Source organism: Triturus cristatus, chromosome 6, assembly GCF_964204655.1.
Source record: "Triturus cristatus chromosome 6, aTriCri1.1, whole genome shotgun sequence".
Classification (NCBI taxonomy): domain Eukaryota; kingdom Metazoa; phylum Chordata; class Amphibia; order Caudata; family Salamandridae; genus Triturus; species Triturus cristatus.
In genome coordinates this window covers 1,190,746,771-1,190,818,859 of record NC_140589.1, presented here as the reverse complement: position 1 = coordinate 1,190,818,859, position 72,089 = coordinate 1,190,746,771, and positions in this window count along the sequence as shown.

The following is a 72,089-nucleotide window of genomic DNA, read 5'->3' as shown; positions in this document are numbered from 1 at the left end:
ATTTTAGGAACACTTCAAGCTTGATTAACCAACAGCTAATAAATAGTATTTTCACCTACTTAGCTGTGGCTGAGTTTAGCCTACCCACTCCAGGCATCTCTGGTGTTTTGTGAATAGGGATTTCTGAGAATAGCATGGTTGAACTACTCAGATTTTACTGTTAAATAAGTACCCAACCAATTTTGGGCGCCATGTTGTAAAGTTCCTATAAAAAATATACAGGATCTGCGCATATAGACAACATACACTGTAGGATTGGTGTCAGGCGAACTCTGATCACCCCCACCCGGTATTTTGGCCTTCTTGTACCAACTAACTCACACTGCCACTAGAATCTCCTCTTCCCAAGGAGAGAATAGTTCTTTGCAACCATCGAACATGACAACCCTGATCCCTCAGGATGGTGGAAACAATATACTACCTTTTGCTCAGTCATTCGTGTTTACTTAGTCTGTTTCAGAGAAATACACAGAATAAACACGCTGGGCGTTTTCAATAAGAATTTATTGAAAAGTTGTTATTCTGGTGTAAAATAGATGAGCTACAACAGCCGCTAGGCAGTATAAGATATAAATGATCAGCAGTACTAGAAAGGTAAAAGGATGGTATAGTTCTACCATCTTACTAAAATCATGAATACATACGAATATATAAAACACATGATAAAAGATGCGTACTCCTACGATGCCTCCCTATCTAGCTGTACCCAAGTGTACCTATGGGTGTAGGTGTTAAGCCAAGAATCCCTCTAGGATTTAGTCAACCCCATTACCTGAAGTGAGAGACTATGGGACCCCGGTCCTGGTCTTGAGCTGGACACCCCACGAGGGATGTTAGACCACTGCGAGCTGGAGTAACTGCATGCAGGAACCTCAGCGTATCTGGTCAGTGTGTCGGCTGGGAAGTCTCAGTCTCCTCGGTCTTATCTTAGCAAGATGTGATGCATATATACCCATAGGTCTCCACAGGGGTCCTACCTTGCTGTATTACTGTGTCGGCCTAAGGATGACATTGGGCATGAACTTTGTACATAGATTTTATACAGGAGATGGTAGTCCTGCTGTGCTTCCAATAATCCTCATGCATAATGTATGAGATTTTGAACTAGGGGAAACCCGCATTCTGAATGCAGTGTAATATCTAGGTAAAAGATCAGTCTGTAAACCGTGACAAGTGGATGGTAGGGGGAGAATATAGGTGAAAGGTAATGAGATTACCGGGGCCGGTATTATGATACATATATGGAATGTAACAACACCAAGTGATACAGAGCCCTATAGAGCCTCCCCACACAGTTGCCAGCCTCAACGGAAATGACATCTAGCAATGCAAAGCCTTGTCAAGCCATGCTATCCAGCTGCCAGCCCATCGAAATCGAGGTGACTCTATGCGAAAGTCATGCAAAGGCTTGCCACACAGCTTAATTGGAAACGACGCAGCGCAGCATCCCCATTGCAGAACCTTGCATTGTAGACCTCCCTCACAGCTCCTCAGAACAAATGCTGTATGATGCGAAGCCTCTCAAAGTAACATCACGTAGACTGTGCATTAGGATTTATTGTACTTTGTTCAGCGGGCATAACTTAGTCCCTGTATCCGGCCTGCACTTCTTCATGGTCAACTTGCACTTGTGACTTTGTCCTAGTCTGGTGTCACAGTTGGCGCTTGGTGCTTTTATGCAAATGCATTACATTTTTCTCGATTTTTCTATGTTGGTAAGGTATTTTTCTTGCTCTGTGTTTTTACTTCATTACTGTTTGAAGTGCTGCTTGTATACTTTACATATAGTTTCTAAGTTAAGCCTTTGTGCCAAGCTTCCAGAGGGGTGAGCACAGGTTAATTTAGGGTTTGCTTCAGTTTCATCCTGACAAGAATTGTGGTTGCTGCTTGAATAGAGTTTTACCCCCCTCAACCAGTGACCCAATTTCCTACAGTGCCCTAAGTGAAACATACATTCCAGCTCAAATAGGTTGAAGTGGTGCCAGACATCAGAAAGGCACATTGCTGCTATTAAGGGTGCCATCAGGGAACGGTTACTTTCCTTTTCGCCGCCCCCTCAAAGCATGTAACAACAACTTCCTAATCCTTCCCTCCATATACTATGAGAACTGGATGCTTCTATCGCAGGAGCGACTCGAGACAGGTGAAAACAAGACTCCGGTGGGGTCATCTCTCAACTGTCATCCCAACAATGTGGTGTCAGTGTGTGTGACCAAGTGTTCAAGCTGCACCCTCAAAGGTCCACAAAGGGTCAACAAACACCAAGAAGGAAGGGCAGGACACCATCAATGCCCCCCACCGCCAAAAGCCCGCCTCAAGCTGGCAACTGAGACAATACCTCTAATGTACTAAACATGAACAATTCATGAGTATTAATCAGGATGCCAGTCCTTTAAGTAGTGTAGTGCCTAGACTTCAGGGGGCATCCGGTAGCAGCCACTGGTGACTAATGCGAGTGAATACTGACCATCTCGTCTGCCCAGCAAAACACCTCCTCCGGGGCCTGAAAGAAGATTCTGTGTTTTGCAAGTAACCTTGAGCTTGGCAGGGTATAAAAGCATGTATCGGACATTGAGGTCACATAGCTTCCTCTTGGCCTCTACAAAGGATTTCGATTGTTGCTGTCAGCAGGGGGGATGGAGCGTAGCCAAAGTTATAGAAAACATTTGGGTGAAGCTTCCTCGCATCCTTTTGGGAACCCCATGAACCAGAGGTTGTTCTGTCAGGCCTCCCCCCTCACATACACCACCCTGGCTGTTAGCTCTTTTGAGAATGTTGTTAGTCGCGGTATAATCATTTTCATCTCTGTCACAGTGTCCTCTACTCCAGATGCCTGAATTCTACTTCTGATATTTTGTCTGTGACCTGGCAAAGATCCTGACACAGCAGCAAAACTTAACGACCCCACAACCAATTTTGGTCTCCACCATATCACAATATACTGATCAAGGGCAGCTAGGATCAGGGAGGTGTTTGTTAATGCGTTGCATCTCCCATTGCCCCCCCAATATTGCAGTGGGTGGGCTCTTGGCCTCGGAGGGAGGCTGTAGCACTCCCCTGCGATGTGCAAATTTATCCAACATTCCTTTCTAGCCGTCAAGGATTTGTCTTTGGCCATAAAAACTGGTCCTGTGCTGTACTGCCAGGGGTTCAGTACTACTGGAATGAACTGACCCACCTGCCCTCAATGCGAGAAAGGGTCCCGGTGATGTGGTTTGTAAGGTAAAAGAGTGGTGTAAGGAGTATCGCCTAAGGCATCTGTGCCGCGACTGCTGGAGGTAGGCTCCAAGGAGTCCCATTGCAATCTGGGTAGGATCAAAAGGGCCATGGGGGGAGGAAAGGGAATGCAAGGAGACAACATGCTGGAGAGACCAGGAGAAACAATCAGGGTGGAGCTCCTATAATGTCACTCAGTCCCTATTGCAGAATGTGGCAGGCTTCTTCCATGCCCTGAGACTCAATTCATCTAACCCCGTCATTGGTGGCCCCATCAATAACGAAGGGGTCGGATTGACACTGTGAGATACCTCACTTACCTCACACCTCTCACTGCCAGTAGGTGTCACCTCCTCAAACCTCGCCCAAGATTGTCAGGGTCGTTCAGGGGTGGGAACAGGATCAGCTGCACCAAATAAATCTGCATGCGGCAAAGGCAGCAATGCCCCTAATACACCCCAGCAATCTCTCAGCCCCCAAGGAGGCACACACATATGCTCCAGCCCCAGCTGCCTCTGCCACAGGTCCACCCAGTCCAGCGACCACTCAGGGGCTGGCTATTGCCTGTGGGATCACCTGCCGGTCCTTTCGTCGCAATCCAGGACTAAGCAGCCGTGGAGATGTCTATGCCTTCCTCTCTCAGTCCATGAAGCCTTCATCTCTCCCATTCCCCCCTACGGATGGGGACCGACTATTCACCACAGAGAGGTAGGATGCTATGGGATCTAGAGGTGGGTGGCGTTGAACCTATTCTGTCTGTATTCACCATCTTAGGCAGTTAAGCGCGGTTCCGACAATGGCGAATCTTGAGAAACCCCACATGTGGCATATGTTGATGAAGCTACCAAGGAGGACAGTTTTACCTCAGTAAGTGAAGCATCAATTCCACAAGATGTTTAGGATCAAGGGATATGTTATGATCGACTGGATCTGTTGATGGTAAGAGTTTGAGGAAGCACAGGCCTGCCCTTGGTCTTATGTGCTGAGCAGTTCATCTCTTATTTTCATAAAAGCATTTACGCCTTTCCCTTCTTCTGAGAAGGCAGACTCTAGTCTGGAGGCTGGAGCTGGTCATTTAACTAAGACTACATTCTCACCATGTGTTGGAGCTGTAGGGGGCTCACTCTATTTTCCAGAGACCTGTTGATAAAATGTATAATAACAGGCACACAGGTGGGTTAACAAAATGTGATAAGCATTGTATTATCGTTTTCAAAGGGGGAGATTTGAGGTTTCAGCACATCAGCGATCCAAAAAAACCCTGGGCCTCTTGAGAAGTGAATAGATGGTCTGGCAGGGGACCCTTTCAGGGACAGTGAAGTCCTAGGGGATTCGTTACCGGCAATATTGGTTGGAATGGATCCGCTTTTAGATCAGAAATGCATAAAAATTTGTTGTAGAGTTGTTGATTTTATCTTACTCTTTGATCCACAGTGGCTGATAACAGTTGACATTGTCTTCTGAATCATGAGTGGCAGTCTTCTGGAAACTGACGTTCTTGATTCAGAGCATGCACTAACCTGTTCTTGTTGATCAAATTGCTAAAGGCGCCCAGGCGCACTTTCTCAGTCCAACTTCAAATTGAATGGAGCTGCATCTTGTTTCTCTTATAATGCTTATATGAAAGGGGCATTTCCTTTTATAAATACATCCTGTGGTTACAGTTTATATGTAATTTGTTCCACGTGGTTTTTGTTTGAGAAACTCTTCATAAAACCAGGTTGTTTTTGTTTAAGAGCGAAAACAAAGTGATTTCTATTTTTGCAAATCTGTGAAAGATCAATTACGATAAAAGGAAGGGTAATGCTTCAGAATTGCGGATTTAGTAAACCATGCTGGGTTATATTAAATGTAAAAATATAAATACTGTGACAAGGCATCTAATTTGGTTAGTGGCTTCCTGTCAAAATACCAAGAGAATTCAGTCCAAAACCGGGAACCATGACTCCGCTAATTTACATTTTATATAGCATGAAAAAAAACACACAGATACCATTATGAGGCCCCTTGCTCTCTGCAAAATAGAGTTTAGGGCAGCTACCCACAATACGAACATTTTAGGAATACTGCAATGCAAACATTCAGATGTGCAGAACAACACAAGCAACATATTTCAGAATTGGTCATGGTCACTGCTGTAAATGAAATTAAAATGAAAAAGGCATTGTTATTGTAGAGAGCCATCCGGGCTCTCCACTACAATGTATCTTGTGCATGCACTTCTGGGGGCGGGCTCGACCTGAGGAGATAAATAAACTGCGAGAGACCGCTCGGGGTCTTCCCGCCAGCACATTACATACTGCGTGGTGGTATCCTTGATCACACGCTGCGTAGGCCTCACCTCCCCCAGGCCCCACCGCGCTACAGTTATGTAATTCTTGAGGAGTATGTGTTGAAATACATGACCAGAAGTACCGTGAACGTTGAAGTGAATTTGTGCTATGCATTGTCATGAGCATAACTGAATCATAGTAGTATACCACAACCAGAAATCTATGGTGTACTGTGGTAGCGGCTCAGGAGCACAGCGGGCATTTCAGCTTTTTTTTTTATTTTGGTGTTAATGAAGGGGCCACGGACACTTGCTTGGCCCCTTCTGTAACAAAGATCACTTGGGAGATCATTTTGTGCCGTTCAATCTTAAGGAGAACAATACCTCACATGGATGGAGGAGCGGCCCCCGGTGAACACCTTTTCCTTTATGGCCCAAGTCGGGGGTGGACAGAGTCCCCCAACAATTTTCAGAAAGAGGACTGCATTCCCCTTACAGGAGACTGAAGAGGTGTGTTACTTTGTATCCCAGTACTACAGTTGTTGCAACTACAAACATTGTGGGAGTGATTCTTAAAGGTAAACTTATACTTTTGCATAAGTTTACTATTGTTTTGCTATTTACGAACTCCGAATTCATAGTAAGTTTATGACTGTGAAGACTCTGCAGCTGGGGAGAGCTCTGCACATAAAAAATAAGACAGGCCTATCTTTTTATGTGCGGAGTTCTTTGCCTTGACTGCGAATTCACCGCAGCCCTTAACTTACTATTAAATCCGAGCTTGTGACTACTAAAAGTGTACATTTACCTGTGTGAATCAGGCCCGAGTGTCAGTAAGCTGTTCACAGTGTATTTTAATCCCTTCTTCTCACTGGTAGCATGCCCTTTATTTGGGAAAGAGGGCCAGTAAAGGGCTTCTTTGAATGTCTTATCTTAAAAGTAACTTCACACTATAAATCCATATGTCACCTAAAGAGCTCAAAGTGTGCAGTGCTTTGTGCTTTAAAGCTGGATAAAGGAGACCATAAGAAACCAAACACGCATAAACAGCGAGCTTGACTCACACACCATGCACATTTTGTTCACTCTGTAAACGCAGAATCAAATATAATCCTGAGTTCCTCACTTTAATTTGAAAATAGTATCAATTTCAGACATTTCTAAACAGAGTTGCACACTTACATGTGGCAAACATATTTTTCATTTATAAAAAGTAAAACTAAAACATGTTCTCTCGAAATTACATAACCTTTTTCTTTTTTGTTAAACAGGCACACACGCGTTATACCCAAGTGAGGAACAGGATAAGGATATGATATTACTTATTGTGATCTCACTTCATGTGACGTCCTGTGATTTATATACGCTAATTAGTCCCCGGCTATTTTTCTTCAGGCTTGTGTCTTGCAAATTCGTGATGCCGACACAGTTGCAAGAAAACTGTTGGGAAGTGCACTACATTTGACCAGGCAAGAATTGGCACCAAGTTAGCCAATTTGTGTGGTGAGGCAAGTTTCCCAGTGATTTCCCAGGCACCATTAAAGGTTTGAGCAATCTCGCACATACAAGTCTGATATATTTTCCCTATGCCCTCCTTCACCTCAGGCCACTGCCTTTCCATTAAAAGGTAGACCGGTGTTTACATTTTTTTTCTGGTTTTAATGCTGCGCGGTTCCTAGTATATTCACGAGTCTGCACCAGCTTTAGGAAAAGTGCATTGTTTCTTATAATCGGTCTGACTGTCACAGCTACACCAGGTGCAGCCTGGCACAGTGAGCCCAATATGTAATTTGGCACGGAATGGTATTGATAAAAGTTAAATTAACATTTGTCATATTTTCTTATATCAATGGCTACAGCTTTATGATATTCCGAGACATTTCCCAGTCTAAAGTCTGTTCATATGATGAGATATATTAAAGAGAATTTTCAAAGCGCGCCACCATGAATACAGAGAATCGATTGCAGCTAACACATCACACTTTTCCTTAAGTTCATCGATTTCAAAATAAAGCCATATCGAAACATGCTTGATGATCCTTCAGTGCGAACAAAAACTCAAGAGCATCTTTATAAGTGCTGATATTCTATAGCCTTATAGCTATACCAGCTATTAAAGGCCTGCTGCAGCGTTGAAAGCCTGAGCCGAAGGCGAGGGACTTTAACAAAGCAGCAGGACTTTAATAGCAGGTATAGCCCTGCTACGAAGGGCCATAAGGCTATTAGAACATTCTGCCACTAGAGGGCAGAATGTTCTAACAAATAAAACTAAGCCTTCAGGGAGCGCGAGGGGATTCTAACCCCCTCAGGCTCCCTGAAGACTTTGTTCACAGCCAGAGCTGTGAACAAAGAAACATTGGAATGTTGGAGCTCTGGGCTTATACCACCCATTATAAGCCCAGAGCACTCCATTGTTTTCAATGGAGCTTCCAACATTCCAATGTTCTAATATAGCCTTATAGCCCGCCGTAGCGGGCTATACCGCTGTTAAAGGCCCGCTGCAGCGTTAAAGGCCCGAGCCGAAGGCGAGGGACTTTAACAAAGCAGAGGGACTTTAAAAGCCGGTATAGCCCTGCTACGAAGGGCTATAAGGCTATTAGAACATTCTGCCACTAGAGGGCAGAATGTTCTAACAAAACAAATCCTTCAGGGAGGCGAGGGGATTGAAATCCCCTCAGGCTCCCTGAAGCCTTTGTTCACAGCCACAGCTGTGAACAAAGAAACATTAGAATGTTGGTGCTTATACCAGCCAATATCAGCCCGGAGAACTCCATTGTTTTCAACGGAGCGCCCAACATTCCAATGTTCTAATCTGCATTAAACTTTGGTTTAAGATAATATCGCCTGTACTGGTAATATAGGCTACAAAACAACGTAAAGTGCATTGTGCTTTGTTTACTAACACCATCACATGAACATGGGGTCAAGGTAGGGGGAAAAAATCTAATATTAGGAAAGGCAACCAAGTGCTGTATAATTCCAAGTCTAAGCCTGGTCAAGATAAAATGGCGTTTGATATTAGTAACACTGGTTAGATGACCCTCCTCAAGTCCAACCTACAGTTAACCCCTTCTGTGCCCATGACGAGCTGGACTCGTCATGGAGCAGTCGCGCTGTGCCCATGACGAGTCCAGCTCGTCATGGCACCCACCCACGTGGGAAGCGCTGGCGCTCCCCCCGTGAGTGGTCAATCTTTTTTTTTTTACTGGGAAGGCAGGGGAAGACCTTCCCCTGCCTCCCCCCGCCCCCCCGCGTCATCAATGACGTCAGCGCACGAGCCGCGCTGATGTCATTGGAGGTTTCCCCTTTGTTCTCCGAGGCGCAGGAAGCCATTTGCTTCCTGCGCGTCGGAGAGTAAAGGTGAGTTTTGGGGCTGGGGAGGGGGGATTTTTGCATCGGTGGGTTTGGGTTAGGGTGGGGGCACTATGGAAGGCCCAGGCATGCCACGAGGCTCGGCTTCGTTCGTGTGTGCCTGTTGTTGCTTCCCTGTGAAATGGATCCAAAATCGAAAAACGCTCGTCTTTCTAGTTGCTTCCCTGTGAAATGGAGCCAAAAATGCCGAGAAATGCCCTTCTTTTGAATTTTTCTAATCCAAAGTGCAGCAGCATGTAGAGAAATAGAATTTCTTATATGAGAATTAAATACCTAACTAAATAAAGCAAGACAGAGGGGTTGCAAAGTGGCCAGATTGGTTTTTTTTTACATCCAAATACACCAGCATCACTTTACAGAGTTTGCCAGTGAAGTGCTACTTTCGTTTTCTCGTCTTTCTTTGAACAGCATTGTTGTTTCCAGGTTGGGGGAGTGTACCATTCCTGGAGGTACTGCAATACCTGGTTGATGGGTGGATTGGAAAACACAATGTGTACCATGGCTCTGTGTTTATGGATGTGATCTTTTTATACCATACTGCTTACGTTTTGTAAGGATGTAAGCAATGGACAGTGAAACGGTTCTCTTCAGGGCCCTCTAGTCATGTCCATAATTTTTCAGGTGAAACCCCTCGCTGATTTCTGAATAGTTAGTGAGAGATCGTTTAGGTAACCATGTTGTTTCTGCTTACATTTCACATGCTTTGCATTCCCTATGAGTGGTTGCTTTATTTTTTATTTTTTAGGCAACATATTACTCTTATCAAGTGCATAATTCGAATTGAGCCACATCCAAGTGTTTATAGCGGGCACAATTAGGTTATAGCTGAAGGCAGTGCGAGTTTCTCTCAGTGGGCAAGTATGGTGTTCAGTGGGGATGTGGCACTATGTCCAGAGCTGTGGAATTTGGAACTGGGGAACCGGGTTCAGCATTCATGACCAGTCCACCACACCACTGTACTGAGGGAGCACATTCCCATGCTAGACCGTAGAAGGCCCCACTAGACCTTAGAAGGCTTGATGTCTTAGCACAAGCAGGTGTACCCTAGTGGTGTCAATTGTGGGTTAACCTTGAAGGCCTGTCCACCACAATCCATACTGAAGTTCATCTCCAGTCTTGCGGGCAGGCCTACGAAGCAGCACACCCTAGAGCAACTGTGATCCAGTCGCTGTGACTGTCACTGAGGTCACATGAACCTTGAGCAGGTTAGGGCGATGCGAACGGTGTGACCTCACTGGGTACCTATTTCGGGTGGGTGCGTAGTGTTTGCAAGTATATTATGGTTTGAAAAAAACTTGCTGCCTCCTTCCTGGCCTCCAGCAATTTTCAGAAACAATTAAAATGTCATGATAACTTTGGTGATTAATGTTCTTCCTAGAGAGAGAGATGGAGTTTTGTGTAGTGGAAGGGTTGACTCCCGGAAAGGTAGCACAGAGGGTTAATGTGCCTGCTGCAAAGAACATGTACCACGCAGATCACAAAGTGCACTGCTTTAATGGGGGGACCATGATGAATGGTCATTTAATGTCAGCTGTAGATGATAGATCCCTGAACAGTGTCATGTATGTGCATGTTTGCATTGTGCTGAGGGGATTACCAGGTAATTATTCACGCAGCTCTCTGATGGATGTCACATGAGGTAAAATACTGCAATAAATGGCAGACACTCTGAAAACAAGAGCAAACGTTATGTTTCATGAGGCAATGGTGGCAATTGTGCATGTATCAAAAGCAAACAAAATACAAGAGGTAGCAAACAATACGTTACAAGAGGAAAAGTGACATGTGTGCACGTTACAAAAGAGTACAAAGTACAAGTAGAGGTATAAAAGTGCAATAAATGGCAGACACTCAAAACACAGGAACACACTGGGAAGGCACTTCTACGGGCATGGAGAACAGAATTTCCTATAATGTAAAGACTTCCTTCAGACAATAGAGAGGGTGTGAATTAAGTTTGGAAGTGTCTTTGCAGGAGGAGAACTTTGAGGTCTGTTTTGAAGGACTGGGAAGAGGGAGGGGATGGTCCGGAGCTGAGGCTGAGTTCCAGATTCTCGCCGCGTTGCTTGTAAAGGATTGGGCCATTGATCTTTCCTTCTTGAAAGTGGGAGGTTCAAGTAATAAATTTTGCGCAGTACGTGATGGTCTAGAGCATTATATGCATATGTGGCAATAAAGTTTTTTTCTCCTTTTTATTCTAGTCTAAAGCTTTTGATTCCTGTTTCCAGTTTCGACAGTGGTTGTTCTGCAGATTTGTGTAGTTGCATTGTTTTGGTAAGAATTTTTTTTTGTTGAATTTACTCCAAATGAGTAATATTGTAATGTCTGAATGAATTTTTTTGTAAGTGATGTCATAATGGCGGCATATTTAGTTAGTGGTTTGAGCATGAGATTCTTTGCAATGTGTTTTGCATAGTCTTATGTGTAATTGCTTTTCTTTTTTTTTTAATGGGATATTGTTGATCCATACTGTGTCTGTACAGAGTAGGTGGTGGTGAGTAGTTTAGCTGCCTTGGCAAGTGAGTGGTATTGTTTTGGAGTATATATGAGTTTCTGATAAAGGTGCTTTTTGTTTATTACTTATTTTACAAAGTGTTTGTTGTTGTTGACTTGTTTGACAAGTTACCTTTATTAGTAAGCAACATGGCTAGCCGTAGAATGACTGCTCAACAGGTGGTTGGTATGCTTCTTGAATCTTCCTCTTAGCATGATTATGAGACTGAGCGTGCGTCTGAGGGAGAGGAGGGAGGGGAAGATTCTGGCAGTGAGTTTTCTCTCAACATGGAATCATCGGATGATGAAGGTACTCTCAGTGCAGATGAAGGTACTCTTGGTGTGGATGAAGCAACTCTCAGTGCGGATGAAGTGCCTGTCTTAGAGGAGGAAACTGCTGTGCCGATGGTGCAAGAGGCATCTGGATTGCAGTCTGAGGCTGCTAGGCTTCCTACTGGAAGTGCTGGACTTTGGGTTGGTCCAAACATGGTGCAGCCGGTGTTGCCTGCCTTTAGCGGTGATGCAGGGTGTACAGTGGATTGTGAACACTTTTTGCCTATACAGTTTTTTCAGTTGTTTATGAATGATGTATTTTTGGGTGAGATTGTTGAGCAGACGAATTTGTATGCTGAACAGTTTTTGAGGGACAACAGTGACAAACTTAGGCCCCAGTCTAGAGCTACCCGGTGGTCTCCCACATATCTGGAAGAGATTAAGAAGTTTTTCGGTTTGACTTTATTGATGGGTGTGGTAAGGAAGTCAACCTTGGCTTCATAGTGGTCTACTAGCCCCTTGTTGGCAACTGCCATATTTTCTGCAGTTATGACTAGTAATCGGTATTTACTTTTGCTACGTATGCTGCATTTTGTTGATAATTCTATGGCGTTGCCACGAGATCACCCTGACTGTGACAGTCTTTTTAAGATTCGGCCCGTTCTTGATCACTTTGTAGATCGATTTTCTGAGATCTATACTCCAGGGAAAGAAATATCTATTGATGAGTCTTTGGTCTTGTTCAAGGGCCGTTTGGTTTTTAGGCAGTACATCCCTAGCAAGAGGGCACGCTATGGTATATGTTGTCTGAGAGTAGGACAGGATATGTTTTTAATTTTCGTGTGTACACTGGTAGAGATTCTACTATTGACCCCCCCCAGGTTGTCCGTCCACTTTTGGAGTTTCAGAGAACATTGTGTGGGATCTTGCTAGAAGACTGTTTAACAGAGGCCACCATTTGTACCTTGATAACTTCTATACTGCTGTGCAATTATTTAAGGAATTGTATAAAGTGGACACTTTTGCATGTGGCACAATCCGCTCTAACCGTAAAGGTTATCCGAAAGAGCTTGTTTGCAAAAAACTTCAGAGGGGGCAGTGCAGTTCCTTGCGTAGTGATGAACTACTAGCTGTAAAATTTGTGGACAGGAGGGATGTGTACATGCTGACTACCATCCATGATGAGAGTACTTCACCTGTGGCTGTTTGGGGTCAGGTTGCTGAAGTGCTCAAACCTGTGTGCATTCTAGACTACAATAAGCACATGGGTGGGGTTGACAGAGTAGATCAGAGGTTGGAACCTTACTCTGCTATTCGGATGGCTTATGTTTGGTATAAGAAGTTGGCCATCCATTTCTTCGAATTAGCAAATTTCAATGCTTTTATTGTGTTCAAGGAGTGTTCTCCTGCGTCAAAGTTGGAATTTCTTCAGTTTCAGCACTCTGTGATAGCTAGCCTTTTTGTTGTGGAACAGGCAAGTGTTCCTAGATTTGGAGTGGTGGAGGATGTGGTTCGCCACTTTCCTGATATCATCCCTCCCACACCGGCAAAAGATTTTCCCACTAGCAGATGCAGAGTCTGTTGGCGAAGAGGTACGTGGAAGGAGATTTGTATGTACTGCCCCGACTGTCCTTCTAAACATGGGCTGTGTGTCCCTGCTTGTTTTAGAGCGTACCACACGCAAAAGAATTTTTGGGAGCATTCATGAGTGGTAAAGTGAACTGCCTGGTCTGTATTCTTTGAAAAATTTGATTCTGTTTCAAGGTTGGGATTAGTGCAATGTATTTAGTTTCTGATTTTGTGTTTGTAGATTTGTATCTATTTGCTATTTGTTTGTGTTTTTATTTTTGTCTAAAAAAAATCCTAAATGTGTTGGAGGTGTGTGTGGACTGGCACTTGGTTGGCGGTGTGCGTGGAATGGTGCTTGGCTGGCGGTGTGTGAGTAGTGACTTGCTGCTGGTCACTACACACACTGCTAGCTGAGTGCCACTCCACGCAATCCATCAGCTTGTGTAGTTGCTGTGTCAGGAATGTGGGCGTGTGAAAGTGATGGGTCCTTGAATGGCGCTGTGTGTTGGTGTGAGTTTTGTTATGTGATGGGCCCGCGGCTGGCGGTGTGAATGGTTTTGTATGTCTCACACGTATGAAAGGTGTATGAATGGCCTGTAAAGAGGTTGGTGCCTTGTCGTGGCTTTACAGCTCACAAGCTATTAGTCAATGGTTCGGTTTCTCGCCCTTTCAATTATTAACAGTGCATTTCATTTTTGTGAAATCACTTGCTAATACAATTGTATATATTGAACCATCACTCACCCTCGTGCCAAATCCAACCAGTATGAGTGTGTGCTTGAGGATTAGATGTCTGTGCAGTAATATTTGCCTTTCTGAAGCAGGGTGTACCTTGTCCCTTTTGTGAATTTTGTAATGTGTTGTTTTTGTGCCTGGTGGTGCGAATGGTCTTGTGTGTATCACGTATGATAGGTGTGTGAATGGCCTGTAAAGCGGTTGGTGCCTTGCCGTGGCTTTACAGCTCACGAGCTGCGATTCATTGGTTCAGTTTTTTCTCCATTTAATTAGTGAGGCACCATTTTTACCGGGAGACCCAGGGGAACGCTGGGTGGTGGGAAATTTGAGTGAGCCCGGTGATGCCACAACTTTCCCACACAAAAATGTGTGAAAAAAGTGATTTTTTCAGCTAAAATTGAGGTTTGCAGGGGATTCTGGGTAAGGAAACGTTGGGGGATCCATGCAAGCCATACCTCCCTGGAAGCCCCCGGGTGTCTAGTTTTCAGAAATGTATGGGTTTGGTAGGTTTCCCTAGATGGCCGCCGAGCACCGGGCCAAAAACCCAGGTGACCCCCCTTGCAAAACCAGGTGGTTTTGAGATAGGCAATTTTGATGTCACCTCACTAGGTTTTGGGCCCTTGCCTGTCGCGGGTACTTGGGCCTCCCACCCAAGTGAGGCACCATTTTTCTCGTAAGACTTTGGGAAACGCGGGGTGGGTGGAAATTTGTGGATCCACGCAGATCCTGGAACTTTCCACCACAGAAATGTTGGGAAAATGTCTTTTGTTTGGACAATTTTTTAGGTTTGCAAGGGATTCTGGGTAACAGACCCTGGTGGGAGGCAGTCATGTCAACCCATCCTGGATTCCCCTGGGTGTCTAGTTTTCAAAAATGTATAGGTTTGCTAGGTTTCCCAAGGTGCCCGCAGAGCTAGGGTTCAAAAACTACAGCTAGTCATATTGCCAAAAAAGGGTCATTTTTCACTGCGAAATTGAGGTGTGACCACGTTGCGTTTTGCGCCGTTTCCTGTCGTGGGCACTAGGCCGACCCACACAAGTGAGGTACCGTTTTTCTCGTAAGACTTTGGGAAACGCGGGGTGGGTGGAAATTTGTGGATCCACGCAGATTCCGGAACTTTCCACGACAGAAATGTGGGGAAAATGTGGTTTTTTGGACAATTTTTTAGGTTTGCAAGGGATTCTGGGTAACAGACCCTGGTGGGAGGCAGTCAAGTCACCCCATCTTGGATTCCCCTGGGTGTCTAGTTTTTGAAAAATGTATAGGTTTGCTAGGTTTCCCAAGGTGCCTGCAGAGCTAGGGTTCAAAAACTACAGCTAGACATTTTGCCAAAAAAGGGTCATTTTTCACTGTGAAATTGAGGTGTGACCACGTTGCGTTTTGCGCCGTTTCCTTTCGCGGGCACTAGGCCGACCCACACAAGTGAGGTACCGTTTTTCTCATAAGACTTTGGGGAACGCGGGGTGGTTAGAAATTTGTGGATCCACGCAGATTCTGGAACTTTCCATGACAGAAATGTGGGGAAAATGTGTTTTTTTTGACAATTTTTTAGGTTTGCAAGGGATTCTGGGTAATAGACCCTGGTCGGAGGCAGTCAAGTCACCCCATCCTGGATTTCCCTGGGTGTCTAGTTTTAAAAAATGTATAGGTTTGCTAGGTTTCCCAAGGTGCCCGCAGAGCTAGGGTTAAAAAACTAGAGCTAGGCACTTTGCCAAAAAAGGGTACATTTTCACTGCGATATTGAGTTGTGACCACGTTGCGTTTTGCGCCGTTTCCTGTTGCGGGCACTATGCCTACCCACACAAGTGAGGTACCATTTTTATCGGGAGACTTACGGTAATTCAGATTTGTAAAGGAACTGTTATTATCTATTGACTTTCGATGCATTTCTGCCTTCCAAATGAAAGAGATTGTGTAAAAAATAAGTCATTCTAAAAAATGACTGATAATTCTCATGCTAGTATGAGTATTCCCAATTTCAGAAATGTGCAAATATCTACTGTTTCTAAACTCTATATTTTGTTCCCATTTCAGAAATACATAGGTGTCTTTCATACCGATATTTCCATGTACACATTTTTACAGATTAATTACTATATACCCGGTACATAATAAAAAAACATTGCAAGTTGCTGCTCAGTTTTTGCCTCTGGGTTCGTCGGGTTCTTGGTGAACCTACAAGTCCTATATATCCCCACAACCAGTAATGTCCAGCGGATGCAACGGTATATTGCTTTCAAAGAGCTGTCATAATTAGAAGAAGTTACACGTGAAAATGTTGACACAAAAGGCTGTTTTTTTCAACTAATTTTCAATTTATCCTATATTTAACTGTTTGTTTCTATAAAAAAACTTTGATGGATCTACACAAATGACCCCTTGCTGAATTCAGAATTTTGTCTTCTTCTCGAAAATGTATAGCTTTCCAGGATCCATTATTGCTTTTGTACCCATTTCTGTCATTAACTGGAAGGAGGTCAAAAGCACAAAAAATAGCAAAAATAGGCTATGTCCCAGAAAAATGCCAAAACTGTGTAAAAAATGTTGGGTTTCTGACAAAAGTCTGGTATCCCCGAAAAGCTGGGAAAATGGTGATTTCAACCCCATAAACCCTTTTTTGATAACATTTGCAGGGAAAAACCCAGATGATTTCATTTGCAGCCCGTTATTCCAATTTTTCCGAAAAACCCCCCAAAATTTTGCTGTATTTCGCTCATTTCTGTGACCCCTCCAGGGGAATCCACAAACCCTGAGTACCTTTAGAATCCCCATGATGTTGGAAGAAAATGACGCAAATTTGGCGTGGATACCTAATGTGGTCAAAAAGTTACAGGGGCCTAAGCGCGCACTACCCCAAATAGCCAAGAAAAGGCATGGCACAGGAGGGGGAAAAGGCCTGGCAGCGAAGGGGTTAAGATACTACTGGCGGTTTCATCCTCTCTGTACTCATCCTCCACTCGATTCTTTGTTGTAAAAAAGTATCTTTAATAAATTTCTTAGTAAAAGATAACACTTAGGGAGGGTCAGTCCACACTGATAGTTTAAATAAAGTGCTAAAATAGGAGTGTGTGTAGCTAGCCAAGGGATACACAAACCATTTTCCAATGCCATACAGTTCAATATAATAGATTTAATAAATCTGGTTTCTTCTTTTTACCAGATATACAGCCAGAGTAAAAGCGTTCTTACAAATGTCAAACCCTCCAGATACTGTAGGCCCATCTCATAATGGGCGATCAGTGTTGACGCTGAAGCTGGCAAGCACAGTAATCGTTTCAGAAAATTATTTTCCTCTACTTGCAATGGCTTCCTGGGGGCGTAGCCCCAGGGTCCAACCCCATGAGTAACTGCAGCCGGCCCCTAGCCTTGTTTTTCTCCACCATTTCTTTAGTAGGTTAGCAACCCAGTTTTGACGAGAACTTAAGAATCCCATTAGAGTTTCTACTCATCTTTTCTTTGGCACTTAAAATCTGTTGAGCCCAAGAACCGGTACTCGTAAATAAAACTCCTAGATAGCAGAAAGAGTTAACTTTAGAAATGACAGTGTTATCAATATAAAATATCCTACATTTATTTAGCTTGTGCCCACAAATAAAATTAAAAGTCTTAGTATAATTGATCACCATTTGTTTGGATGCCATAAAGTCTCCAAAATCATTCAGCAATTTCTGCAGGGCAACCAGGGTCCCAGATAGTAACACAGCGTCATCCGCATATAATAACACAGGTAATGGAGCCCAGCGACGCATTGGGCATCAGCTTGTAGAGACTGGAGTGCACTATCCACACCGGTAATAAAAAAGGAAAACAACAGTGGCCAAAATACAGCCCTGACAGATACCACGCCCCACTTTAAATGAAGGGTCGCATTCTCCCTGAGGACCAGATCACATTATACTTGATGAGTTCTCATACATACATGGCAAAAAACAAATAATGCCTTAGGGGCACCAATAGATAGCAGTGATGACCATACGAGAGCATGATCAACAAGGTCAAAAACACTGCTTAAGTCCATGGAACAAAGGTATAAAGATTCTGATTTGGATCTAGTACATTTCCCAATCAGGATATCTAGGTTAACACACTGCTCAATGGTACCTATACTCTTTCTAAAGCAGAACTGGGCAGTAGATAAAATAGAGGATTCCTGCACCCACTCCTCCAATCTCATAAGTAAAATCTGGCTATCAGTGTTACTGATGAGTCTAAAAGCGAGATAGGTCAATAGTTCTTGGGGTCTGATTAATCATCCTTCTTATAGATGGGTAATAGTATTGAAATGGCCCAAGAAGTAGGGATCGTACTAAGTATTACTGCATAAGGGGGGCGCTAGAGGGCGTGCTGCATGATGGCTGCTCCTTGAGGCTGCTCTGCCGGTCAGGGACAATATCAGCTTATAACATACTGCTGCGGGTGCGTAAAATTCAGAAAAACCACCACCGGCATCGGAAAGTTGATGCAACAACTGGGCATCGCTAAATCCCCCAAACGACACTTCTAATGGCGTATACACGACACGAGAAGCAGCGCGACAGAGAGTCTGCCCAGCGACTCTAAGTTGGCGGCGATGTGAGTGTGTAGAGCGGTGGAATGAGTGTAGAGCGGTGGAATGAGTGAGTGCCCCTTCGATGAGCGCTAAATGTCGATGTGACGATCGACGGATCGAGCTAGGGTTGCGCTTGCACAGCCCTGCATATTGCCAGAAACTGTAAGATCTACGTTCCCGGTAAGGCACCCGGGCTGCGCAGCCCACAACACAGCGGTGGTGCTTATAAAATGGTGGACTCGAGCTGGAGCGTAACACTCAGAATGGACTGCAGTATGGCACAGCAAATGATCGGACAAGTACACAAATACCCCCTGTGAGGTGCCCCACGACATGCCCTGCTGCCACACCCCAGCATGACAATAGCACAATGATTGCTTAAAACCTCTTCACTGGCGCCAAATTTAAATGATTTCCCGTTCCGTGGTACCCGTTTCTGCATAGCCCGCCCTGCGTTGTAAACGCACGTTAACCCCCTGCAAGGATATGGCGTTCTAGCGGAACAGAATTGGACGATGCTAGCGCATTTGCATTGGTAGGCCTGCACATGTCCCAACATATTTGATATCTGCGGATTGTACCTGCCCGTGAGCGTGCAGACGTTGCATATTACTCAGCATTGAGGTGGTATACCTAGCTGTCACCATTGTGGGGGCCTTTGCTGATATCTCGCCATGCAGACCGCACCCTGTGTGTCATCGCCAATAGTTTCTGGAACAAATGCCGTACTATATATCCTCCAAATTGAACAAACAAGGCGAACGGCTTGATGCAGCGGAAGACCACATAACTGCAGTGGAAGACGAAGCCCACAGCACATTGCGCAAATGTACAGAAATGGAGAAGATCCTGGAGGTTATAAAGAATAAAGCTGAAGATTTGGAGGCGAGATCGCGTCGTAACAATGTCCGCATCACGGGAATTCCCAAAAGTACCAACACGGGACGAATGGAGACCTACGTGGAAGACATGTTACGTGAAATATTTGGCGCCAACAGTTTCTCTTCTGTGCTGATCATTGAAAGAGCTCATCGATCATTGGCACCCAAACCTCCACCTGGTGCCCCGCCTAGACCCATAATTGCACGGGTCCTTAACTACAGGGACCGTGACACTATTTTGTGATTGGCTCAGGATAAACAGCAAATCAGCTATCAAGGCAACAACCTTGCATTTTATCCGGACTTCACAATGGCGGTTCAGACGGCTCAGAGAGACTTCAATCCTGGCAAAAAGAAATTACGGGAACTGGAAATCGAATATGCAATGCTATACTCAGCTAGACTGAGAGTGACATACGATGGGAGAGTAACAATCCTGCAATCACCAAAAGCTGCACAAGACTTCATAAAGAAATCAGTCACCAGACGAAAGGAGCAGAGCCGCAGAGAGACGGATTAGGACTCCGATTAGGGCGAGCACAGGTATGGAACACACCTTTCTCGTTTGTCTATAAACTGCTCTGGCACGACGGCCGATAACACAGGAGATAGATGAACTCAACAGCCCGTGCAATACTGTTCTTGGGTATTGTATCTGTACCCTCATCCTAGCTGTCATGAGTGATCTCTCTGGAATATGGGAGGCTGATGGCCATTGTGTATCCGTGGCCTGTCAGCAACTGCACACGACACCCTGGACACAGACCGGGGCCAGTTATGATCGGACCTCCACTGGCGGTAAGACATTGAGTGCCCATGTAAGTGGGTACCCTAACTGTGTGATACTATCAATTGTCTCTCAAACAGGTTAAGTGATATAAACTGTCACAGACATGCAGACATATGGCCCATGCACCGGGGCAGGCCAATACTCTTAAATTACTGTCCACCTTCATAGATATGAGAACTTTGAAGACACTATACAATTGATATTATACAACATCTAGGATGGGAGGCCTGTTCCGGTCCTCTATATGTACTGGACTCCGGCACTTCCATACAATTAACCTGGCAAATATGACTCCATGATATGAGGGACATGTGGGATATTAGATGCTTACAATAAGCTATGTCAGTGTACGACAAACAGACGCTGTTATTTCCTTGTTCTTTTTCTCAATGTACTGGACATCTCATTTGTTACTATATGCACCTGAATTCATTACGTAATACCCGATCACATCCACCGCAGTGGATGCTGTTGCGTGTACTCAGCGGATCCACGCAAGAGGGAGCTCCCCAATGCAGTTCTAGTTATGTTGCATCTGTTGAAGCGGGATTGTCTTTGGTGTGATTGGGATACCAAAGTGGGAGGGGGGTGGAGGGGATGGGAATGTTCTTTGTTTCACAGGCTACCTCAACTACACTACATTGCAACTTTTCAAGTCTCTAGTAGTCATACGCCCAATCCTATGTTCTTGACAGATATGACAGGTGTACAAGACACACCTACTTAGCAAGAACGCGTCACTAATGTAGCTCCTACGGACGATGATGGATAGGCTGCAACCACCACAACTTAATCTGCTATCATGGAATGTTTAGGGGGTTGAATAACTCAAAAAGATATGCCAGATATTTGCCTATTTAGATAGATTACACGTAAATATAGCACTCTTGCAGGAAGCTCATCTGGCTCCTTCTACTAAATGCACTATAGGAAGCAGATGGGCGGACATGGTATTGGCTTCCACATTCTCCTCTTATTCTAGAGGTGAGGTAATCTTAGTAAAAAAAAGGGACACAATTTCACATAGAACACACAATAACAGACAATTTGGGCCGGTATATTATAGTCATGGGGCACCTCAGAGGACACCACATAGGCTTAATCAACACATATGGCCTGAATTTGGATGATCCTGGGGCGGGGATTTTAACTTCTCATTAAACGAACGTCTAGACAGATTGGACTCCTTCAGAGAACCACATAGGCAGCCGTGATTGCGTTACAGAATATGTCAGAATCTAAGTTGGTAGATATTTGGAAGCCACGCTACCCCGATCATAGGGAAGCCACATATAACTCCACGGTCCATAACAGTTGGTCCCGCATCAATTATTGGCTGGGGACGGAGGAGGTCACATGCTGGACTCGACATATTAGACATCTGCCTAAGACACTCTCCGACCACAAACCAGTGCTGTTAACTCTGGAATTACCCCATTACACACCACCGCCATACATATGGCGCTCTAATGCCAAAGCAGTACTGGATTCCTCATACACTAATACCATCGAACAAGCGATTATCGATTACTTTGCTTTTAATAAGGCCACTACAGAGGACCCCAGTTTATTATGGGAAGCTTTTAAAGCTACTATTCGCGGTGTCTGTATTAGTACAAACGTGGGCATTCTACAGGACATTCGTACTCAACTTGCTCAACGGGAGTTTCGACTAGGTGCCTTAGAGCAGGAATATGAGCAAAGTCATGGCACGTCCATCCTCGGCGCTATAAGGAAGGTTATGTCAGAATACCAAGACTTTGCAGATGAGGAACTTGAATATATTTCAAAACATCACATTGCACACACGTGTGGTGAAGGGGGTAGGCCGGGCCACACATTAGCGCATAAAATCTGCACTGGACATAAGACACACACAGTATTTTCAATAATAGATGATAGTGGTGCAACTCATTACGATGCAAAGGGCATTCTACAGGCATTTATGGACACATACGGCAATCTCTATGCATCGCGTGCAACGGCAACACAGACTGAGATTATATCATATCTGGAAGATGTGGCAATTGCCTGGTTATCGGATGCACAGAAGGAGTATCTCTCACAACCGGTAACAGTAGAAGAAGTCACCGAGGTGGTTAAGTCCCTTCCTAATTGTAAGACGCCGGGCCCGGACGGCTTTACCTGCGAATTTATAAAGCCTATATTGACTTACTCGCACCTCACCTGGTAGAAATGTATGGGGACATCCATAGCAACCAGATTCTTCCCCCCAACGCTGAGAGAGGCCATGCTCATTGCCCTTCTAAAACCAAATAAAGACCCTGGGAAATGTGAGTCATAACTCTTGGCCAAGCTGCTTGCGAAGCGACTACAACCCTTAATGAATAATCTCATGTTGCCAGATCAAACCAGCTTTATACCAGTTCGCTCCTCCGCTCACACGAACATTATTCGCACTATCACATTATTTGGCCCCTGAACTTCAAGCAGCTGCAGTCTTATTGGATGCAGCAAAAGCATTTGATCGAATGGACATATCTTCACACCATACTACGCAGAATGGGTTTTCCGCCAATCTTTCTACAATGGATTCAAATATTATATACGAAACCCACAGCGCGGATACGAGTTAATAAATACGTATCTGATGCTATCCAAATTGAACGGGGACTACAGCAGGGTTGCCCCTTGTCACCCTTGCTTTTTGCAATCGCCCTTGAACCATTGGCCTGCAAGATACGGCAAGGTCATAAATAGGCAGCTCTGCAATTTCCACAAAGGCCACTCAATATCTCACTATATGCTTACGATATGGTGCTATATGTTAAAAATCTGGCTACAAATCTATCCCCGCTACTGAGAGAGTATATTAAATTTGGTAATCATTCAGGACTCCAAATTAATTGGGCTAAATCCCTTATTATCCCATAAACAGACACCACTCATCCGCACCAGGCAGAGTTTCCACTCGAATGGCAAACAGATCCAGTCAAATATCTTGGGGTATGGTAACATCGCGGCCCCTAAACAGTTATCTGCGCAAACTATGGGCCAGCAATTAGTAAGGTTGAAGAAAAGGTGGAGCGCTGGTTACAACTACCTCTATCACTGGCAGACCGTCTGGCCATTTTCAAAATGGTCGTGCTACCTAAGCTCTTCTACCTCTTCAATAACATTCCAATTACCCCGCCGAAAGCTGTATTCCAAAAACGAACTACTGTACTAAATCGCCTCATATGGGTGGGCAAACAAGCACGCATTGAGTTACGGGCCTGGTCTCTGCCGTTCTCTAAAGGGGGCTTTAAGGTCTCGGAATTCCTCCTTTACTATTTATGTGCTCAAGCGCAATAAGCGCACTTCTGGTACCACCCTGTCCCATATATGCCCCATATTGCCATCGAAGACGGTGACGCACATCCCATTCCACTGAGTGCTATTCTACCATATAGGCAGGCTCGCCTACACCCACATGCAATTATCACCATTGATACAACTAATGCAGCTTGGCAAAAGATGGGGAAACTAGCCAATAAATTGCCACTCTACGCACCAGCACTACCATTACATTTTCACCCAGAGCTGTCAGTTACCCAGGAAAAGTAGGCACAGACTTATTACGAAATGTGGGTATAGACACAATGGGAGACCTTTATGCTAATGGCACCTTTGCAGAACCCAAAGATCTACTATACATTAGTAATCAGACGTTACTCTTTCAGTTCACCTACCATTGACTACAGGCAGCTGTTAAGAAACTATATCCCACGTATCCTAGCGAGCCACTGCAACTAAATACCTTGCAAATGATCATCACCACACCCAGTAGCGCTCATATGGTTACACGACTATACACGCAACTTCAGAGCGATGTTAATGACACTACACATAAAGCACTGACACGATGGAATGACACACATGACACCCCCCTTACAGTGGAAGAATGGGCTAGATGTTGCAACACAACTAGAATGCTCACACCAAACTGCAATTTACGTATACTTCACTATAAGTATTTGCATCAAACATACCATACCCCCGCTCAACTACACAAATATGGACTTCGTCCAGATGCACGATGCCAACGGTGCGGTGTAGACAGCGCCAACTTTATATATCTCGCCTGGTACTGTAATTTCATTAGTGCATATTGGACTGAGATTACAAAGCTAATCAGTGTAATGTTGGGAGTTTCTATTACCTGTTCAATTCGATCGGGTCTACTGGGCCTAGTTAATAATGTGCAATCCACCAAAGGCAAATTCTGCATGATAGCACTGCTTATGGCTAAACGCAGAATCTCGCTATGCTGGGGCAGCAGGGACATTCCAAGAGCCAAACAATGGATTAAAGATATGGCTTATTGTAAAGATACCCTAAAAACATAGGAGGAAGAGTTACCCACAGGATCAATCCAAACCCAGGGATTATTGGATGTATTTGGTTGACTATCTCCAAACGCACTCACCTGTACAGATATGATCGGCTATATAAACTGTAAATGTATGACTGAAGTTCAAACAGACACTTTGCAAAGTAATGTATGACTAAGATATATGACTTGAAGCCTGCATGTTTCTTTTTCTTTATTTTTTTAGCATTGTATGCCATTGACAAAATGCATGTAAATAAAAATTGTCACTAAATGGCACCGCTATAATCACCACACAAAAGGAAAAAAAAGGTATTACTGCATTAAACACTCTTGTCAGGATGGGTACCCATAGTTCTACAGCTAATTTAAAGGCATCCACGGGTACCTCATCAGGCCACGGTCCCTACCACTGACACTATGGTGCAAAGCTTGAGTAACCTCATCCAAAGTGATGTTCAGTGGGAGATGATCCCAGCTACACCTCATTCCTAGCCCTTCTCAGCCGCTAGTCTCAGTGTTCTGAGCAAAAATTGGTGAGAAATGTACCACCCATGCTTCACATGTGATAAAAGAATTAAACTCTGGGATAGAATCCTTTTTTAAGAAGGGGGCATTAACCGTATCTCAGAACAACTTATGGTCTTTAGATTCTGCTGCTAATGTTAAGTTACATCATGCCTCGTTCGCTAGTAGCTATTTTCTAGCTGCGAAGACACGCTTATATTTAAGACAAAGGAGCTTAATAGTAGTATTATCCCGTGGATAATGGTGTGAAGCTAACTTCAATTTCTGGGATGCCTGATCACATGAGTGGTCAAATCATCCCCTTTTCCTGGTTAGAGAGGGATTCAGGTTCCTGTGCAAAAGTAAATTAATAGTACAAGTAATGTGGTTAAAACTAGACAATAACCTATTAGGAGTCACTTCATCCGTAAGACAATAGCTAATATCAGAGAGGTTCCTAATTATTGGTTCTTGAAGAATGTTATGTGATGGTAAAAGTAACCCAATTGAAGAAGGGACACATTCCTGGAAAATGGTGAGGATGACACTGATCTAGCTAAAGATTCACCCATGAAGCTTTGATGCTGAAAATGAATAACACAATCTCCCACAAATGTTTTCTTCAACGACTCCATCCATCCCACACTCCTCGTTAAAAACAATTTGATGTGACCTGTCAGCTGGGAAAATATGGTTATTGTTAAGCCAGTGTATGACTTTATTATTTACAGAGACTGCAGACTCACTAGAACCAGGATTCAAAGAGGGGACGTTGACCATAACAGCCACACACAGAATACTGTCCGGTAGGAGGTTAATTGTTAAAGGGTCATATGGATCCAAATGGGTATTAGAGGCCCCTTGCTGAATGATTTCTTCGGATACAATGGATGGCAGTTGGTTTGGGTGTAGATTAATCATGGCATTTGCTGACAGCATAGCTGAACACTGGGGAATATGGAGTTCTGGGTCCTCCCAACAGTAGTGCTATGTCATCGGAACCTGCAGAAGTGGGCTAGTTGTCCTAGATGTTGTACTAGAGCTAAGCAAGGACATGTAATGAGGTCTAACAAAACCTTGGCCAGAAGTGGAATTACCTTAACCCTGAATTGTGGAGGAGTGGCCATTAGGGATAACATTGGTTATGCTCTGGCTGGAAATTTTTTGAAATGTGGAAATAACTTGCTCAGTCTTTCCCTCTAGCCTATCCAATTTTTCTCTTAATGGTAATAATAGTTCTCGAAAATGTCTATCAATTTGCAGAGGAAAGGTGCCCAGACAGAGTCATCAGTAGGCACGGGGTGAGTACCCCCCCCCCGCCCCCCGGAAGACCTGGACCTAGATAGGCTACAATGCTGGACTAATGGCAATAACCCTCCTCTTCCTTGTTGCTAATGGGAACCGAACTGTGGAGACAGGAACCATGGCAGGAGCTGTTATTACTGAACCTGAAGGGGATAAATGAGTGGAATTTCTTTGGGGACACCCTATTATTAAACCTCTCATCCTGGCTTAGGTCTCCTCCCATGCTGGTCATTGGTGCTATCAAAGACCCTTGATTGGCCTCCAATGCCCCACTTGGCCCTGGCAATCCCATAGATAGTCGACTCTCCACAAGGTCAATTTCTTTGCATATCACTTCCACAGCTCATGCAAGAAAGGAGTCAATAGTACTATGTTTTGAATCCACAGCTGATTTTGCATAGCCTAGTTTCCGTTTTCTCATTATGGCACCAGCGACAAACAAGTAAAAGCAAAGGCCTTAGGCCAAGTCGAGAGGAATAGTAGGGGAGCAGCCCTGAGTATAACTTTTAAACTATAACTGGCCCCACTTACTTTTTTTCTTTGGCAGATGTGGCAGACGGTCAAGTAAACAAAAATGGAGGACCAGGGCTCCTTCAGAAACAAGGTTGCTCTGGTAGGGAGCGGCTGGGCCAAGAGAGAAGGGCCGGCCACGTTCAGTCACAGATGGGTACTGATGGGCCAGCTCTTTGCGCAGAGGCTTTATGAGTCTGCATCCTCTGTAAAGCCTTTTTGAATGGTACAAACATACTAATTCAGAGGTGGAAGATGGAACTTGGCATGGTAGCACTTATTTACATTCGAGGTAAAGTGGAACCGGATCTACCAATGTGTAAATTGTATTTAGTGCTTACTGAGACTGTTGAAGCATTAAAGCACTTTGCAGTGAGTAGCACTCTACTCCGGAACCCAGGAATGGAGGTTAATATTTAGTAGATTAGTCATAGATTTTTTCTTTTTTGTGTTAGTTTTGTTAGGTGTGTAGGATGATGAGAATGGATATGAAAGAGGAAGCAGTAAGTTGTTTGTGTAAGTAGTGGCTGTGTGTGACTGTTAGTTGGGTGACATGGCTAAAAAAGAAGGGAAAGTTTGAGAATGAACCACAGTAGTAGTCAGAAAGGTTTGGGATGAGTCAGACAGGAGGGTTGGGACACAGATTCCTTTATATAAGTGCATCTGCTTATAACAGGAAGCATATGTCAATGTACAATGACACATGCATAATGACAACGTTTTGCTTAACATACTGTTCACAGTGGAATATGTATATAGTGCATTACATTCTAGGAAATGTGAAAATTGAGGAGGCAATTGTTAATTACATACTCCCAGTGGGGAAACAGGCATGACAATAGTGCTTGAATCCTGGACAATGGGGAAACTCACATTGCCATGTGTGATCTATTTACTAGAAGATCTACATACTGTTAAGGGAATGCTGTGTTGCATACTGGGTAATATGGACACTTTGCTGGCAACGCTTCTTCACTTACTGAGCAATGTGAAAACTGTAACGGCTATGTTATTTTTCTTGAACTGTGGAAAAGCAGCTATTGGAATGGCAATATGTTCCATAAATACTCTGTTCTGATGTAGCAGACGTAGCTGAGTTGCATTTTAAGTATTTATTAAGTTCAAGTTGCAGGATGTAATAATGTGCATCAGCTCTTCAGTCTGGTAATCCTATACTACAGCCCCACCAGGAGCAGCCTGCCTGCTGCTCACCCCATCTTCCATCTGTCACCACTCATCCACACAGGCACCCAAACATTCCAAGCATCACAGTCACACCAAGATTCCACTCTCAACACTCACACAGGCTGGACAGCAGGGAGATAGGTAAACTGGGATACATATACTTAAATGAGCAGGATATAACATATTCCCTTCCTTTTAAATGAAAAATGAAAATAACAATACTACATGGTAGAAACTATATGCAAGAATGTACAAAAGTGGAAAGTAGTTCAAAACCCAGGGATGCAAATTAAAATACAACATCACGAGACAGTCTGAACACTTAAGTTACCTGAATGGAAGGATAAATAATTTGACAAGCAATATAAAATAAATTGACAAGCAATGTAACCCATCCTCCACAATAAAACAATTTAGAATAAAATGTAACACGAAGCAAAGGGTGAAACGCACCCCGAGACTACGATCCCAACTACAAGGGAACAAAAACTGTAAACAGAATTCCTAACGTAAGGAACATGATGTACACTCTGAAAATTGGACTAAGAAAGCCATTGTGACACCCCTCATGTAATGGTAACAGACTTGAGACTATAACCCAAAAGGTAATCCCTCCTGTAGAAGTTTATGACTTAAACCGTGTATATGGGACAGACAGCCAAAAATCACACCCTGTGTAGGGATTTTTTAATGTATAGCGTGTGAATGGGACTGGCACCCATAACCCACCCCTGTCGTAAGGGTGAAAACTAATGTATACGTGTAGCACATGGTGACTTACACACAGTATAGACAAGATGTGCAGCGCATGGCGACTTACACACCGAACAGACAAGACATGCAGCACATGACGACTTACACATCAAACAGACAAGACGTGTAGCGCATGGTGACTTATACATCGTTAACAGAATCCACAAGTAAAGTAGTGTAACTAAGAAAGGTGGGAAACCACCCACCAAGAGACCAGAACCTCCCTCATGTAAGGGAGTGTGTAGAGAAAAAGATTCACTAAAATCCATACCCGTCCCTCATGTAAGGGAGTGCAAGAGCAAACCAAGAAATGGTTGACCACCACCCACTAAGAGATTAGAAACCCCCTTATGCAAGGGTACCTAGACTTCTAAAGAGATGGGCAACTAAACCCATAACTCAATCCCACGTGTAAGGGATATAACATTTAATGTAGCAGTGTAACCTAAATCTATTGCCAATTATAAGCAGGACAATCTCATGTAAATGTAAAACTGGGGCCAGAACAACCCGCAAACTAATCCCACTTGTACAGGATATGTAAACTACGACATGGAGACATTGTAAGAATACAATGTAAAATGTCATATTCACATTGTAATGCAACCAACATAGTATTTCGACACATTGGAACACTAGAAAAACAATTGTGGCAAACAGAAGTAAACAATTTCAAACCAAGTACTCAGACATGACATCCAGGCATCGAACTTCATGTCCATGTGAGAGATAACCCCTAAAGAAATGTACCTGAGCAATCTCAACCATCTATAACTTCAAACTTGAAAGAAGCTGTCTGAGGACCACACAGAAATTACAGGCAACATACTTCATCTTTTTCCTCACATGCGTGTAACCGCGTTGTATAATTTCGTAAGATAATCCATAGTCAAACTTAGGAAAAAGTGTGGCCCCCAGACACGGGTGCTTTACTAAATTGTTCCATTGCTTGAGCATAGCAGCAGTACACTTGGATCCTGCAACGTTCCCAGTCTTTTCCAAATTCCCGTACTTCTATGCTGGTACACACACAGTTGTCCGGATGTGATCTGATGGAAGCTGGGCATTGCGGGCCATTTCGTAGACCAGGGAGTTAGATGCTGCCTCCAAAGACAAGATGGCGGCACGCAAACAACGCTGCCCTGGATGGCTCAAGGTGCGCCTATGCAGGAGAGCATCCCACAGCAGCGAAACTTGATCAAAACCCCAAGATGTCACTGAAGAAAACTGCGGCACCACGTGACTACACAACCCAGGTAAGGTGCACACGCTCAAATAGTCATTCAAACCGAATCAAAACAGTTTAAACGGCTTCACAGCAGCAATGTCATTATGCTAGAAAAGCGAAAACAAATAAATAAATTACCTTCTGCTCATGATGTGTAACAGCACCGACCACAAAAAACATTGAAAGATTTCACCCAAATCCAAACTGGCTGGCTGGATGGCTTTAGGTCTAAGCATTTTACAACATGCGGGACAAGATCTGTACAATGAGACTGCCTCACTTGAGAAAAAAATTAACTCACCACAATGTTTGTAGACAGCTGATATTGTAGAGTTAAAATCACTACTAATACATGTAGAAGTGAGCATACACCCGACCAGTGTAGCTTGCTATGAGGGTTACATGTCCCCCAAAAAAAATTATAGTGGGTGCAGCATGCCTATGCTAGGACTGTCAGATGTGAAGGACACTGGTGGGACTGCTAGGTGTGCTGTTCCAGTTTCTCTTGTTTCCAGTTTACTTGTGGATCTTGTACCTTTAGTGTCAACACTTCCTCCTGGAAATGTACTTGCTGTCTGTGGTAAGTTCCTTCCGCATTGAAGAGTTCTTTGACATGTCACCATTTCTTTTTCAAAACTACTTTGCGCTGTTTGTCTTATCTCTTTCATGTGTTTGTGCTGTCAAGAACTGTAGTTTCTGTAGGTTTCTTAGATGTTTTCTATTCCACTGACATCTTTAAATCCAGTAGTACGCATAGGTCTGTCTCCAGGTCATCGCCAAAATATGTTGTGATGTACCAGACATAGCCGAGTTGTATTATAAGTATTTCTTTATTAAGTTCAAGTTGCAGGATGGTAATAATGTGCATCAGTTCTTCAGCCTGGCAATCCTATACTGCAGCCCCACCAGGAGCAGCCTGCCTGCTGCTCAGCCCATGTTCCAACTGTCACCACTCATCCACACAGGCACCCACACATTGCAAGCATCATAGTCACACCAACATTCCACTCTCAACCCTCACACTGGCTGAGCAGCAGGGAGATAGGTAAACTGGGAAACATATACTTAAATAAACAGGATATAGCATACTCCCTCTAGCAAAATGTGCCAACTAGAATGCAAAGTGAACATTGCACATAGGGGCAATATGGAAATAACATCATCGAAATATACAACTTAATGAGAAGTTCTTTCTTCTGATGTCTGGGCCGGAAAAGATCAATGATTTCAGTTGTGCTTGTGCGTAATGATTGTATTATGATGTTGATTTTATGGCATTTAGAGAGATAACCAGACTTATGGTGAAATATATTAGACTTTGAACAATGGGATTTTTTTTTTCTTGTAGCATTATGGGAACATGCAACCTAATGGCAACTGTGATATCTTCCATGAGAACTCCGCTGATGCAGAGGGATTCTGAAGATAATGTGGTGGAAATAATTGGACTTGCTTGGAGAGGTTGACAGTTGTTGGTGGAGGTGAATTCCTTCCTCTTGAAATAAAGTGTCTATCATCATCTGAAAAGTGTTGGAGTACTGATTACAACAGCTCAGCTGCCTGAGGGAAATGCCTGTAAGGATAAAACTCTCAGTGTAATCAATAACTTGTATGAGCTCTGGTACACATGAAATTACCATCAACATGGCTATCTATTGTTGGGTTGAGCAGTAGAAACGCTGGCACTTTGAGCAGCAGTGGCATATTTTACATACCCCTATTCCTGATTTGAGAGGGATTCAGGTTCCTGTGCAAAAGTGAATGAATAGTACAAGTAATATGGTTAAAACTGGACAACAACTTATTAGGAGTCACCTTATCCCTAACACAATAGTTAATGTCATTGAGGCTCCTAATTACTAGTTCTTAAAGAATGTTATTTGGCTCTGTTCCTGCCTATTTAATTTGCACATCATTGGGTCTAGTAGGATTAATGTCATTGGCTGTTGTGAGAACCAAGCATTCCATACCCAAAAAAAATAAAAGGCAACATAACTATGCCATGGTCGCTTGTTGCTGACTGGACTATCCTTGGAGTGCCACACAGGTGGCTAACAGAGGCAGATACCAGAACATGGTCTATAACTGATAAACCATTACTTTCAATAAAGGTAGGAATTTTCACCCTATTATCGCCACATAAGCTATCATCATCACCACATACACATTTCAGAAGCATTAGGTCATACATAGAAATAATTGAATTTAGCGCATCCCTTTAATCATTATGGCAGAAATGTGATATGCTGACCCTATCCGTATTAGTGTAACCACATACATATTTGGCTGGTAGAGGGCAGGACTGAATATTAAATCCATGGCCCACAATAAAATAAAACTAGTTTTTATGGAGTGTAAAAAAACAACTAGGCCAGAATCAAGTGCACTGGCTATCTTACTACAAGCAGAGTCCAAGACATTATTGTAAAAATTAACCAGAACCAAGTCAGGGCCCCTTGTACAAGATCAACACAACAGCTGAGATTGTGACCCTACCAGGTAATACTTTTTTCTGGTAACTGGAAGCTTCTTAGAAAGAAGAATTTGTAGCCCGCCCAGCATTTGAAAGAATGACACCTAGAAAATAGGAGGAAATACCCTCCACATATTTGCGAGTCGTGTACCATGTTTCCTGTAAACAAATACTAGCAAAGCCAGAAATGACATTAGCCCAAGCCAGTGTTCCCAACTTATTCAATAACCCCTGAACGTTCCATGTGGCAAATTTATAACATCTCTCCAATACTGGGGGAAGGGGGGGTTATTATATATGTTTTGCTCATTATGCCTAGGGTTTACAGCACAAGATATATTGTGAGTGTTAGTTTCAGAACATATAACTGGTCTCATAAAACCATCTTCCGCTGCAGTTAAAACACTAAGCATAGCTTTAGCAACGTCCATCAAGTTATCACCCAGATTGTCACCCCCACAAGTCTTTGGGCAAGATGATTCGGTATTACTAAATCAATAATTTTCTTGTAGCGAGCTTAAAACCTGAAACCTATTCCTTGTATCCAGGGGAGAGAAAAAGGAAAAAGATTGCTCCATGGTTCTCTGCAATAGTGGGTTGACATGACGCATAGATCCGAGGCTACGCAGGTGATGGCAAAAAAAAAAAACAATGGAAGAAGGGCCACATTCCTGGAGAACGAAAAGAATGACACTGATCTAGCTAAAGATTCACCTGTGAAGCTTGGATGCTGAAAATTAATAACACAATGTCCCACAATGGCCCTATCCATCCCACTCTCCTGGTAAAAACAAATTGGTTGTGGCCTGTCAGCTGGAAAGATATGGTTCTTGTTGAGCCGGTGAATGACTTTATTCTTTAAAGAGACTGCAGTCTCACTCGATCCAGGATTCAAAGAGGGGACATGGACCATAACAGCAACATTGACTACTGGCCGGTGGGAGGTTAATAGTTACAAGATCACAAGGATCAAAATGGGTATAAGAGCCCCCTTGATGAATGGTTTCTTGGGAAACAACTGATGGTAGTTTGGATATAGATTATTCATGGCATTTGCCAACAGCATAGTTGGACACTGGGGACTATGGGGGTCCTGGTCCTCCCTACGGTAGTGCTATGTCATCAGCACCCATAGAAGTGGCCTAGTTGTCCTAGATGTTGTACCAGGCTTCAGTAAGAAGCTGTCATGAGGTCTAACACAACCTTGGCCAGAAGTGGAATTATCCTAACCTGTATTGTGGAGGAATGAGACTCAGGTGTAACTTTGGTTATGCTCTGGTTGGTCATATTTTGGCATGTGGAAATAACTAGCTCAGTCTTTCCCTCCAGTCTATCCAATTTTGCTCTAAATGATAATAATAGTTCTTGATAATGTCTATCAATTTGCAGAGGAAAGGTGCCTAGACAGTCATTAATAGGCACGGGGTGAGTAACCCCCCTTTGGACGAACAGGACCTCTATAGTCTACAAAGCTTGGACTGATGGCAATAACCCTCTGGCTTTTCCTCTTCCATCTTGCTAATTGGGACCGAACTGTAGAGACAAGAGCCATGCCAGGAGCTGTTATCACTGATCCTGAAGGGGATAGATTAGGGAAATACCTTTGGGGACACACTATTATTAAACCTCCCATGCTGGTCATTGGTGCTATCAAAAGACCCTTCATTGGGCTACACTGTCTCATTTGGCCCTGGCAATTCCATAGAAAGTCGATGCTCCGCTAAGTCCATTTCTTTGGAATCACTTCCACAGCCCATGCAAGAAAGGAGTCAATAGTAGTACATTTTGAATCCACAGGAGATTTTGCATTGCCCAGTTTCCTTCCGCTTTCTCATTATGGCACAAGTGACAAACAGGTAAACGGTAAATGTTTTGGGCCAAGTCGAGCGGAGGAGTAGGGGAACTTCCTAAATATAACTTTTAAACTATGACAGGCCCGCTTACTTTTCTTCTTTGGCGAAATGTTGCAAAGGGTCAATTCAATAAAAACGGGGGACCATGGCTCCATCAGAAACAAGGTTGCTCTGGCAGGGTGAAGCCAGGCCAAGAGAGTGGGCCTGGGCTCATTTGTCCGTGGACGGGTGCTGATGGGCCCACTCTAGGCCCAATCATCGCCCAGGCGCCTCCTGCACTGTGGGTATCCTTCTGTGCTTACCAGCATGGCAATGAGAAGTTCCTCCTCTTCCACAGAGAACGGGTCCCTAAGAGATGAAGCCCTGCCCCAGGTACCCTCCTGCAACAATGTTTCCTCACAGAGAGCACGTCCTTCGCCAAGAGGAATCTTCTTTGCTGTTCAGCTCACCAACTAGCAGTTTCCCTTCCTCCACACATCACGGGTCCCTGAGATGAAGTCCACCTCCAGGCAGCCTCCTACAATACTGTTTGCTCGCAGAGAAGCTTAATCCCCCAGCATTTTACCTTCTCAAAGTGAGCAAGTGTGCCTTTGCTGACAGTAGCACTGGTGAGAGAGTCGTCTTGTTGCTTTGCTGTACCTCCTTGGGTGATAAGTGTAATGGTGTAGAATTCGGCTGCAGAAGCTTTCTGAGCCCTCATCCACTGTAATGGCCTGTTGTAAAGCACAATCATAAGTCCTGAAAAACCCTAAAAAAGGCATATACCGCCTGCCTTAGAAAAAGTGGAGCGAATAAGTCTCACTGTAACTAAAGAAATGTAATTTAAAAAAGGATCAAGATTGCAGGCATTAAGCATAGATTAACCACATAGCTTTGTTTTTACAAAAAAAAGATTTATTCAAGTCAGGTAGAATTTTTTTCTGCATATATATTTTGTAGCACCCTGTACACATAATACATAAATATCACAATACATTTTCTTTAAAAAGAACAGCAGCAAATAAAATTATACCACCTATCGCCCCTTATTGATTCATAAAAAGACACTCACACAAACATAAATCACTCACAAACGACAATCCTACTCATTTTACTGTCACACTACAAAGTACAAACATGCTAAGCTAGTAAGCATAAACAGGAAAATAGACAGAAAAACCAAGGATTGAAGTCTTGAATGAATCTATTTCTAAGCGGGTTCTTTACTATTATAGAGAAACCCTTCTGTATATAATAAGATTAATGACATTCTTCTTGTGTCACATTTCCCAGTTTTAAACACGTCTTCATTGGATAAGGGCAGTCTCCTCCCTGTGTTTACAAAAAATATCAATCATATGTTTCTGTCACGTCATGTGCCGACGTGCGTTTCGGTGAAGGCCGAGATGTAGCCAAACCTTCCTCAGGGCTCAAATAATGTAGCTCTTGGCTTAATGGAAAAGTTGGAGATGAAGGAGGAAAAAGGAAAGACATAAAACAAGTCCCAAACAAAAACTGTGTCCTAATTTCTGAAGGATAGCGATAAATGGAATCGTAAGATTAGTCGTCTAAGTTTCTGATCAACAAAATATTCCTTAGAGGTCCTCAAAATCTGAGACTTTCGTCTGATAGCAATAGAGTAGCTTCTCATCATAGTAGATAGACTCTCAGCATATACAGAACATCCCGCAAAATTCAGGCACAGGCAAAGACCATCTGGATATAATGCGTCACCGTGGGCTGCAGGGAGTGGCCCTCAGGGGACCCTTAGTGTCCAACTGTGTGGCAGCAGGTGGAAGGCAAATAAATCCCACAAGAGATCCGATCGGGCCATAGCCAATGGTAACATTGTGACAGTAAAGTACAATCATATTAAGTCGGAGGTGGAAGGAGGAACTTGGCATGGCAGCAGTTATTTACATTTACATTCGGGGTAGACCGTATATGGCAATGTGTAAAATATAATTGTAAATGGCATTTATATAGTGTATACTGTGACTATTGAAGCATTGAAGTACTGAAGCACTTTGCAGTGAGTAGCACTCTACTCCAGAATCCAAGAATAGAGTTTAATAGTTAGTAGATTAGGAACATTTTTATTCTTTTTTTGTGTTCGTTTTGGTAGGTGTGTAGCATGATGAGAATGTATTTGAAAGAGGAAGTAGTACGTTGTTTGTGTAAGCAGTGGTTGTGTGTGCCTGTTAGTTGGGTAACAAGGCTAAAAAAGGAAGGGTACGTTTGAGAAGGAACCACTGTAGTAGTCAGAAATGTTTGGGATGAGTCAGAGAGGAGGGATGGAACAACGTATAAAAACAGCAATTTTGTCATAGCAAAAAAACCTGAAATTATCTTATACATACATATATAAGCATGACACGTGGTGGGTTTTATTGGCTGGGGGAAACCCCTCTATATAAATACCCATATGTGCATTGAAACAGCCATATTTACATGGTGGATATGCACATTTATCTTGTATTGAAATAAGCAACTTTTTTCATACTATTTCCTAAAGCTTTGGTAGCAGGCATAAAACTCTCTATATGTGCACCTATATGCAGCAATTATCACATTGTCTTATATACACATGTACCTTGTGGTGTAAAAATATTTTTCCTTATATAAATGTATCTGCTTAAAACACAAAGCATAGTTCAATGTACAATGACACATGCATAATGACAACGTTTTACTTAACATCCTGGCAGTGGAACATGGATATGGAATTAATGCTTTACATTCTAGGAAATATGTAATTTGAGGAGACAGTTGTTGTCTGCATACTGCCAATGATGAAACTGGCATAGCAATAGTACTTAACCCCTTCAGCGCGGCGCGGATTACCGCGCCATGCTGAAGGTTCTATTGAGCGGGCGGGGCCGTGACGGAGCGGTTCCGTCATGCGCACAGCGCAACCGACGCGCATGACGGAACCGCTCCGTCATGCGCATTGAAAGGGTTAAATACTAGACTAGGTGGAAACTCACATTGTCATGTGTGATTTATATATTGGAAGGTCTACATACTGTCAAGGGAATGCTGTGTTGCATACTGGGGGTAATGTGGACCCTTTGCTGGCAACTTACTGAGCAATGTCAAAACTGTAATGGGTGGTATTCTACCTTTACTACGCAGTCATTACTTCATATTACCATTACTACGCATATTTTAGTTTGCAGATGCCATTACTTAGCATGCATTTACTACGCATGTTCCATTACTTAGCATGCACTTACTACGCATAATGGAGTTACTGTGCAAATTAAAGTTTTGAGATACAGGGGTATTTTTAGGGGTCAGGGTGAGTTAGGGTTTTGGGGTGTAGGGGGTATTTTTAGGGTTCAAGGTGGGTTAGGGTTTTGGGGTGTAGGGGTATTTTTAGGGTTCAGGGTGCATTTAAGGTTTTTAGGTGCTGGGGTATTTTTGGTGTTCAGGGTGCGTTTAGGTTTTGGGGTGCTGGGGTAACTTTAGGGGTCAGGGTTTGTTAGGGTTTTGGGGTGTAGGGGGTAATTTTAGGGTTCAGGGTGTGTTTAGGGTTTGGGGTACTGGGGAGTTTTTAGGGGTCGGTGGATTAGGGATTTGGGGTGCGTGGGGTATTTTGAGGGTTCAGGGTGCATTTAAGGTTTTGGAGTGCTGGGGTATTTTTGGGGTTCAGGGTGCATTTAGGTTTTCGGGTGCTGGGGTAATTTTAGGGGTCAGGGTTGGTTAGGGATTTGGGGTGTAGGGGTAATTTTAGGGTTCAGGGTGCATTTAGGTTTTGGGGTACTGGGGTATTTTTAGGGGTCAGGGTGGGTTAGGGTTTTGGGGTGCATGGGGTACTTTGAGTGTTCAGGGTGCGCTTAAGGTTTTGGGGTACTGGGGTATTTTTGGGGTTCAGGGTGTTTTTAGGTTTTGGGGTACAGGGGTATTTTTAGGGGTCAGGGTGGGTTAGGATTTTGGGGTATAGGGGGTATTTTGGGGGTTCAGGGTGAATTAGGGTTTTGGGGTGTAGGGGGTATTTCTAGGGTAGAGGGTGCATGCCAGGGGATAGGTTACTATTATGATTAATTTTTTGTTTTAAAGTACCAATAACGTATTTGTAACGGTATGCGTAATAATTAACTGCGAAGTAAAAGCATTTTTATGTATTTGTATATATTTGCAGAGTAAAACTATGCGCACTAAAATCAGGCGTAGTAATGGTATTTGCAAAGGTAAAACTTCGAAATAAATACCTGCAGAGTAAAGGTATGCTAAGTAACATCATATATTCAACATGACAAAATGTGTTTAGAGCAGCAATAACTGGCCCTATTCCACCATCATGGAAAAAGGACATAGTGGTACCTCTGTACAAAAAGGAAAACAAGGAAGACCCGGCCTCTTATAGGCCAATTTCCCTAATTGATGCTACAGTTAAGGTGCTGGGGAGGGTCATTTCCGCGCGCCTTGAGATCTGGGCAGATTCCTCTAGGCTAATGTCCCAAAATCAATATGGTTTTAGAAGAGGCATGGGGACAAATGAACAGTGCCTCAATTTGGCATTGATCATGGGCAAGTACATGATGCAAGGAAGGGGTCAATCCACCTTGCCTTCATAGACTTGTCCAGTGCTTTTGACACGGTCAATAGGGGACAACTGTGGTCCATGATGGGGGGAAATAGGTTTTGAGGAACCTCTCATCACCTCCTGAGAAGGTTTCATGCGTCCACTATGGTCGCCATACGATTTGGCCCTGGGGAAGAGAGGACTGGACCCATTGTTTCTACAGAGGGAGTTCATCAGGGGTGCATATTGGCCCCCTTTCTCTTCCTCTTGTACTCAAATGTTCTAGAATCAGCCCTAATAGATCAGGAATTAGACTTCCCCAGAATTGGAGGCAAACCGGTCCTTTTGTTGTCATATGCGGATGACACTGTTTTAATGGCTCTAACTGCAAATAGTTTACAGAAGTACCTGAATGCTTTTACTGATTTTATGTAACCTTTGGACCTCAAAGTTAATTTGACTAAATCCTACATCATGGTTTGTGGCCCAAGTCAAACTAAATCAAGAAAATGTATTGTAAAGGGCAATACAATTGACAAGGTCTCCAATTTTACTTACTTGGGGAACGTTTTTAATAATAAACTCAACTGGCGCCATCTTTTCACATCTAGGGTGCAGAACACTAGCCGTGCTGTGGAAGGTCTTTTCCGCTTCGCATGTAAGTTGGGCCACAAAATGCTTGTCTGTCACTACTTACGGGGCAGGAGTATGGGGATATTACAAAAGTACACAAGTACAAACGCTAGAGAATACATTTCTAAAAAGATTGTTGATGATCCCAGACAGTGCCTCCACAGCATTCTGCCACTCTGAGGTAAGGATGGGTTTTATTGCAGATCGAATTAACATTGCACCACTGATTCTTTGGGCTAAAGTCTGGCTGTCAGAAGACTTAAAGCTCACAAGGGAAGTTATCAAGGATTGTATGACTCTGGATAATGCCAAGGCTATTCCATGGTTCCACTATGTGAAAGGGAAATTCAATGAAATAGGCCCCGGGCATTATTATGATAATCCTGCCAGAATTGACATAAACATGAAATCAATCATAAAATATGCGTTTTTTGTTCAGTTGGATCATCGCCGGGGGCAATCAGGGCTGCAACCACATTTAGATTGGTCCCTTTTATATCAACAATGTTATTTGTCTTTTACCACGAATGTACAGTTCTGATTCCTTTTGACTAGGTTCCGGCTTTGCACTTAGCACTTTTTAGTGGCCTTTCCTTAACAGGCTGGATGGTGCAATAACCTTACCCCTTGTCCCTGCAATAATTCAGCACAACAAAGCACCTTGCACTTTATTCTATTCTGTACACTTTACAAGGAGCCAAGGGCATGGTTCCTTATTCCACTTTTAAGAGAAACCCACCCCCATAACCATCAGGAGGGTTTTAATCTCTTACACTCCTTGTCTACTGAAGTTATCTGTACTACAGTATTAAATTTTATTAGAATTGCATTTTTAATAAGGAAACGGTATGAAATGCAAATGAAATTGGCGCTTTCCTTTTAGAACTTTGAATATAATGTATTTTTTATAACTGTGGAGTACTTGAGTCTTGTGCCATATTATTGTATAAATTTGTCATGTAAATTTTATTTATTCTGTTTGTATGTTATACTTTTATGGTTCATTTGAACCAAATAAAGTTATTTTGACTTGACTTGATAGGATATCTTTGACATAATCATGACATTAGGATGCAAATTCCTTCTTTGTAATTTGAAGAACACATTGAAAATCTCATTCATTGCATGAAAATACTGGTTAGCATTTATTCAGAGAGGCAGTAAATATTTCATTGAGGAATCTCTTTTGAAACCACAGAGCGGAACTGTATGAAATACTTTAGACTCACTTTCACAAAACTCCTTGAATTTCTTCATAACAGGTTAGACTAAATACAGCTACTGTATAAAACCACCATTTGAGATTTACCAATGCTAATATCTGCAAATACCTGTGTTCCTATGTACTTATCAACTGTTTTTTATGTTATTGTCAAGACAAAAATTGAACCACACCTACATACCGCTGTACCCTTTGTGTTACTTACGTAAAAATATACAAATATAAATTGTCATAACTAAAAAAATCAAAGTTTGAACTCTTAATGACAAAATGTAACTGCAGTAAAGATGCTATATATAGAGCTAAAACACACAAACCCCTAAGCTGACTATCCACCAGAGGATATATATAGGAGGAAATAAAGACAGTTGCCTCAGAAATCAGGTCCATTATTAAATCAATCCTCCATAAAATGGAGTCAAAATCTAACATTGGATCTATAACATTCAACAAAAAATGTCATGAAGGTTACGACTTCCTTTGAAACACACTAAAGAAACACTGAAACCTGCTCTTGTAATCCCATATAATTAACAAAGTAAATGGGATTCAATTGAGCTGAAACCTTAAAGATGTTCATAATTTATAGGTTGACACACTAACATAAGGGCTTCCTTATCCAGCCATTTTTACATTTGTCTTCTTGGTTCTATAAAAAACAGTAAGACATGCTCCATTACACATATGGACCTGAGTATAAGGTACGAACATTGGCTCAGTTGTACCATAAAATAATTCAACTATCTAATGTCTATCCATCATCATCAAAGACTTTATTTCGGTCAAACGACCATAAAAGTACAATGTGCAATATAGCTCGAGTAAAAATACATAAATATAATAGAACATATAGTACATGATACTTCCGGATGTAGGCTAGGAGCAGAATTATAATCACCGATGTGGACAGATCTCTCTATAGTCCAAACAGATAACAACAAAAACCTTAAAATAGCCATACAACACCATCAGGGATCTATGTTGTCAATGTTCACCACTTACCCTGCTACTACTAGTCCTTTGATACTTCCCCAGTCGAGAGACATAAAGAATCTCATCATCAACATATGATTATATTTCAATCATTAGATCATAAAAAGCACAAAGCGCCTCGTAAGAATGATAGGATAAAATACTTACCATCATAAAATACAGCATATACAATAAAAAGGAATAAAAACTCTTCAGACTCTTCATTCTATACATTTGGTGCACATAATCAAGAGTTTGTGACAATATTTGCCAAGCAAAAGACAGTTAACCTGCTATTGTCTGTGGAGAAAATTCTCAGCATCTCCAGATAGTGACCATGACCAATCGATCTGCACAATGGTAAAATGCATTTGCCCCTCAAGTTTTAGTAATAGGGGCAAAAAAATAACAAGTGAACTATGGTTTCTGCGCTGGTTTTACAAGATGGGCAAAGGGTCTCCAACTTCTTTACAGCCTGTTTGAAATATTCTGGTAACACTGTCTACTAATCGATGCAATTAAACATACCATCTCAAATGAACTTTTATTTTCAGTCAACAGTGTATACTGGCAATTAATTCCTTTAGGAACTTATTTTTCACTCAGAAGTCTTAAATATGCAATACTTTTTTTCAATAGGTGAGTTAATACATCCAAATGCCTGTGGGCACCAACACATTCTATTTTTACATAATTTAGAAATCTTTCGCTTGTCATAGTTAAATCTTGAAACAATTCTTAGTAAGTATAGACCTATTTTGAACAGAATTCCTGCCATGATACACCTATCACACCCTCCTGCTTAAAACGATACATTAATAGAAACTGTACGAAACCACCTTCAGATGGTCATCCATCTGATGAACTCTTGCCATATTTGATTGAAGACATGGGACTATGGCATTAAGGTATTTGGATGGGTTAACTAATACTCATAATATGGTTGCTCTTAAGCTAACCCACCCACGCATTAGGTATGAACACTCCCTCACAAATGTTCAACTATGTGTATGACTAAATATATTATTACTTTTATTATTATTATCATTTGTTAAGCGCAATGTATCATCCCAGAGGGGATCTCTCTGCGCCGCAGTATCAGACAACAGAGAGCAAAACAATGTGCTCTTAAAGAATAAACAGCCAGGTTTTGAGGAGTTTTCTGACCTGAATTAAGTTAGTGCAGGAGCGAATGTAAATTGGCAGCTTATTCCAGTGGTGGGGGGCCAAGTAGGAAAAGGAACGACCACCAAATCTAGCTTTATCTGTTTACAGCACAGTAATAACTGGTCACTGGATCTGAGATGTCGGGTGGGAGTATGAGGATGTAATTTATTTTTCAAATAGTCTGGTCCCCTTCCCTGCAGGGTATTACAGGCCAGATATAAAAGATTAAATAGATCCCATTTTTATGGATAACTAATGGAGCATTCAGATGGTGACCGTGGGGGACGATTAAGAGTAAGGCGAGCTGCTGTGTTCTGTAGCACCTGTAACCTCAAGAGAAGTCCTTGCTTTGAGCTGACCAGTAGGGAGTTACGGTAATCCAGTGGGCTCACTATCAGTGCCTGGATCACGGAGTTTCTGGTAGAAAGAGGTATCCAAGGGAACACCTGCTTAAGCATCCACATCAGGCCAAAACATGTGCCCAAAATGCTTTTAACTAAGCTTGGGCGGAGTTCGCCGAGTTCTTCTACGCAGAACTCCGCGAAGTGCAAAAAAACCTCTGCCTGGCTATGTGGAGCTCCGCAAGTGGCGGAGTGCGTTACATAAATGTTGTTTGCGGTGATTTTCAGTGCAGGTGCTTATCTGCACTGTGCAATCATCGCGAACGGCACCATGCACAGTGCAAACGGGCGCTGCTTTCCTTTATGCCACTTGAGTAGATTTCTATTCGAGCGGCAGCTTCCTCAATGCGAGCAGAAAGTTTCTCAACACGAGCGGTCTCGAGCATGCGTAGACCACTCACCATGAGAAATCTGACTGCCTGCATTGAGAAATCTCGCCGGGAGGTTGACTTTCCACGCTTGCGCTTGCCAACCTGATGCTGACGATCGTAAACGAGGAAAAATCTCACCAGGGGGTGGACTTTCGTCACTGGCGCTAGACAACTTGACGTTGACGAACGTGGAGTTTTTCGGAATTCTGCGAGCTCCGTGTAACGCGGAGTGCAGAAATTTCCACAAACTCCATGAGCAGAATGGAGTTCACTGCCCAGACTTACTTTTAACATGTTCGTCCATGGATAAGCCATCATCCAATAGGACACCTAAATTTTCCAAGCACTTTTTCGGAGTCAGGAAGATCCAAGTTCTGAAGGCCACCAATCATCAGACCATACTGCGTGTGCCTTTCTAAAGAAGAGAATCTCAATTTTGTTAGTATTGAGCTGGAGAAAATTTGCAGTCATCCACGTTGCAATCTTCAAAATGCAATTTTTAAATTTGGCCTTAGTGAGGGAAAGATTGGTGTCTATAGTGAAAATCAATTGCTCGTCATCAGCATAGGAGATGGTCTCAAACCCACATGATCTGATGAGCTTAGCCAGGGAGGACACATAGATGTTAAAAGAGTGGGACTAAGAATCAAACCCTGAGGCACACATTTGTCTAAAATCCAAACAAGAAAGGGAGGTACCCCTTAAAGTTTATAGGGACGAGGTAAATTCGTTGACACAAAGAAACAAACGTTCCCAAAAGAAAAGCATATGTGCAAGACGAGGCTCCTCCTTAGCCTACCAATTAGTTGGTCGTATTTTTTAGAAAGACCACTATCTCATCTGAGGTTCCACAGTAAAAACTTCTCACATTAACACCGTGCAACATGCGGTTTCAAAAGACGTACTATTCGATACAATCAAAGTTAAAAAGAATTTTTATTAAAAACATTTAATATAATCAATAAAGTGCTATATGCAGCTATCCTCCCACTAAAGGTTACAATCTAATGCTAATAAAAACAACAACAGTCTGTTGGCCACACACCAGCAAGCAGGGGATCTTGCGAAGAGCACACGAGTCCCCCCGGCTCGCCAGCAGAACCACGGCGAACCCAAGAGAGCAGGAGCACCCGACTCCGACCGCACAGGCGAGGGATTCCAGGTGGTTCAGGTACGGGACACACCCAGGTGGTTCAGGTACGGGAGACAGGAACCTTATTCAGCTTTGTTTCACCCCGTCGCCGTCAACAAAGGAGCTATCTTTTTCAAAAAAGGAACCGGAATCATGCTGCAGCCGCTTAATCCTCAGCAAGCCATAATATCCCTTCAGCTGGAGTCTCGTGAAAGGAGAATTATGGGTCAAAGAGCACTGCTCGGGTCTCTCAGTACTCTCAGCAACTCGCAACTCGCCGCTAACCGTGCCAAAAAACAAAGCAGGGGGCGAAAACCCGGATGGGACCGGAGCAGCGCCTCCTCCTTACAGCCCGTAATCTCCCTTAAATCACCAAGAAACTCCGTGACTGCCGGATCTTCACCGCCCGCCCGCCCGCCAAGTTCACTCTGAGCCTCATGCAGCCATCGATTCCAACGGTCGGTCCGAGCTTCTAAATAGTATGTCAATTGGTTATGCACCAGTGCTTCTAGGATTTTGTAGAAAAAGGGAAGTAATGATATGGGTCTATAGTTCCACAGATCCTTAGGATCGGCTGAAGATTTTTTAAGAATCTGTCTGATTCGAGCTGACTTCCATTTCATGGGAGGGTAGCAGAAAGGTTACAGATGTCAGTAATAGGGGCAGTTAGGACAGAGGCCAAAGAAGTGATAACATGTGGGGGGGCAGATCCAGAGGGTAACTTGCTTTGATCTTATTTAGTGGAGCCTGCACTTAGTCAGGAGTTGCTGAGTTAAAAGATTCTAGAGAGAAAAGGGGTGGGATCTGTATTGCCTGCAATAAAATCGGAAGCGCTCTTTATCTCATTGTGATTGAATGATCTATAGATCGTATTAATCGTCTCTTGGAAATGATCTGCAAGATTATCACAGCGCTTTTGAGATGATGGGGTGGGGCCGTTTGTCCTAGGATTCGTAAATTCTCTGAGAGTCTTAAATAGCTCTTTGGTGGAATTATTCGCTGCTCTAATTCTGTCCCCTAGGTGGGATCTTCTGGCAGTGGTAAAAAAATGTAAATATGTTCTGAATGCAGTTTTATAGGTTCGTTTATCCTCTTCCAGTTTAGATTTTCTCCATCTCCATTTTTCTGCAGGTAGATTTTTCCTTCTTAAGGGTTTCAAGGTGCCAGGGTGTTGGAGCGTTTTTTTATGAATCTTAAAATACTTTTAATGGGGCAATGATGTTAAAGGCATACAAGCTACACGGTTGGTGGTAAAGTAGGGTAATGGTGCTCCTAGGTGGTACACAGAAAGTATTTAGCATATTGCATAATAGGAGTGCAGTGCAAAGGGGTAGGGAGAACCACCACTCTTCCTGAACCGTGGAAAACCACTGACAGAACATCATAACAGTCCCCTGCACACACTTAAAAGTATATTAAACAAGTTAATGACAATGTAAGAAAATTCTTGGTACGTTGCTTGATCAAATTACTCAATTTATTGATCCTCTGTGTTCTGAATGTGACTGCGTCCTGGGCTGCCCCCTATTCTAAAGTATACAAGCTACACGGTTGGTGATAAAGTAGGGTAATTGCGCTCCTAGGTGGTACACAGAACGTATTTAGCATATAGCATAATATGAGTGCGGTGCAAAGGGGTAGGGAGAACCACCTATCTCCGTTCCCATTTTCTGCAAGTAGATTATTCATTCTTAAGGGTTTCGGTGTGCCAGGGTGCTGAAGACTTTTGTTTTATGGATCTAACATACTTTTAATGGGGCAATGGTGTCAAAGGCCTTTGCTAGTGAGTCCTCCAATGCTGTTAATACTAGCTCACTGTCTGCGAAGTACATTATTGCCGGCGGATTGAAGGTGGGCGTGAAAGTGGAATGAGCCACCTTCCTCTATGGTCTCGAGGGTTTCAGAGCGTCAGGGGGTGTTCTGCTATAATTAAGAGGAGTATTTGAAAAAAACTTTAAGGCTAGATGATCAGTCCACGTCGTCCTAATATTTTGGGCATGAGACATAGCTGATCAATGACCACTTTATGATCTGACAATGCACCCAGATCGTGGAGTTTAAACACCTATAAACATATGCTTATGCCAATGTGCTAAGTGGCATGAGCCCCCCCTCCCCCCTCGCCTTTCGCCACTATCTATGGTTACACACACTGATTTCCATACCTGGATTACAAGAAGAATCCTGCACCATGAACTCACTCTGTACCCTGGCCGCAGAATATAATCTCCTGCAATAGGAAGTAAAACCTGCCCCCCCAGTAACCCTCTCTAGTTTTAGACTCCTTTTAAAAAATAAAAAGGATTAATCCTGCTCCTATATATTTACTACAGTTCACAAGAGACAACTTCCCAAATTGTCCCTGTGACTTGACCTTGATTATGTTATACCGGCAGTGCCCTCCCTCTTGCTTTAATTTTCGAATATGCTCTTCTCAATATCACAATGTAAGTTGGCAAGTATAGGACCCCCACGACTCTAATTTGAATTCATATACAATAGCAATTTTAACTCACCCATGTCTATGTGACTAAAGAATAAATATACGTAAAAAAAGATGTGTGCTTCATTTGAGCAAATTTGTTTTCACTGAACATTTGAATGCAAACGCAGCGCCAGCGCCAGGAGGCGCCTTCAAATTGCATCGAGGCCGGCGGAGCAGGGGGAGGAAAACGAAATCCAAACTTACCTGCAGAGCAGCACGCCGCCACCGCCAAGAGTCACGGGGGGATAGTTTGACCCTGAAACCGGCACTTCCCGCGTCGCCGCCCCGGGACTTCATCTCCCGGCTGCCCCAGCGGCGGCGCGACGTCAGCAAACGCAGCGCCAGCGCCAGGAGGCGCCTTCAAATTGCATCAAGGCCCGCTTCGCGGGACGCGCCGGGCGAAGCCCGGGCCAAGGGTGGGCCCGTTTTAGCCCGTTCTAGACCGGACAAGGCCGGGACGGACCAGGTCCCTTTCGCCCTTCAAAGAGGACAAAGGTTAGTCGATTCAGGTTATAACTACGCCACTCTGACATCTTTCCTTAGTCTTTGCTGGGTCGGGTCCAATAGAAAAGACATAATGGTTGTATCACCGCCAACGTGCCCTGCCAAAGATATAAGAAAGCCGACAGGGGGAGCACTAATGGGCACCTTGGACAGTTTTCTGGTCAGAGTGTCTTCCGCCCTTGCTAAAGATATTGAACTTACAGAAAAGAGACTATCCCTCGATATCGCCTTTGAAAAAAGGTCATCTATGGGCAGACTAGCGGAAGTACGATCCCCGAATGAGGTCAGGAATGAGATCTTAGACATTTCGCCATTATTGATACCTGCTGAGGAGGGGGGTGAACAAGGTTTCTCGGGGCCCCATGAGCCAGCAAGGCCTAGGATCACTGGGGTCCCTGGTATGTGCAATGGTTCGGTCAAATTCCCGGCTAAGACTAGCTGTCCAGCTGTTTTAGAAGATACCTGCCATGACAAAATTACTACCCGATCCTCCGTTAAATCCAAGACGTTGTCCTCTAAGGATGGTTTGAACTGTGCCTCTAAACGATTGCGTACAAAAAATAAGGCCCAGACCCCAGGAAAAAACAAAAACCTTACTAAAACTCAATCTGTGAGTAAATCTGTGACCCAACATGGAACTGTCAGCCAAGCCTGTGAAGATTTAATTAATGTATCCCTTGCTGACCAACTCACTACAAATGACTTGAGTTCAGTTTTTTGGACTAAAATGGAACACATGATTAAGGAGTCTTGGGCACCATTTAGCGATCGGCTAGATTCTATTGATTCTAGACTAACCTGCATCGAACTGTCGTTAGTCTCATCCAGAGGTCGAGAAGGAAGGGAAGGGACCTATGTTATTAAGGCGGGTAATATTCATGCCGAGAATGCAAATGCTGGGGCTATAGTGACTAGGGTTGCTGAGGCGTCATCTTCTGCCCCCCAGGCAATGGCTCAGGGGTGCAATTTGGTGGCACCCCCACAAAACCCAAAGGAAATTGTCACTAATAATTTAATCACGGCTGCGCACTCAGGCCCAGGGGCCCTAACATCACAAATAGAGCCTGGCATGCCAGTCAACCGTAACAATAATCATAGTATAGCTCCAAAATCAAATCTCAAAGATCTTAGTGTAATTCCCCTACCCACCATCCAACTCCCACCTGAAGCTGCACCATATGTAGTGGTTCTGGCGGGGGCTCCTTCACTAGACCAGGGAAGGAGGGAATCACATCAGGAGCTGAAGAACAAGTGCATCCACTGGCTCAATAAGAACCGCACCCTCCCACCTCACGCCTCAGCTGAAATCCTCCACGTTAGAAGAGTGGGTTGGGTGGGGAATAAACCAAAGACAGTAGGGGGGACTGCATTATCATAAATTTTAGGGATAAGAGAACAGTGGATTACATTTGTGATTAGTTCCATAAAGATCCTATATTAACCATTCACCCCCTTCCCCTCTCCTATTTTTATGTGGTGGTGCCCTTAGATAGGGGCTGTCATCAATATTATGGAAGACAAAATACGAGGAGGCCAGGGCCAGGGCCAATTATGGAGCTACATAATAGGTTCGAAGTGCTTTCAGGTTTGGAGGATTGCGATTGACTCCTTGGCCCAGTTCTCATTCAGGAGGAAGTGTATACACCCCCTAGCAGGCCAGAGGTGGCCGTTATAAATACTGTTACTGTCTCAGAGACAATAGAGATTAATGTTGTCCCCCACACCCCTAATTTTAATTTTAAGATCTTGAGCTGGAATATAGCGGGTCTGAGAAGTAAATGCAGGGACGAAACCTGGCTGGAAGAGATAAAGCTTTATGATATTTTGGTATTCCAGAAGACTTGGGACACAGACCAGAACTTTTTTATAGATGGGTATGCACATATTTATATTCCTGCTAAAAAGGCACATTATGGACGGGCACAAGGAGGTCCATTAATGTGTTTTTCCCTAAATGTGTGTGGTTCATTAAAACAAATTGAAGTAAATTCCCATAATTGTATGGCTGTAGAACTATCTCGCTCACACGCAGGAAAAATTTTACTAGTTAATTTTTATAACTCTCCCAATGGTGACAGCACAAACAAATTTTTATCCAACTTAGAGGAGTGTTTGACTGCTTATCAAAAGAAGAACCCACAAGCTGAGATTATTGTTATGGGAGATTTTAATATTCATCCCTGTGAAAAAAACTGTATCTTTGATAATTCAGATGGTCCCCAATACTCTGCTCCGGTACATTTTGAACACACCGAGCAGGGTGAGTCCCTTGAGAAGCTTTTGGCCACCCTAAATCTTTATGAATCGGGATGTGTTAAGAGCGGCCCAAGGGTTGCTACCTTTAAGGGTACAGCCTCCGGAACAATCATAGATTATATTTTTATGTCTGCTGCAGTCTTAAGTAGTGTCACCTCATATAAAGTTGGGTATTCTGTTTTTAGTGATCATAACCCCGTTATTTTAGAATTGGCCCAGGGGGCACTATTATCAATCACAGCGTCCGACCAGAGAGCTATTAGTCGAGAGGTGATAACAACCTCTCAAGGAAGGAAATTAAAATGGTCAAAAGTGATCCCCGAAACTTTTGTAAGAGAAGTCCTGTCCAATACAGAGAAGGATGTTAATACATGTTTGGACATTGATGCGCCAAAAACACTGACTATAAATGCTTTTGAAACTATCTGCAAGGAAATCTGTAGCAAACTGACGAAGCAGACGCCCTTAGAACCCAGTATTAGAGGGAAAAGATGGTTCAACAAAGATTGTACTAGGGCTCACTCTGCCCTTTTAAAAGCTTTAAAGCAGTCACCTAGAAACAGGGAGTACATATATAGGATGAGGAATTCTTATAAACAAGCTATTTGGACTAGAAAAAACGAGATCAAGGAAGAGGCATGGGACAAACTCATGTCCCCGGAGGTCCTGAGGGACAGCGGAAAGTTCTGGAAAACCATCAATGATCCCTATTTCTCAAGTGAGGATAACTCACATCTGGATTGTATTATCCAAGACGAGTCATGGATTTCCCACTTTGAGAAAATATACGGTAGGGAAGGGACTGAGAGTTCTCTAGATCACATTAATAACTTAGTCCCACTGCCATGTTTGGTCTTCCAGGAGAAAGAAGTCTTAAAAGCAATAACGGAGACCATGATTAATAAGGCACCTGGACCAGACGGGGTCCCGGCAGACCTCTATAAAAGCTTTCCTAAATTCTGGGCTAGGATACTGACTAACATTTTTAATGCCTTAGGCCCAAAGACTATGCCATTATCTTGGTCATAGTCCATTATCATCCCGGTATTTAAAAAAGGACAGAGGCATGATCCAGCTTGCTACAGGCCAATCTCCCTGATAGACTCAGCTGTGAAGATTTTAGGCAGAGTCATTTTAGATAGACTGACAGACTTTCTTGAGGGTAGAGGGATCCTCTCTAATGCCCAATACGGATTTAGAGCAAAAAGGAGCACATTAAATCAATGTCTTAACTTACAGCTCCTTATTAGCAAATATACTGTGGCCAAAAAGGGTTCCCTCTACCTGGGTTTTATGGACCTCTCCACAGCATTTGATTTAGTTAACAGGTCCAAGCTTTGGCAAATTTTAATTGACATGGGGATAGATCCCACCTTGGTCAAGTTCCTGGCCGATCTACATTGTGGCTTGATCGCCTCAATAAGAGTTACCCAAGACGGCAGATGCACTAGGTATTTTAAATCAGAAAGAGGTGTTAGGCAGGGGTGCATTTTGGCTCCCCTGCTGTTTACATTATATATTAACGCGCTAGAACCTGCTTTGAAGAGAGTCACATTAGATGTCCCGAGAGTCGGAGACACAACCATACCTGTTCTCCTCTATGCCGATGATGCAGTTCTTCTCGCACGAACAGGCATTGGGTTAAATAAACTATTAAAGAGTTTTAATACCTTTATGGAATCACTTGATCTGAAAATTAACGCCAAGAAGTCACACGTTATGATAATGGGGGAACAAAGTAAAAAGAAAAAAACATTGACATTCCTCTGTGGTAAAGATGTGGTTAGCAGGGTCCCTGTTTTTACATACTTAGGAATTTTATTTAGCGAGAACGGGACCTGGGGCCAGCAAATGAAACATATGAGAAATGTTTTTGCTAGATCTTCATCTGCTCTCATGGGTTTCTCGAAACGTTTAGGAGCCAGACCTATGGAAGCTATTATAAAGGTTTACAAGGCTAAATGCCTCGCAATAGCTACCTATGGCTCTGAGATATGGGGATATACCACTGATACCCAGCAGATCCAAGTGGTGGAAAATGCTTTTCTTAGATCTTTACTTTCAGTGCCACAGTCAACTCCTACCTTCTCGATTCACGAGGAGTTGGGACTGGGATATGTCTTAGATATAGTTAAAACTGCCCCAATAATATGTTGGCTTAAGACTTGGCTTAACGACGAGATCTCTTTAAACCATATGATCCTTAAAGATTGCCTGACCTTAGATTTAGCCAGTAAAATCCCGTGGTTAGCCTGCATTAAAACAACTCTTAATAAATTAGGTAGGCAGGAGATTTTCTTGTCCCCAGAATCCATTGATTAAAACTGCTATGAAAAATTTACAATTCGCAGAAAGAGAAGAATTAGAGTTGAAGAAACCTTTAGTAAGATTACATTACGGGCTAGTGAGCTTACCCGGCCTGGAACCCTATTTGAAGATAGTAACACGCCCCTATCATCGTTTTCTGTTAATCAGATTCCGATTTAACCTAATTCACTTTTTGTTAGGTGACTTCCCCAAATGGGGCTCTCCAGATAAAGCGGAGCCCTGCAAGTGCGATAATTTATCCCTCCAAGATACTTTACATTTTGTCATGTTTTGTAGGTATTACTCCGATGCCAGGAAAAAGTATTTATTACCGTTGCTTAAAGAATTAGGGTTCACCCAGGTTAGACCAGCCCTGATATATTTACAATCAATGAGTAATGTTCGGATAATTTTTCACGTCGCAAATTTCTTGGTTGCTGCTGTTCGTATTAACAATAAGAATAGGAACAGTAATGCATCCGCAGGTCTAGACACACTCTGATTTGTTTTAAATGCTGAAGTTTTATTGTGTTTTTAAATTGGAGGTTATGATTTTTAATACACTGTCAAATTTTAATATTTATTAATGATCTTAAATATATAAAATGTATGTGTATACCCCTGTATGAATTTGCGGGGACTGTATCTCTCGTCTCAGTTTAAAGCCTTTATAATGACAACCATTTTTTGCCATGTCAGTGCTCACATTTTTAACTGATGTAATGTTTCTGTGAAATTGTCTCTTTTTATGATATTAATTTTATCGAATAAAGTATTATGACTGACTGACTGAATGCTTTATGTTGGCTGTGGTTCAACAGCATGCCATTCACAATACGTTAGATTTTTGTTTTAGTTGAAACCTTGTTTACCTCCTAATCTGTTTATTTTATTGATGTTAATACCTGTGTTTACGTAATACTTTCTGCCTTGTAAAGGCCCAGGACAGAAATGCTGCCACATGCACTAAGCATACCAATTCACATCTTACACTTCTTTTTGGGCAACACATTATCCTGAACCCTTGATACTAGAGTCCTACCCTTTTAAATTTAGCCACATATGACACAACGATATATACTTATTACAACATCGAATACATGCAACTAAAACAAACCAAGCCTATTGACTTTACCGATACTTGTTCTTACTAACGGCAGTACAGGCACCTGCCACAGTGGCGTATCCAGGGTTAATTTGTAAAAAACAGAAGTGCCAGGCTCTCGTCAGAAGGCAGTTTCGACCAGCCAATTTCTCCTATTAGCACTGCCTAACACATTGCCAACAAATTCTACAAGTGGGATAGGGAAGTGGCGTAATGGCCAGAGCTGCCAAATTTGGGGTTGGGGAATCAGGTTCGTGCCTCGGCATCGACTCAACATCCTGTGATTCTGGATGAATCACTTAATCACCCTGTGCCCACAAAAAAGTAATGTGTTCTTGACTAGTGATCAAGCACCGGTGTTGATGATTAGGTGCTTGCTGGTGTTCAGCACCGGAAAGAGCCAGCTCAAATTAAGCACTGCTAAGAGGACGAACAAAGCAGAAGGAAACATACTAAACAGTATTCCTTATTTATTTGCGCATTCATTCGAGGCTAAGAGGAAGATTAGATATTGGTGTGCTAGCTACGTTGTTCTACATACTGAGCTCCATCCACATGTGCTTCCTCTTTTTTTGTGTGTGTTTTTTTGTTTTAGCTCAGCTCGATGTTCGGAATACAACCCAAGTGTTGTTTCACGATTAGGGTTTTAACTTGTGGCGGTGGTATTAGTTTCATCCAAATGTCACTAGACTGCAGGTTAGCAATTTGGGATGAAACCAGGAATTCACGCGCCTTGTGGGGGATCTTGTTGACTTCCAGCCACAGTAAACTCTTCAGTGTGTTTCTGGAATTGATCGAAGTTTGGCGAGGCATGAAATGTGTGAGGCCTCAAAGTGTAAGTGAAATTAGAGATACTCTTGCGCCTGTCTCGTGCTATCAGATAGATAGATAACATTAGTCTCTATGTTTGGCATTCGCTGTGTTCACCCACTTTATAGAACAGATAAACTAAAGAAATTACACGGGGGGAGGGAGGGGAGGTGAGATTAGCACACCTGATTCCGCTGATAATTTACTACTTTCTACCATTAGTTTCATCTGAACATTTTGCTGCTTTCGGCTGCTGAGGTGTCCTCGTTAAATGCTCCTGATCTCGTAACGGGGCCCAAAGATGTGCCCTGGACATGTTAAAGTTAAAGCAAAATGTTTAGGCCACGAGGGAGATGGGAGAAGGAGGGGCTGCCCGTGTAGAATAGGGCAGTATCGTGCCTCATCAACAGCTCACACTCGGAGGTCCCGGGGTGATTTAAAACTGGGCTAGACAAAAGACAGACCTCTCCAGCAAACACCTTACCTCCAGAATTATTTTACGATTATTTTCATTCCCTGAGATTTAGTTGGCAATCCATAATTGCTTCGCCTTCACAGTTCACACACTACTACTAGCAGCATCATGTTAAAAATTCGCTACTTACTGGGGCAGTCTTTTAGTTTTATTTCATCTGAGGCCTGCTGCGCAACACTCTGCTTGCTTCCGGTTGAAAAGTGCTGCGGCTGCGCAGTATGCTTGGGTGGGCTGCAGAGAACACAGTGATCCCATTGGTTCAACTAAGGACACGCACTTGACGATTTGTCAAGTGGGGACGGAGCGGGCTAATAATATAGTTTGCAGCTAAGGGCTCATCACTGGAAGCGCCTGATTGAAGTAACCTGTGATTTATGATAAGGCAGGGACCCTGGCAGTTTTTAAGCGTGTGCCTCATAAGGCGGGCTGCTGGTGCGGCTCTTCACCGGTGAGCAGCCAAGCTTGTAGACCAGGCCCTGAAAATTAAGTGCCGGTGCTTAGCACCGGAAAGCACCGGCACAAATTAAGCACTCACTGTCATGAGCCCTAGTGCAAGGAAGGAAATGGCCCCTTGGCCGCAGCTTGAACTGTGAAATACAGCAATAATCAGTGTTTGGTAGGTCCCTCAAGCCTCTAGGCCCCAGTGTCACCGTACCTGCTGCACCGATATAAACTACACCTGTGTCTGTCATTATAAAGCATGTGAACATGCTTCATTCGTGCTAGCTTATTTTGAAGGTTTTTTTTTGCATTGCAGCAAATTGCAAGCCTTTGTCGACAGACCTCCTCCCAACTGTACTTTTATCTGCAAAATAATTCATAAAAATGGACAAGAAACAAAAGGATAATTCACAAGGAACTTTTCCAGTCATGGGAATTGTGCTCTACCGTTGGGTGTTCTAATAGAATCAATGTGCTCTCTGTTTCATTAAAAGAAAGCTGCAACGGTCCTCATCGCTTTTTTCATCGGACTTCACACACTCTGTGGTATGTGAACTGCTGACAATATGTGGGCTTCATTTCACCGCTGCCAAAAGAGAGACTTTTGTTATTTGTTCATTTCACCGCTGCCAAAAGAGAGACTTGTGTTATTTGTTCCTGTGTGGCCGGAGCAACTTCTGAGGTTATGCAGAATCCAAGTGCGAGCAAGCGGGCAGTTTCTGAAAACGTGTTTTCTATCAGTCTCAGGATGTGCATAATCTTTGCAGCAGTCACCTGCGCGCACAAAGAAACGAAGCAAGTCAACTGGAGCTCTTCACACTGGCGACCACTGACTCTTTCTGTGTTGTTCCATACCCTCTGCATTTTCAGCTGTTTCCTCCTTCTTCATCATATCATCTTCTGGGGCCATCTTTTCATCTCTTTTGGCTTGTGTTACAGGTCCTATGTCTAGCGCCGGGACACTCCTGGGAGTAGCCGTGCGCTCAACAAATACCTAGTAACATAACATAACATATCATTCTCTTTAAACAACTCCCTAATCAAAACACCATTAACAGATTCACTCCAAACGTTATCATCAACTACAATAGGAAACATAAATCAGAGCAGCCAGACCATTTTAAAATGCCCATTCTGGCATAGGGAAAGGTATTCGATCGCAGCGACCGACATAAAACACAGCATCAAAACATTTCTCGGATAGGCTATTGAGAAAACTCACATCCTTACACCAGAATGAAATATAATACCTTTGGCGCTGTGACCAATGACAGCAGAGGAGACCGCCACTCTGGTCATCATGCACATATCAAAAGAAAATAATCAAAATGATTCTATTCAATTGGCAATTTTCAAATAGATCTAAACATATTTAATTAAACATTGCAGTTAAGTTTTGTTCTAATTCAAGATTAGTAGACATACTATTCCAGTCAGCCAGGTTTTACTAAAGTATAAAATATCTGCATTGTGATATTCCGAAATGGGGTGGGGGACTTGAGGGATATTTGCTGTTCCTTATCCTTTGACACCTACTCCCAGCCAGGCTATAAATGACAATAGATGCTAGTGAGGGCCCATTACAGAGCAGCTTACTGACGTTCATTTTTTCCACTTAAAACAAAGCACTTTTATCAGTATGATGAGTCTCTTGGCCAGAGCCTGGCACCCTTAAAGGGATCGATCAATGCCCCCGGCAGTGGCTGCTCCTCTGCTAAGGCGGAGAAGCGTCGCCCCGCCCCACTGCTCTTAGAGCAGTGGGGCAATGGGGGTGGGGGAATGAAAATAACATCATCATTTAATTTTTCGTTACTGCGGGCTGTGTTAGGGCAAGGCGGCGCTGGTGGCTCACGGAGGAGGAGTGGTTTGTGCACACTTAAGTGTGCATGACTGCTTGGCTGGACGTCTTGGCCCGGCCAAACATTCATACACACTTTGCATATTCCCCATTAGGCTGTAATTCATATAGCCTGGTGGGGAATATGCACACGCTCCCTGTCCCCATCTGAGCACCGATCCACAGTGCTCAGACCAATCACAATGCTGCATTGCAGCATTGCGATTGGCTCAGGGTATCCTGTTTTCCAAGGTGCTTCCTGCAGCTTCTTCTATACTGGAGTCAGGATGAAAAGAGAAGCAGAGATGGAGGATAGGCAGCAGAAAAGGTAAGTGTTTTAAAAAAAATATTTGTCAACCACCATTCTCCCTGCCCTGCCACCCTGTTCCCTATCAACTGCCATTGGCCTCGGGGTGACCCCCCTGCCATACGGTGTAACATGCTAAAGATCCACTAGTAGGTGTCAGCAGCTCATCAGGTGTTATGAAACTCTATAACAATGCAATTGGAAAACAATAGGTTACCTGACTATATCAGATTTGGATTGTATTCATGTAGACATTCATGGACTCATTGATATTCTTAATCTGCGGTATGGGGAGCAAATGTACGACACATTTTTTTGTGTTTAAAAAGCTTTATTGAAGAAATTGGTAACAATTAAAGACATTAGCATAAACAAGAAATATAGTCAAACATTGTATAAATCAATAACAATGCTAATATCAGTGTTAAAGAAACAAAAGCATTTTATAAGAATTTTAAAGATAAGGGGAGGAAAAGAAAGAGGAAAAGAGAAAGGTAAAGAGAAAGGAGGGGGAGAAAAAACATTATGACCAAATATAACACTACAAGCAAATTACGGCATATGGTCAGATGATATATGTGAGCAATGAGCAAAATGATCAGCATAAAAACTGTTATACCAGAAAAATCAAAAAAATAACAAGAAATAACAAGAAGGAGAGAGTTGAAATCCTTCAAGGGGGTTTAAAATTTTCTGAGTTAACATATGTAGATTTCTTTAAAGCCAGACGATCTAGGTATGTAGTAAGGGGTAGCCAGAAAAAGTCAACATTGCGTGTTGGTTTGCAAGAGGAAGCAAAGGCAACATCAAGTCTGTGAAAATGACATACAGTGTTCCACCAGCCTTGTATGGAGATATTTGTGAGAATCTTCAAGTTAGATGATATGTGCTGAAATGCAAGGGCCAGCATGAGGTCAAAAAGACCATGTGAGTGTGCAGGTATATCTAAAGAATCAGAAAGACTACCCAGAAAGAGGACAGTTATTGAGAAAGGAGCAGAAAATGCAAAAATGCAAGAGAGCTACGACCAAACCTTCCTCCAGAAAGCAGAGACAATAGGACAGAAAAAGAACAGATGAAGAAGATCAGCATTCAGGCTACCACAAGTCCAGCATTTAGAGTCAGAAGAGGGTATAAAACGAGATAAGGAAAGAGGAGAGAGATAAAGTCTGTTATATAGATAAAATAGAGATTGAGTAAGAGAGGCAGAGCGAGAGATTTTTAAGGATCTAGACCAGAGCTTATCCCGGAGAGCAACAGACCAAGTGCACCCAAAATCTGTTTCCCAGGAAGACTCTACTTTAGTTTTGGAGCGTTCTGGGTCAGGAGAGACGAAAAATTTATAAATAAGCGAGGCCTTAGGAAGGGCAGTGAGAATGTTAAGAAGAGGAGATGGAGGCAGTGATGATAATGAAGAGGGAAGAGAATAATAACGATCAATAATTATTGCCCTGAGAATAGTAAACTTCTGCAAAAAAGAACGGGGACAATGAAACAAGACTTGAAAATGGGGGAAGGAGCAAGGTAACGATCCATCAAAGAGTTGGTTAACCCATATAACACCTTTTTGTCTCCAAGAGTTCCAAAATATGGGTCTATTATTTAGAAGAATCAATGAATTATACCAAATAGGGGTATTTAGAAAGGAAACACGCGTAACAGTAGAAGGATGAACCAAGGGTTTTAAAAGAGTTGACGTATGTTTGAATAAGGGAAATGGAGAATAGGGAGACTTGGCAGAGAAACGTACCACTTCACCAAAGGAGAAGGGCAATAATAATGTTTGTTCAACAAGGAGCCAAAGAGGAGTAAAAGGGGAGGAATTTGATGAAAGCCATCTCGAGGCTTGACGTAAAGAAAAAGACTTATGATAAAGACGGAAATCTGGAAAATTAACTCCACCATTAGGTTTGAACTTACGAAGATTTACCAGAGAAATTCTAGATTTTTTATTTTTCCAGAAAAATTTTGAAAGGAGTGAATCGATACGTTTAAAATTGAGCGCAGGAACGTGGACGGGTAACATTGAAAAAATATAAATCAGAATAGGGGCTATCATCATCTTAATTGAATCCAGTCGACCCCACCAAGAAAGAAAAAGAGGATTCCAGGTATTGAAAAGTTGTTAAATTCTGGATAAATCTGCCAACATGTTTAATTTAATTGAAGAGGGAATAGAATTAGAGAACCAAATACCTAGATATTTAATCTTTGAGCTATTCCAAGCAAAGCCAGTAGAAGAGAAAAAATGAGGAAGACAGGTTTTGGTGAGAGGAAGAATTTCAGTTTTATCAGAATTAATCTTATATCCTGAAACCAGGGAGAATGAGTCGAATGCAGATAATAAAGGGGGAACAGATACATCTGGATCAGAAATAAACAAGAGAATGTCATCTGCGTATGCAGAAAGCTTCAGTTGATTGTTACCATAAGGAAAACCAGAAATAGAAGTATTGTTACGTATAGCGGACAAAAACGGTTCAAGAGCCAGGACAAAAAGAAGAGGGGATAAAGGACAGCCCTGACGGACACCACGCCGAAGATTAAAGGGCGAAGAGAGCTGACCGTTGACAAGTACCGAGGCCTTGGGCGAAGAATATAGCAGCGAAATAAGCTAAATGAAGTTGGGACCGAAACCATGCCAACGTAATGAAGCAAACAGGAAAGACCAATCGACTCTGTCAAAGGCCTTTTCCGCATCAACAGAGATAGCGGCTAAAGGGGTTGAAAGAGATGATGCTTTATTTAAAACATTAAGAAGAAGACGCAAATTATCATATGTTAGCCTACCTTTAACAAAACCACATTGCTCCTTGCCAATGAGATGTGGCATAAAGGGGTCTAAACGCAATGCAAGTATCTTAGCAAACAATTTATAGTCCACATTGACTAAAGAGATCGGACGGTAGTTTTTACATAGTTGGGGATCACGACCTTCTTTCGGGATAAGACGAATGGTGGCATCCTGAAAAGTGCCTTTCGCCTTACCAGTTGAGTAAAAAGATTGAAAAAGAATCAGAAGATTAGGCAACAAAAGATCAGAAAAATCCAAATAGAATTCCACAGGAAAACCATCAGGTCCAGGTGTTTTACCTTTCGTAAGGGATGTCAAAGCGGTGGAAAGTTCGTGTAATGAGAGATCAGTTTCAAGATCCGGAAAATTGAGATGAGAGTTAGAAGGTTTAGGAAGTTACTCAAAATAATTCTGAATGAGAGAGGGAGTAGGGGGAGATTCTGGAGTGTAAAGATGTTGATAAAACAATTGAAATTGGTCAAGTATTTCCTTATCTTTATATAGAAGAGTATTATCAGAGGAATAAATAGATTCTATAAGGGTACGCTCCTTACGGGATTTAAGGTAGTTGGCTAAAAGTTTCCCTGACTTAATGCGGCCTCCATAATAACGAGCACTGCTTCGAAGAAGAATTGAAGAAGCATTATCAGTGGTCACTTTATTAAATTCTAATTTTGCACGTAGAAGATCTGGTGGGATAACTTTATCTGAAGAGGTATAAAATTTATGTTCCAAAGATTTTATGAGCGCAAGAGAGGATTTCCGTTTTTGAAGATATTGCTTCTTTTTCCTAGAGACGAAATCGATAATAAACCCTCTTGCCGTTGCTTTAAAGGATGGGAGGAGGTGTACTAGGGTTGGAGTTAAATAAAAAGAATTCCTTAGTGAAGGAACGAAAAGAAGGAGAGAAGTTGGGATCAGTGAGAAGTGCACTATTGAAGCGCCAACAGGAGGGTTTGGGACGCTGTGGAAGCAAGTCAAGGACCGTTACAATCGGGGCATGGTCCGAAATAACTATGGGCTCAATAGAGGAAGACAATACGTTTTGAGATAGAGGTTGAGAGAGAAAAATATAGTCAAGACGAGAAAAAGATGAGTGAGCTGGAGAGAAAAAAGAGTAGCCCAAAGTATCAGGATGCGTGAGTCTCCAAGAATCAATAAAGCGGGATTGCAAAATAGTGTCAAGAAACTGTTTGTGGGATTTGTGAGGTATGAAGCGGACTGTAGATTTACGATCGAGGAATGGGTCAACAATCTGGTTACAATCTCCACCTAAAATAAAAGATTCATCCTTATGCTGGATAAATTTTTTTGTAATTGAAGGCCAGAAGGAAAAAACTGGTTGTGTAGGACCATAAACATTGAAGACAGTCAATGGAATAGAATTAATTAGTAACTTAGCTAATATCCATTGACCATCACTGTCCTTTTCCTGTGATAAAACGGCACATTTTAGTTTCTTATGACATAAAATGGCAACTCCATTCTTTTTGTCATTGGCAGGTGAAAATAAGACAGTACCCACCCAACTCCTCTTCAATTTGAGAGATTCAACATCCGTAAGGTGGGTCTCTTTTAAAATAACTATGTCAGGGTTATAGGAAGCTAAATGGGAATGGACTCTCTGCCTTTTAATTGGATTAATAAAACCTTTTACATTCCAAGAAACAACTTTGAATTTATACAAAGTAGAAAATCAATAGAAACAAAAAACACAAAAATACTAACATGCATCAAAAAACCGAGAAGTAAGAGATGAACAAAATAGAAAAAGGGGAAACAAAAAAGGGTGAAGGGGAAGGAAGAAAAAGGGGAACAGAAGAAGAGACAGTACATATCCAACAGGATGACTGATGAAAACATACCTGAAGGGAACACAAAAAAGACAACAGGGCAGTGGCGACACTCAACAAGACGAGCCGCCCAAGGGAATCCAAACCGAACCAGGACGTGGAAAAAATAGCAGGGGAGCCATAGGAGATGAGGGAATAAGCGCGAAGCAATCTATGTAAATAAATGAGGGAGAAAAGAACATCCGGAGAAGCATGGAGGCAAATGAAAGAACTCAACAAAAGAGCATATTAAAACACTCAAGAAACAACAAAGGCAAAGCCGCAACCCACAAAGACAGCCACGGCTGAACAAATCACAATTAAATTTCAAAAACAGAACATTGCATACAGATAATGAAGAAAAACTGCACAATATCAACAAAAAACCTGCAAAGGAAAGAAGAAAAAGGTTAAATAATCAACCATTAGGAGAGTTAGTGGTGTCCATGCCACTGTTGGTGTGAATAAGGATAACATTCTTAAGTTCTGCAGGATCCTGAAAAGACCAAGTTTGATTTTGGAATGTTACCTTGAAAAGACATGGGTGGAATAAACCATATCTAGCACCAAGTGAACGAAGAGGAGCACGAAGATTGAGAAATTCTTTTCTTCTGGAGGCAGTAGCATTAGAAACATCTTGAGAAAGGAATACTCTCTGACCTAACCAGGAAAGCTGACGTTTAGACCTGGCAACCGAAAGAACTGAAAGAAGATCTGTCAATTTCAAGAAGAGGATGATAACTCCTCGAGGCTTCGCTGGAGCTGAAGAAGAGGAAAGGCGAGGACCCAATCTGTGAGCCCTTTGGATGCTGAGAGATGTTGTCGAAGGCATCTCAAGGAGCTTCGGAAGAAAAGAAGAGAAAAATGACACAGGATCATCACCTTCGAGGGATTCTGGCAAACCATAAATACAAAGGTTATTCCTTCTATTTCTATTTTCCAAATCCTCAGTATGCTGTTGGAGACTGCGGACTGTTTTCTCTAAAGAGGAGATCCTCTGGGAATTAGCCTGCACCTCCGGTACTTGTTGCTCCAATGAAGACACTCTGCCATCCATGGTAGACCACTTCTCCTCAAGAAACTGCATTTTATTGTTTGTTTCCTCAACAAACGGGCGCAATGCACGAATCTCCTCCAACAATAGTTCCATAGAGACGGAAGAAGGTGCTTTGTCCGGAGAAGGAGGATCTTGTTTCAAACGTTTAGTTGAAGAAACAGGTGGAGAAGATTTAGCTGGAACAGATTGTGAGGAAGAGGAAGAAGAGCGACCAGTGGTTACTCCAGCCATTTGAGAAGAATTTGGTGGTGACGCCACAGAGGCTTGAGATGTAATCGCTGAAGGCACAAAAACAAATTTCGGTTTGCGTAACCGACCCATAAGCGACTACCAAAGCCGAAGGGAGATAATGCACTGCCGCGTTCAGTGATTAGGGCTGAGAAGCGGCACACCAGCAGAAGAACAGCACAAGCCAACACAGAAAAAATTGCAGCCTTAGGCGACTCTGGTAAGGCACGGCAGAATTTGCAAACAGTCATCCATCACGAAATCTCAGCCGCATCACTCTGGGGAGCCATCTCTGAGGCCGGCGCCCACATCTCTGAGAAACATCGGTATTAGACCATCAATGCAGATAGGGGAGAAGACATTAATTTGTGCACTCCATCCGCTCCCTGGACAGTCTCCTCCAAGCCCTCTCCAACGCAGCCTCCCTCAGGAGGATGAAGATGAAGAGAGGACTCCGACAAGCCTCTGTATCCAATAGGAAAAGATACGCTAATCCCAGGTCCAGTTCCTCGACCATACTCCGTGTAAAGAGAAGGAAGTGTTATGGGCTGGCGCCAGCAGGCGAAATAGAAGCACATAGGCACATAAACAATGAAACTTAAAAAATGCCTTGGGTCAGAAGTAGCTAGAGCTCCAATAGTAGCACATTGGCTGGGGAACAAAGTGAGGCGAGTGAAGATTGCATTCCTCCAAGTCTGAGCGCAAATTCACCAACAGCTGAGGAGCGCCAGCAGCGAGGCGCGCACCCAAAATGGCGGCCGCTGTGAGGAAACAGGCGCGATGTCGAAATGAAGAGCATCTCGCTTGAAAATAGAACTGGAAATCAGCTCACCAGGTCGACAGCATGTTCCGACGCCGGAAACAGGCAGCAGACATCATGAAGAAAGGCAGAAAGGGTATCGGAATGCTACAAGTAGGTCCCGGGACAGCGGCGCAAAACCCCTAGGCGGCCAACTTGCACGGCGCCGAAACCACGCCCTTCGTACGACACATTTTGGCAAGAACTTCAACTCTGTTTAAATTATATTCTTTCATGCCATAATTTTGGTGTGACACTTCTTGGCGGACAGTCTACTAGTGAATGCTTAATGTCATTTGAGATGCCAGATAGATTCTATCACAATTAGGTGTTCTTAGTGAGCACAATAGAACAAATGTTCTCTTTCATGAGATTTTCATTGATAGTTATCACTGACTAGTCCCGCGTTTGCGAGATTTCAGAGAAAAATGTTTATTTGACATGTTTTTTTTATTGTCTCTACCTGTAGGTTATTTTATTTATTTATTTAAAACATTTGTAGAGCGCGGCTGTCACCTGGCAGGTATCCTGGCGCTGGTAGCTTACTCCTGGGATTTTAGTCGAGGGGTGACTAGGGGCGGACGGGGTTTGAGGGGTGGGGGAAGAGCCATGTTTTTATTCGCTTCCTGAAGGGTAGGAGGTGAGGGATTTGGCGGATATCGGCAGGCAGACTGTTCCAAAGCTTGGCCGCAGCTACTCTGAAGGATCTTCCCCCAATTCTGGCCTTCTTGCATCTGGGTACTTTCACAAGGCATGCGGTTGCGGACCTAAGTGTTCTGGTGGGGATGTACCACGAGAACAGACGTTGAAGAGGTCTAGGTCCTGTACCGTGTAATGCCTTGAAGACCAAGCAAAGGGCTTTGAAGGCAATGCGTTGCTTCAAGGGAAGCCAGTGCAGCTCGGCCAAGGCAGCGGTGGCCGAGGATCTCCTGGTCCATCCAAGAGCCAGTTTGGCTGCTGCCGACTGAATTCGTTGGAGTCTGTCTAGCAGTGTCGCAGGGGATTCAAGCAGGAGGGCATTACAATAGTCAAGGCGACTGAGAATCGTGCACCTGACTATCGATGCTCGGGCTGATGGTGGTAGTAGAGGCAGGATTTTGCGCAGTGAGCGCATAAGGGCTGAGCAGGTGGCGACTGTTCTTGAAACCTGCGTTTCCATGCTCAGTTGGTGATTTAGCATGACGCCCAAATTGCGAACGCTGGTAGCAGGTAGCGGGTTGTTTAAGTTTTCCGGGGGCCAAAACTCGGCAGGCAGAGGGCGGGGTATGCGGCTTACGGGACAGAACAGAACCTCGGTTTTCGAGGAGTTGAACTGGAGGGAGTTCCGGTGTAACCAGCCTGCGGTGTCTCTTAGGCAGTTGTGGAAGGCTTCTAAAGAGATGGAATCTTCGCCCTCCCAAGAGAAAAGGAGCTGGGTATCGTCCGCATAGTTTACTGTAGTCATCTTGTGGGATTTAATTAAAGTGACCAGTGGTTTCAAGTAAACATTAAAAAGGATTGGACTGATAGAGGAGCCCTGGGGAACACCGTGAGGGACAGGGGAGAAGACAGATTGGAAAGGGGGGAGGGATACAGCCTGTTTTCTGTCACTGAGATAGGAATGAAACCAGAGCAGGGCCGTACCATCGACCCCTGCCTCTCTCAGCCTCTCAAGCAGGGTCGCGTGGTTGACAGTATCGAATGCGGCAGACAGGTCTAATAAGATCAAGGCCACGGCTTGGCCCCTGTCTGCACGCATTCGAAGCTCTTCCATGGCGGTAAGCACTGCAGTTTCTGTGCCATGGGCTGGGCGAAAGCCAAATTGGAATTCGTCCAGAGCGTGATGCTGCTCAAGGTAGGTTGAGAGGCAGTTGCTGACCCAACGTTCAAGCACCTTTGCCGGGAATGGCAGAAGAGATATGGGGCGGAAATTGGAAAGACATTCTGGATTCAGCGTAGGTTTCTTCAATAGCGGGGTGATGAGCGCTTGCTTCCAGGGGATGGGGACGAGACCACAGCCGAGAGATTGATTGCAAATCATCCGAAGGGTGTGGAATAACTCGTGCCCGCATGCTTTCCAAATTTTTGGGGGCAGAGGGTCAAGGGGAGATCCCGAGGTAATGCCCCGTGCCAGTTTCTCAAATTCTGCTTGAGAAATCAGGGGGAAGGCCAGGAGACTATTCATAGGAGGGCACGCTGATCTCGGAGGATCAGGGTTGGTGGAGCAAGCTCCGGGGGGGATTGAGTGGTTATGTGAAGGGGGCGTTGCCAGATTGTTAATGATGGTCTCAATTTTATCCGTAAAAAACAGAGCGAGATTGTCACAAAGGGTCTGAGATGGTGGGACAGAGTTCTTGACGCAGTCAGGATGTATAATATTATCCAGGATTTGAAATATACTTTTTGGGCTGTTAGCAGCGTTGGCTACAGTACTGCAGTAGTAATTCGATTTACTCTCTGCGATGGCAGATTTGTAATCACGGAGTGAATTTTTCCAGAGGGCTTTATTAATGTCACAGTATCCGTGTCTCCACTTTCTCTCGGCCTGTTTACAGGCTGATTTGAGGGTTTTGAGGGAGTCATTGTACCAGGGTGCAGGTGCTCTACCTTTGGGTTTGCAGTGTTTTAATGGGGCAACCGAGTCCGTGATAGAAGTAATTCTCGAGCTGAGGGATCTGTAGTTGTTTTCCACCGAGCTGGTAGGAGAGAAACTATCCTGCACTTCGAAGACTTTGGTGGTGGTGCTGAGTTTTTCTAAAGCTTTCCAATTTCGGTAAGGGAATTGTGGTGGAGAGCTATTCTTGGACTTTCTTATTATGGCGTTGGTGATGTATAATTTAATAAGCGAGTGGTCCGTCCAACTCATAGGCAGAATGTCGCCTACTTGAGTTAAATCAGGACTCGAGAAAATGAGGTCAAGACGATTGCCTGCGGAGTGGGTGGGGTCCTTTATCAGTTGGTGAAGCCCTACGCTGGCACAAGACAGCAAAAGGTTGTCTAGTCCTGTATCTAGGCTGCCGTTGGGCCAGAGATTAAAGTCTCCTAGAATAATAAGTTTGTTATGGGAGGTTGCCATGTTTGTGATGAGCGTGAGAAGAGCTTGCTGTTGCGGGAGGGAAAATGCCCCTGGCGGTCGGTAACAGATGATCACCGTAAAGGTGACTCCTGGGTGGCAGTTTATGGCCAGACCAAAGAGCTCAGTTCCAGGTACTGGATCAATGTCGATGGTGTTTATTTGCCAGGAGGCTCGGAAGATGACGCCAACTCCGCCGCCGCGGCCTTTAGGTCTGGGGAGATGTAGAATGTTGAAGTTTAGCGGACAGGCAGATGCTAAGTCGATCTCACAGTTGGCATGTGTCCAGGTCTCAGTTAGAAAAAGGACATCTAGATGGTGAGAGTCTATAAGGAGATTGATTTCAGTGGCATGCTTAGGTAGGGATCTGACATTCAAGAGACCTCCTACGATTAAGCCCTTGTGGGTGAGGTCAGTTAAGGGAGAAGCAGTCTCTTCAAAGGTGAGCTTACCTTCGTGCGCATACCCTCGTAGATTGAGCAGTGCATCCCGGGTGTAGCAGGTGGATTGAGGGCTGGATTGGGCAGAGTTGGTGGCGCTAGGCGCGTCCTCGTCGCGGACGAGCGCAGACGAGCTTGCCTTAAGCGCGCCTTCGGCGCGCAATCGGCGTGCCCGCTGCGCTCGTCCGCTGCGCTTCCGGTATTGACACATGAGTTATAGTGGTAGCGAGTGACGTGGGAGGAGGCGTGGCCAGCAAGAGATGGGCGTGGCTATCGTCTCCCTCGGCGAGCAATGGCGCCAAGAAACGAGTGAATTCCGTTTCCCAACAGCTGATATTCAGCTGCTCTGGGAGTCAAGGTGAGTGACAGAGCAAGATCACTTGTGCAAATAAGCAAGTATTTTAAAAGCAAATACACAACAAACAGTTTTAAAAAGATCGACAGTAACACCTCCCGGCTTTTCGCCTCAGGAGTAAGCAATGGAGCAGCGCTAGAGTTCAGCGCGCCCTCTTTATCTCTGTGGAGGGGGCGTGGCCAGCAAGAGATGGGCGTGGCTATCGTCTCCCTCGGCGAGCAATGGCGCCAAGAAACGAGTGAATTCCGTTTCCCAACAGCTGATATTCAGCTGCTCTGGGAGTCAAGGTGAGTGACAGAGCAAGATCACTTGTGCAAATAAGCAAGTATTTTAAAAGCAAATACACAACAAACAGTTTTAAAAAGATCGGCAGTAACACCTCCCGGCTTTTCGCCTCAGGAGTAAGCAATGGAGCAGCGCTAGAGTTCAGCGCGCCCTCTTTATCTCTGTGGAGGGGGCGTGGCCAGCAAGAGATGGGCGTGGCTATCGTCTCCCTCGGCGAGCAATGGCGCCAAGAAACGAGTGAATTCCGTTTCCCAACAGCTGATATTCAGCTGCTCTGGGAGTCAAGGTGAGTGACAGAGCAAGATCACTTGTGCAAATAAGCAAGTATTTTAAAAGCAAATACACAACAAACAGTTTTAAAAAGATCGGCAGTAACACCTCCCGGCTTTTCGCCTCAGGAGTAAGCAATGGAGCAATGGAGGTTAACTAAGTAAAATGCACGTATGTTTTCTTTTAAAAAGAAGCCAATTTTTTTTTTTTTTACTTGGAATGTAATCAGTTCCCCATCAAAGAGCTGCAAATGTGGCTCTCATTCTGATTTTCAATACCTCACAGAAATTACACTTGTGCCTGCAATATTACCATCCTTAACTTCTTCTAAGTACAATACCTGCACTAACAATTTTTACCAATGCATTTTTGGCAAGAAAAACTGCAGAACTTAGGATGCGTCTGAAAGGTATACTTTTCATGTACATTAAGCTCTGACAGATTAAAACACTTAGAGATATGTGTAATATATTTGCACATCAATAAAAAGTGTAAAATATTACATCTATTTTTTAAGACTCACCCAATTTTTTGAGGCTGTCCATAAAAATGTGATTACCACAATTTAGTTAGAGCTTATGTGAGTATGATGTAGCTCCAGAGAAATATCCTGAAAATATTCCGAACTGCATTTATATCATTATGACTTAAGAAAGAGATAAAAGAAGACTTAAAAGGTATCCTTTACAGAGGACTACAGAATAAGAGAAGCAAAATATTCAGTTAAAACTGAAAAAATACATGCAAATACAATTTGAAAAATGTATGCAACAAAAAGTAAGGGCCATATTTATGAAGGGGTTTGTATCGCTTTTGCAGTACACAACGTTGTGTATGTGTGATTTAACCCCCAAATGTGATTTATCAAGCCACGTAATACCACTTTGCGTGGCCCTGAGTGGCTTGATAAATCAGAAGTAATGCAATGCACCGCAAATCGCTATGTTGCATTACTCTACTCTTGGAAGGTATTCCATGGGTGTTGCCTGGCTGTAATACCATGCAACTCCCATGGATGTTGACACATTCACAGATTTACCATTGCTTGAAGACATGTGAATACTCCAAAATGCTACGCCTTCCCAGGTGAGGGGTTACGAGGTGAAATATATTCATTTCTCATTTTTACATCCTCTTTCTATGTGTGCTGATTTCTGCCGCACACATAGAGGAATATGCCTCAGCTCAGGGTATTATTTTTGTGTAGTAAGGTGCCCCTTTCTGTACAAAACAATCCTGCATGCAACACAGGTTACAAGGGTCCCTGTGTTGGCACGAGGCAGTCCATTGTTCGCCAGCACTGGGGAAAGGACAGGAATGTGCTGTATTTTATTAAACATGGCACATTCCTGTCCTTTCCCTGAAACACAGCGTAGCACAGCAAGGTGACTTGCTGCACTGCATTGCGTTACTTTTACATGACTATGACCCTAAGTTCCTAGAGCCAATAACTCCATATAGACATAGCAAACGTATTTCACTTACTCCAGAATTATTAACCTCATATTTCTCTTTTCTACGATGTTGACTTATTTATTTAGATAGGTGTGTTTTCAGATAAACGTTTTTAAAAAGTGGCTCCATGACATGTAGCAAAACATTGCTACCGCAGCAGCTGTGCAGCTGAGGGCCAGCAGATAGTCAGGTGCTGCCTGGCAGCATTGCTGTTTTCTACACTAAGCTTGAAGCCCTCAACAAGGCAAGAACCCCCTTGCTCTAGCCTCTGCCCTAGCAAAGAGTGCATCTCCAGAGCTCGAACTGTCCTACTTACCATCCATGTCATTGACTAAACAGACGTGTCCCTGCACCTTTCACCACTCCTGAGTCCCTTGGACTCCTACAGAACAAAGCACCTTTCATTTGTGGGGCAGGATGCAGGGATAATTTTCTGCCATATGACGCCATGCCTAAGTGATATTCTGCAGCAGGAAATTATGACTGGGGGAGGGCTATGCATATTCAACGTTCCCTCAGGTGAGCTAGTCAGACTTTATCTGCCTTTGCTAGGGAGACGCTTCTCAACTTCATCAAAAAATTGTATAGCTATGACTGACCTATCCATACATGTATAGTCATGCACTCAAGAGAAGCCCACATAAGATTAATACATAAGTTACCAAATATGGTCTTGATATGTGCAAACCATAAAAAATGGCACACATATGCTAGCTGTAATCTCCTATTTGTGTTTAATGAATAATCAACTTCTAAGGCTATTCCTAAGTCAGATCTATAAATGTGGTTTAGGAACATCAACCTCGATAATTTTATTGACGTTTCCAGTTTTTTTTTTTTTTTTTAGATTGTACTTCAGTGTATTGAGACATTATATCATGTTTGTTACACTAACCCCTCATGACAGTAATTTAAAAGAGGAAAGAAAAAAAAAAAAGGAAAGATGAAAGAGAGAGAGGTAGACAGAAAAGATGGAAAACACAGGGGGGAAAGAAGATGTAGGAGCTAGACGAGGAGAGTTACATTCCTTATCATTTACATCTAACATTCTGTGGGGGTGTTGTCGCACCTGTAGGCTGGTGTGAGTAGGGCTCCCCCCCTGCGGGAGGCCCGGGAAGACGACATTAGTTGCGGGCAGTTAAGTACATTGGTCTGGGTGGTGCTATCATAGGGGGTGCCAAATTGTTTACTGCCGGCATGTCTTATTTCATGGTGGTTCATAAGAGTCTAGATAAGTGTCAAGAGATTTCCACATCTTTCTGGATGCTGGTTTGCAGGGTGAGTTCTGTAGTGCAATATTGTCTGCACCTCTGAGATGGGTGATCCAGTTGATCCAGCCTTTGTAAGAAGTCTTACTTGTGTCTTTCCAATTGGCGAGGACCATTTTCACTGCTGCTGTCAGACGTAGGTCTAGTAGGTCCTTATCGGGTTCAGATCTCAAGTCTGAGCACATAAATGCCATGGTGAGGGTGGGAAATTCTTTTGTTAACGTACAGTCAAACCATCCATTTATAAAACCAAAGGTTTTCTCCCAGAATGTTTTGAGTGTTGGGCAATGAAAGATATGATGTGCTAAATCTCCTTTTTCCTTGTTACAGTTCCAACATACCTCGTCATCCCTGGAACCTAATGAGAATAAGTGGGCCGGGGTCCAAAACGCCTTGTGTAGCAGCCAAAATTTTGTTTGTGAGAGCACCGGGGAGATCTTATTACGTGAGGCCGAGCACCATAGCGTGGACCACTCTTGTTCGTTATGTGTGGTTTTAATTTGTTTCTCCCAATAGGCCACAGTCTTATCATTAAGTTTAGAGGATTTTGGGCGGAGAAGTTTGTAGAGCTGAGAAACCTGGTGTCCCAATTTGTTATTATTTGACACAAATCGGGAGATTGATGGTTGTGAGGCAGATAGTTTGGTTTTTGACAGGGCCGTTCTAATTTTCAAAAAGTTATAGGATTTAATATCAGCTAGGTTGTATCTTGACTTGAGGTCTGTGAATGTGATAGGGTATGTTTCGTTTTCTAGTTGGAAAGGGTAATGGATACCTTTCCCAATCCATGTATCAAAGGTTAGGCTTTTCCCCTTATACAAAATCTTGCTATTGGCCCAGAGCGACTCCATTTTTGATTCTTTGATGCTGTTCTCCAGCTTTTTATCTACCTTTAGTAGCGCGATTTTTGTGTTTCTAAAGATGGACATGGAAATGTGGGGGTATCTATTTGCTGTTAGTAGGGCCAGGGGGCTTAGGTCATTCAGGATCGCCCTCTCTACCAGTAGCCATACCGACGTGTAGTC